Here is a 72,089-nt window from a genome sequence, read left to right on the forward strand (position 1 = left end):
ATAAGCACAAGCATTGACCAAGTGGGAAGGGGCCCTAGGGGTGTTTTCGGAGGGTGGAAGTGGTGGAGCTGCTGCTGTTGCTGCTGCTAAGTCGCTTCAGTCGTGTCCGACTCTGTGCGACCCCATAGACAGCAGCCCACCAGGCTCCCCTGTCCCTGGAAAGTGGTGGGGAGGAGCCTTCAAAAAATATTCAAAGGTTAAAGCTACTTTTAAAACATTTTTCCTTCAGAGGCAGTGATTTGTGATTATATCTATTGCATCTCTCTTTCAAGCACCCAGAGAAGAACTTTTTAACACATGGTATCAAAAAATCTAACTGATGGCATTGATCATTTTTAAATAAAAAGTTGTTTTTGAAGTGCATTGCTTGGTGTCATTATTCATTTTGTTTCTCGGCAGGGAAATGAATGGATCTGGCATATCCCCAACCCTTTCATTGGTGGCAAAGAGATTGGTCTTTGTTTTATCGTAAACAAAATGTTGAGGACTTCCTTGGTGGTCCAGTGGTTAAGACTTCACCTTCTATTGCAGATAATAGGGGTTTGATCCCTGGTCAGGGAGCTAAGATCTTATATGTTTTGCAACTAAAAAACCAAAACATAAGACAGAAGCAAAAAGAGACAACTCATTGGAAAAACCCTGATGCTGGGAAAGACTGAAGGCAGGAGGAGAAGGGGATGGCAGAGGATGAGATAGCTAGATAGCATCACCGACTCAATGGACCTGAATTTGAGCAAACTCCGGGAGATAGTGGAGGACAGGGAACCCTGGCATTCTATAGTCCCTGGGGTCGCAGAGTCAGGCATGACTTACAGACTGAACAACAATTGTAACAAATTTAATAAAGACTTTAAAAACAATCCACATCAAAAAAAAAAAATCTTTAAAAAAATTGTGTGTTGAGTCCAAACTTCTGATTTAGTTACTGTTGGGTGCACCACACTGCGTTACATATTTCCCTCTTTTCTAGAAGAAAATACAAAATTCACATGTAATCTCCAGCTGGGTCACCTGTGAAGGGCAGAATGAATATGTTTACTACTGTAGATGTTTAAAATGATTAATCAACAGATTTAGAATTAGTCACCAATCCAAAGGACACCTTAGCCCCCAGTTGGGGCAGTGTCATTTACACTTCCCAGGACTCTTTCCAGGTGGCACTGGTGATAAAGAATCTGCTTGCCAATTCAGGAGACATAAGGGATGAGGGTTCGATCCCTGGGTAGGGAAGATTCCCTGGAGGAGAGGAAATGGCAACCCACTCCAGTATTCTTGCCTGGAGAATCCCATGGACAGAGGAGCCTTGTGGGCTACAGTCCATAGGGTCGCAAAGAGTCTGATACAACTGAAGCGATTTAGCACAGCACGCATAGGACCCATCACCTTTTCTGAGTCGCTTGCTTGTCCTTTGGGCTCTCCATCCTCTCCTCCCAACCCTCCTCCTCAGGTGGCCGGGCTTCTAGAGGCAAAGGACACACACAAATCCCGTACATTCCTGAGTCCCACACACTCCTGACCCTGTTTCCACACTGAGTGGTCATTCCACTAGCTGTGCTGCTTTTACTGAAATCTGTGAGTCCAAGCGTTCAGACCACGCATTTGGACCTACTGGATATCAGGGCTCTGCCAGGGCGGAGGGGGCCCTAGGAAGGCAGGACTATCCCCATCACTTTGCCAGGGGGCCTTGACCACTTCCCTGGGGCTTGTTCTAAGGCACGTCTCCTGCCAGAATGGGACCATGTGCCAGCCCTTGGTAGAGAGTGCAGACAGTGCTATGCATAGTCATGTGTGTTCCACTCTGACAGGCATGGGGCAGAGACAGCGGAGTGCAGTGCAGGGTGGGCCATTCTGTCTTCCTGGGGGCAGCCTGGGCTGGGGCGAGGACTTGCATTTGGGGCCCCCAAGCAGGTGTGTCATTGACAGGTGGAGATCCATCAACCCAGATAGGATGCTCCTCTTGGCCCCCCACCTCCAGTGCAGGCCAGCATCGCCAGCTGCTGGACACATGGCCTTCCTAAGACCCCCAGCTTCCCCTCTCTCTCCGGGCATGTCTGGGACAAATGTGGAACTCAGGGCCGGTGGATGGCTCTGTGTGCAGCCCAAGGTGGATGTTGTTACTCTCAGTGGGCCATGGTTTCTTGGTACACAAGCTGCCATGATGATCCTCTGTGGTGGTGTAAGAGTGGCCAGGCCATGCCAGGACATCCCCAACCCTCCTGCAGGGGCTCCCTAAAGCCTCCCCTGGTCCTGGGACCCAGGGTGGAAGTGGCCACTGCCATGAAGCAATTGTCATTGTCCATCCTCTTGCCAGGAGCTTCTACAGTAATCAGTCACTACCCCTTTCCTGACCCCAGGGGCAGGAAGCTGGTCTGTCTTCTTCCCAGGCAGGTCCCCAGCGTGAGTGTGCCCAGCACAGAGCAGTCTCCTGGTCAGGTCAGGTCAGTGTTTCTGTAAGGAATGCTCACTCTACCTGCCGGAATACCCTTAACCCCTTCTCCATCTGATGCAACTCTCCACTCCTTATCCAGAGATTCCTGCTTGGAGCCCAGCCGGGCTCTGGGAAATGCAGAGAGGGTCCTCAGCCCTATTCCCTGGGCAGCTGCCTGCTGGGCTCACCTGGCACACAGGGGAGAGCTCCTTTTCCATATGGAGGGGAAAGGTGCCATCACACCCATGGGTTGTGCCCCCTGGGCATCGGGCAAAATCAGACAGACGTCCTGATGTCCCAGAGACAAACATGCAAGCACGGAGATGTGCTTGTGTGAGTGTGGCTAGGGCAGAGAACAGATGGAGCTCAGCTTCCAGGAGAAAGGGAGTCATGGGGAGAGGGCAGAGGCAGGAAAGACAGATGGCGCAGCTCTGTGCAAACACACCACAGGGCCTTACCAGCCCCGTGCTTCTACACACATGCCCACTCAGGTGTGTAAAAGTCTGTATATGCCAGGAGTCCACGTCCACCCGGGCTGCTCCAGGGATGGGGTTGGTTGGAAGATCGAGGGGGCTATTGCACAGGGATCCAGAAAAGATGGACTGGGTATGCTCATGTCTCAAGTAACCAAAACCATTACTGGTGGGACTGGAAATCCAATAAACATATTTAGAAACACTGTTTGGGATTTTTTTCTTTTTTTGGCCTTGCAAGATGTCGGATCTTAGTTTTCCAGCCAGGGATTGAAACCACATGCCCTGTGTTGGAGGCATGGAGTCTTAATCACTGGATTATGAGGTAAGTCCCTGGAAATTTCTAATAAAGTGAAAAATATACTTATTCTGTGGGCCAGGAATTTTGCTTCTTTTGTATTTATGCAGAAGAAATGAAACCTAGTGTCCACAAAACATGCACAAAGGTACATGGTGACTTTATTCATAACATCCCAAACTGTAAGCAACCTGTTCACTAACAGAAAACTGGATACACAAATTGTGGTACAGTCACATTGTCCAGCCATAAAACAGCTACAGATGACCAAGACCCACATCAGTCTGGGTGAATCCCCAAAACCTGTGCAACAAATGAGAACTGGCCCCAAACAGGACATATTTGGATTCCCTTTGTGTGTCTGTAAGAACAGAGCAAATCTAGAATGGCCTGGATAAGAGCTTATCCAGATAGTGTCCAGGGAGTAGACATTTGTCAAAACGTGCCCAACTGTAGTTGAATTTGTTACAATATTGGTTCTGTTTTTTGTTTTGTTTTGTTTTGTATTTTTGGCCCTGAGGCATGTGGTATCTTAACTCCCTGACCAGGGATCTAACCTGCACCTCCTGTATTGGAAGGTGAAGTCTCAACCACTGGACCACCAGGGAAGTCCCCATTTTTTGGATTTTGAAGGCAACCTGTGAGCCATTTGGGCCTCCCAGGTGGCGCTAGTGGTAAAGAATCTACCTGCCGATGCAGCAGGTTCGATCCTTGGGTTGGGAAGTTCCCCTGAAGGAGGGCAAGGCAACTCACTCCAGTATTCTTGCTTGGAGAATCCCATGGACAGAGGAGCCTGGCGAGCTACAGTCCATGAGGTTGCAAAGAATTGGACACAACTGAAGCAATTTAGCGCATACACATGCATGTGGGCCATTTGGCTGTGCCCTCCAAAGGCCTTTACCAAGGAACCTGTAAGGCCACCAGGTATGGGTAGAGGCCCCTGACTTCATCTCCTAACAGACCCAATGGCACTCAGTGTTTGAGGCCAATAGCAAGGCTGCAGGGAGCCCAGGGGGCAGACCACAAAGCAGAGAGTCATGTTCTGGACAAAGCCAAACCCTCCTCTCTGCACATGACAATTCCTCTTTCCAAGAAACAGCTCCTGGCTACTACTGGGTCTTGGTGGGGACTGAACGGCTGGCTGGGATGTCAGCGAAATGCAGTCCTGAGCTCAGTGCATGATGGACTGAGTGTGAGCTGGCCCACCCTTCCATGAATTTGGGTCTACATGGTAGCATTCTGTCATCTCACAGAGGTAATGCATCGGAGCCTGAGAAAACCCAGAAGGTGCATGGCAGTTGAGTGAACAGGTAGCTCAAACCCTGCAACATGTCCTCTTGCTTGTGAACTCTTTTCCCTCCATTGACACCTCCTGGGATATTCCCAGGGACCAGATGGTCAAGGCAGCATGATTTCAGATTGTTCTCCATGATGCACTGGCTCTGCTGAGAGCAGGCTATGAGGGCATGACAGCCCCAATGTCAAGTGTCCCTGGAAGAAAGCGGGGAAGGGAAACCATCCCCATGGATGGCGCTTGAGCAGAATGACTGATTATTGCTTTTCTGGATTGAAAGACGGCCAGAAGAATTCAAGTACACAAGTGATTCTTTCCCTTCCCCCACCACTTTGGAGACCTTTGGCAATGTCTGGCAACATTTTTGTTGGTCATATTTAGGTGGAGGGAGCTACTGGCCTCTAGGGGGTAGAGGTCAGCCAGGGACGTTGGCGCACTTCTTATAGTGCACACAGGACTTTCCCCTAAAAAAAAGGATGGTCTAATCCCAAATGTGATTAGCGCCACTGTAGAGAAATCTCGATCCAACATATATATATATATGGCTGAGTTCCTTCACTGTTCACTTAAAACTAACTCAACATTGTTAATTGGCTATACCCCAATACAAAATGTTTTCGGTGTTAAAAAAATAAGATTTAAAAAAAAGAGAGAGAAAAAAGAAATCCCAATCCACACTGATTTATGGGTAGGGGAAGACAGTTTACTGGATGGTCAGGAACTTGAAAAGAACAGGATTCAAAGGTCTGTGACCAGCAGATGTGGTAACAAAGGAAGACATCTGTAGACAGCTCTCTTAACGTATGGAAATATTATGTCCCATGTTTATGCTCATTACAAATACCTCATTCAGGGACTTCCCTGGTGGTCCAGTGGTTAAGACTCCAGACTTACAGTGCAGGGGGCTCAGGCTCCATCCCTGGTCAGGGAACTAAGATTCCACAAGCCCAGGTGGCCAATTTCTTTTCTTTTTTCTTTTTTTAAAGAAAGAAATGCAGAGATCTCAGGCTGCCACACACCTAAGTCACAATCTGCTTTAAAGATTCCAGGGGAGTTGTGTGCATCTTACAGTTCCAGAGGCCTTCAACCTGAGAGGTAGGCTGTCTGGAGAGGCCCATTCTGCAGTCCCTGGCAGTTCTGATGATGTGTGAATGTCGCTGTTGAGTTGAGGGTGTGGGAGGAGGTTTTGCTTATGAGATGGAACCAGTACTCCTAAAGGCGCTAGTGGACATCCAAGCACCCTCTCCTCAAGGGGCGCGGGGAGAGGGATGGGGGCACAGGTGGGAGGCCAGGGCAGAGCCGCCACCCGCATCCCAGGGAGGCAAATTCACTTCAAAACCCTGAGTGGGCCCGATGACACTCAGGTGACCGCTCCATGGAAGAGGCCAGTTGCCAAGGTTAGGGGGGAAAAGCCCCTCTCCCAAAGCATGTAAAATATACCCATCAAAAAGCAAAGGGCTGTAAATGTCTTTATTTCTCTCCCCATTCAATGGCTGTTGAGTTCCCACAGGCACGAGGCAGACACCAGCTAGCACACCACTTTCCGCAGCATAACTTGTGTCGTATCTGTGTACTTACTACCTGGGTGGCTGGCGTCAGTGCAGGTTCCGGCACCACGAGGACCTTGTGACCAAACGCATACAGAGCACGGACGGAGGATCGCTGGCCTCCGGGTGGACCAGACCGCAAAGGAGACACTGACCGCGTGGAGAGGACAGCCGGGCAGGCGGGGCCGCGGCGCGCGCTCAGGATCTAGGCCGCAGGCTCCTTGCGCCGCCGCCGCCGCTCCCAGCAGCAGCGGCGTGAGCTGCAGCGCTGGATCTCGGGTGCCAGTAGTTCTCGCCCTGGCAGCGCCGCTGTGCCGGCCCTGCACCCCAGCTGCCCTAACAGTTCAAGTGCGCGGCCCGCGCGTTGGCATTGGCTAACACCAGGCCGGCCTGAGCCGGGCCAAAGGCCTCAGTGTAGCTCTGCGACTTGGGTTCTTCCGCCCCCGCCGCCCCGGCCCGGGTGCCTGGCTGCAAGCGGTTCTGCTGCCAATACATGGCGCACAGCCACAGCGCGCCCACCGCCTGCACCTGAGGGACGCTCTGTCTCCCCGGCGCCCAGAGGCTGCAATGGAGGCCTGGACGTCGCCGCCCGAATGCCCGCCGCCGGTACGAGGCTCGCGCACTCCTTGAGCTTGAGCACCAGCTCGGTGGGCAGCCGGCCCGTCGGGCCCCGCGAGCCCCGCGAGCCCCGCGAGCTCTCGGCCTCTGGCCTACCCGGCGGCCACTTGATCTTGGAGGCAGAGAGGGAGGCTTCGCGGCGCCGCTGCTCCTGAAGCACTCCTGCGCGCGGATCAGGTAGTAGCCGATCACCTCTTCCTGGAATTGGTGCCGGTGGCTGGTGAGCAGCAGGCCCGCGAAGATGAACCTTTGCTCGCCCTGCACGGCGGCGCGCAGGATGCTGAGCTCAGCTTCACGTCCATGCTGTACTTCCAGCTGTCGCCTGGGGCCCGCCGCCTTGTACGTGGGCGACGGCGCGGTCTTCTCTAAGGACACCCACGACCACGTCACGATATAGCCCAGGATCTGGACTCTGGGGCCACACTGCCACCGACTGACACTTGTGCAATCAATAACACGGGGACCTGCCTTGGGAGCCTGTGAAGACGAGATACACGAAAATGCTGAAGGAGGAAAGCGCCCCGGGGAAGTGCCAACCTGTCCTGGGTACTGACTGTGTGCCAGTCATGCCCCTCACTTGCTTTCCTCTTGAAACTTAAAAAGTACTGGTTACGGGACTTCTCTGGTGGTCCAGTGGCTAAAACTCCGAGCTCCCAATGCAGGGGTCCCAAGTTGGATCCCTGGACAGGGAACTAGATCTCGCCTGCTGCTACTAAGATTCGGTGCAGTCAGTCAGTTCAGTCGCTCAGTCGTGTCCGACTCTGTGACCCCGGGGACTGAAGCACCGTCAGGCTTCCCTGTCCATCACAGACTCCGGGAGCTTGCTCACACTCATGTCCATAGAGTCGGTGATGCCTTCCAACCATCTCATCATCTCATTTATATTTGACACGGTGCAGCCAAATATAAATAAACATTTTTTAAAACATTGGGTAGGAGAGCAATTATTTGTAAGCTGCTTCTTTTTTTAAAGCAAATCCTTTTTCCTGGGGCTTTACTATTGAGATCGCGCGCGGCAATCAGTCAGATACTTTGAGCAACCGGAGGCATATCGAACATGGGTCCTCCCTGAGGGTAGGGGGGTGGAGTTGCAGGGGGTGGAAGGCACCTTTCTCACTGCCTTCCCCTCCCGGGAGGAGGAGAAGAGAAGGAGGTGTGCCCAAGAATTACTCCCTCGGTTCCCAGCTTTTCCCAAGGACCCACACAGTGTTAAAATTAATTCCCCTCCGTGGCAGCATATCGTGTTCCAATCTCGGCAGAGAGAGTTTTGGTTGTGACTTGCCTACGGTTTGTTTTCTGCATAGGCGTGTTTATGCCTCTCCTTCTGGAGAAACTAAAGGGACAAAAACTCCCCTAGCCAGAGCGCGCGCCTACGTCCCGACCCGCCGCACACAAGCGCACAGGCACGCGTTCCAGACGGAGCCCGGGCGGCGGCGACCGAGGGCAGGCCTGGGAACCCCCGCGTGGAGGATGCGCCCCGCCCGCCGGTCCGTCCCGGCGCGCGCCAGGCTTCCCCGGGTCTCGGAAGGGATCCATAAACGCGTCACATTGATGCAGCTGCGAAGAAGGTCCAGCTTAGCTTCTAGCGACAGGATCAGGATCGGTGTTTGTAGAGAGGCACACTGAGTGAGACGGAGCCCAGCTCTCCAGCGTGTACCCCGGCCCGGCCGCAGGCCGGCCAGCCCCAGGCACCGCCCCCAGCCTCTCTACAGAAACCTGAGACAGCCTGCCGCCCTGTATGGCGCTCGGGGAGGCGTCATAGGGTAGGATCTTATTAGGCCCGCCCTGCGGGCGTTATCCCACCCCTAGTCCAGCCCAGTGTCCACTGCAAAGTGCAGAGTCCCTCAGAGGGATCCCGGCTGGAACGCAAAAGAGAGAGACCTGTGCCAGGTGGCCCAGGAGGAGACGGAGGCTCAGAGCCTCTGCAACCCTCACTGAGGACAGGAAAGGGCCACAGAGACCAGATGTCTCCATGATTAAAGAAACTGTATGGAGGGCTTCCCGGAGGAAGCTCCAATGCAGGAGCCACATGTTCAATCCCTGGGTGGGGAAGATCCCCTGGAGGAGGAAATGGCAACCCACTCCAGTATTCTTGCCTGGGAAATCCCATGGACAGAGGAGTCTGGTGGGCCACAGTCCAGGGATTCCTAAAGAGTCATGACTGAGCACACACACACACACACACACACACACACACACACACACACACACACACACTGATTTAAAGGGAAAATTCATTAAGTGATGCTAGGTTTCCAATTGAATGATTGCTTAATTTCAGAAGATAAGAATGCCCAGAAAGGGCCTCCGTGTTGGCTCAGTGGTAAAGAATCTGTCTGCCAATGCAGGAAACACAGGTTCAATTCCTGATCTGGGAAAATCCCACATGCAATGGAGCAACTAAGCCCAAACCGCAGCTACTGAGTGTGTGCTCTAGAACCGGTATTCCACAACAAGAGAAGCCACCACAATGACAGGCCCTTCCACCCCAAGTAGAGAGTAGCCACCGCTCACCACAACTAGAGAAAAAACCTGTGCAACAAGGAAGACCCAGCACAGCCAATAAAAATAATAAGAAGGAAACCAAATGGAGGTGTACACAGAATGTCTGCATCCGTATGAGCACTGTGGCTAGAGCCTTCAAAACCACCACTAGCCGTTTTAAGTATTTCCTCTTTACTGTGGACACTAAAGAACAGTTGGAGACATCACCTGGCTGAGACGTGGGCTGGAAAGCAGGTGCCTTCCTTGGGCAGCAGACCAAAAAAGCTGTTACTGCTGCTGCAGTTTCTGAGGAAGGACCTGGGTCAGATGGAGTACCACACATGGTCACCCAGGAGGGGGCTTGGGGCCAGGCCTGCCCATCTCCTCCCAGAGAAGGGGAGAGAGGGCTGGCGGCCCACCTGCTCCTACATTCATTCATTCAGCAAATGTGTGTCGGTGCGGGACCCAGGGATCCAGGAACCCTGGCCAGAGGAGCTCACATCCTGTACCCAGGACAGGATAGACAAGTGGCACACTGCTCAGCTGTCAGGTGGTGAACTGCAGACCTAGGGAGCTTTGGCAAGCCTTTCTAGGGCAGGCCAGCCAGCAAGCCTTCCCATGAGAGAGTGTGTAGGTGGACAAGGCAGTGACGACGAGAGATGGGCCCCCCTCTGCCCCGATGGATTGATTTAGGCTGGGGGGAGGAACCTGGGCCCACATCAGAAAGGCTGGGGTGGAGGCCTGTGTTTGCAGGTTTGTCTGGGATCTGAGGGGCCCTTCTGGGCCTAGTGAGATCAGCACCCTAGTGATGTGCTGACCCCTGTTGTCAGGGGCAGAGAGAATGGGGAGAGAGAGTGGGAGTCACCCCATTTCTGCCCTTGAACCGAGCAGCAGCCTCGCTGGGGGGTGGGGGGGCAGGCTGTACTAAGATGCCCTGCAGACCCCCTGCACGGCAGGCCCAGCAGAGCAGCACAGCCCGGAGCCTGGCCAGGCCACTGCTTGCTTTGCTGGAGGTGGGCTTCCCGGCTCTGTGCCAGTCACTGGTGGAGGGAGAACTGGGTGTGAAATTCTGCTGGGGATGGTACACGTGGGTGCAGGGTCTTGTTGCAGCCTCACACAGGCCCTGCCAGGACCTCCACCAGGAGGTCTCACCTCTGCTGTCCCACTGGCTCAGGCGGCAGGTGTGGCTGGGCCCATTCATCATTGAGGAAGTGGATGAGGAGCTGACAGCTGGTGAGGTGGGGGAGCCTCCCTGTTTTGTTCACCCTCACCTGTTCCTGCCCTGGAGCTCCTCTCTCCCATCCTGACTGAGCACCTGGGGTCTTTTGCATGCTGCTTCCTTTGGCACCAAGAACCCCATCTCTGACACTGAGCCCCCAGGCACCACTCCAGGAAGTGGGACCGGGCTCCTGCTGAGGTTTACCTAACATCCTCTTCCTTACTTCTCCTCCTCTTCCCCATCCCCAGGTGCTGGCCTTGAGTCTGTCATTTCCCCAAGATTCATGGCAAGTGTGTCATAGCATAAAAAGAAAGGCAAATCAATAAATAATAAATACATAAAAATCCAAGATCGAATACCATGAATAGTGGATTTTCCTGTAAATCGGAAACACTGGCTCAGTGCTGCCCTCTAGTGTTGACAAAGTTACACAGATAATCCTCTTAACCAACTCATCCCCTCCCCATGCCCTCCCCCCATAAGGGAAAAACAGGTTTGCCCCTGGATTTTCCTTTCCAGGTGGATGGAGCTGGGCGGCACTGTGCTCAGGTTTGGAAGATAGAGGGCGGCTTGCCCTGCCTCGGCCAGAGACTGGCTAGGTCCTGCCTTGGTGTGGTGTGACACACAGAAGCCGCCCCTCCCAGGGCTGAGCTGCGGCGAGTCAACGCCCAGGGAGACTGCCGGCTGGTTCCCAAACAGCCGCCCTTGGACCACTCCCAGGAGCCACTCCCAAAGTTCCAAGAGTCACCAACAGAGAGGGTTGGCCCAGCATCCCACCCGTGGGTGGGGGCAGAGGGTAGAGGCTCCCTCTTTAGATGGGGCGCATGGCTCCCTGGAGCGCTTGGTAAAGGCGAACGGACCCAAGGACTCTTTATTTTTTTCTTTTGAACTTTTTATTTTGTATTGGGGTCTAGCCGATTAACAATGTTGTGATAGTTTCAGGTGAACAGCGAAGGGACTCAGCCTTATGTATACATGTATCCATTCTCTTCCAAACTCCCCTCCCACCCAGGCTGCCACATAACATTGAGCAGAGTTCCATGCCAAGTACTCTAAATAAGCATCCTCTATGGGTCTAGTCAAGGCTATGGTTTTTCCTGTGGTCATGTATGGATGTGAGAGTTGGACTGTGAAAAAGGCTGAGAACCGAAGAATTGATGCTTTTGAACTGTGGTGTTGGAGAAGACTCTTGAGAGTCCCTTGGACTGCAAGGAGATCCAGCCAGTCCTTTCTGAAGGCGATCAGCCCTAGGATTTCTTTGGAAGGAATGATGCTAAAGCTGAAACTCCAGTACTTTGGCCACCTCATGCAGAGAGTTGACTCATTGGAAAAGACTCTGATGCTGGGAGGGATTGGGGGCAGGAGGAGAAGGGGACGACAGAGGATGAGATGGCTGGATGGCATCACTGACTCGATGGACGTGAGTCTGAGTGAACTCCGGGAGTTGGTGATGGACAGGGAGGCCTGGTGTGCTGCGATTCATGGGGTCGCAAAGAGTCGGACACGACTGAGCGACCGAACTGAACTGAACTAATGGATCTTCAAATCAAGCCAATCTGGGAAACACTGTTCTAGAACAGTCATCTGTTAGGAGCAGTTTCTGTGGGTTCCACATGGGTTTGTGACTGTCATGCATGGCAGGTGATCCAGGGGCAGCAGGTACAGGTTTCACCCTCTAGCACATTTTGCTAGGGGTGTGTTTTAAACTTCGAATTCATTTTATTTTATTTTGTATTGTCTTTAAAGGAACATCAAGTGGGGTTCGACCTCAAGTTAAACAGTTTATTTTGCTTTGTCTCTCAAAAGGGTATATCATGCTTTAATTTAGCACTAAAGCATCCCATCCGTGAAGCAAAACCTTGAAGCAGAGACGTATGAGCCCATGGGGAGATGTAAAACAAAAGTTGACTAAACTCAGGGTAAAAGCAAACCAAAAAAAGGTTAAAATAATTTCAGAGATGAAATCCAATTATAAGGGAGCAGAGAGAGAACAGGGACAGCCAGCATAGTAATGACTGTAAAAAACGAAAATTAGTAAAATGAACAAAAGAGAAGAGTAATAAACTAAAGTGAAAGTGAAAGGCGCTCAGTCATGTCTGACTCTTTGTGACCCCATGGACTACATGATCCATGGATTTCTCCAGGCCAGAATACTGGAGTGGGTAGCCTTTCCTTTCTCCAGGGGATCTTCCCAACCCAGGGATCGAACCCAGGTCTCCCACATTACAGGCGGATTCTTTACCAGCTGAGCCACAAGGGAATGAAGTAAAGGCTAAAGGCAAATGGCACAGAAGAGACTAGAGGTAAAGAAGGGCTTCCTAGGTGGCTGCCTATGAGTGGAGGAGATGCAAGAGACACGGAGATATGGGTTCAATCCTTGGGTCAGGAAGTTCCCCCAGAGGAGAAAGTGGTAACCCACTCCAATATTCTTGCCTGGGAAATCCCATGGACACAGAAGCTTGGTGGGCTACAGTCCATGGGGTCGCAGCGTCGAACACAACTTAACAACTAAACAACAACAACAATCACCATAACCATATATGGCTTTATCTCATCATTTCAGAAAAAATGGCTTGCACACAAATGTAAATACTAAAAGAATTTAAGATGTACAATCCCCTTAATATCCTTTCATTAATTAAGAAGAAACAAAATGAGGGATATATGTACAAAGATAGCTGAAATACGTTGTTGTACAGCAGAAGCTAACACAATATTGTGAAGCAAGTATACTCCAACAGTAAAATTTTAAAAAATAATTAAAAGAATAAAATAAAAATATATGATGTCTGTGTTGGAAAAGAAGAGACAAAAATGGTTAGCCATCGTAGAGTGATCTGGGATATTCAATCAGGGAAAAGTGGAGGAGAATCAAGAGCAGCACAGATGGCAGTTTTAAAAGAGAAATCTAAGACCAGCACTCACAGATTTAGCCTTTCAAAAGACAGAACTTCTGATGTAAACACTCGATCTACACACTGAAAGGGCACACTGTATATAAGGAAACTGTCCTAACATAATTGACACCACGATATAGCCTCATAATATTATTAAGTTTTAAAGATAAAAGAGAATTATTTGAATATGTTAGCTACAAAGAAAGTCAGGCTGGTAACATACTTCTTGGCAGCCAAATTCAATGCCTGAAGACACAGGGGGCCACATTTACAAGATACTGAAAGAAATAAAGAGGTGTGAGCTGAGAAATGTTTATACCCATCTAGGCTAGACTGCAAGGAGATCCAACCAGTCCATTCTAAAGGAGATCAGTCCTGGGTGTTCTTTGTGTTTTTTTTTGAAAAGCAATTTTTATTGAAGAATTTGGAGGGAAAGTCTCATAATAGTAAAAATACTAAAGTTGAGTATAAAAAAACGCCTTGGTGCAGCGCAGCGTCTGGCTGGGAGGCGCACAGGACACAGCGATGGCCCCTGCAGAGGGCGCCGGGCAGGGCTGGGGCGACAGAGGGAGTGAAGCTTCTAGAAGGACAAGTGCTACCGGGGGGAGCCATCGGGGAGACGGTCCCAGTGGGAAAAAATATGGAACGCTTCACGAATTTGCGTGTCATCCTTGCGCAGGGGCCACGCTAATCTTCTCTGTATCGTTCCAATTTTAGTATATGTGCTGCCGAAGCGAGCACCTGGGTGTTCTTTGGAAGGAATGATGCTGAAGCTGAAACTCCAGTACTTTGGCCACCTAATGAGAAGAGTTGACTCATTGGAAAAGACTCTGATGCTGGGAGGGATTGGGGGCAGGAGGAGAAGGGGACGACAGAGGATGAGATGGCTGAATGGCATCACTGACTCTATGGACATGAGTTTGAGTGAACTCCGGGAGTTGGTGATGGACAGCGAGGCCTGGCGTGCTGCAATTCATGGGGTCGCAAAGAGTCAGACATGACTGAGCGACTGAACTGAACTGAACTGAGGCTATTTCTTCATGGATAAAGGCTACGGACGCATCATTTAAAAACATGTATGAGTTCTGGAAATACTAATCAAATGGATGGATCTTTCATGAGAAGATTACTAGAAGATGAGTTCCAGTGGGTCAAGAACGAATGGAGTTTTGGTAAAAGGCAGTTGAAGCAAAGGGTGCATCCAACCACAGGGGCCAGAATGGGCAATGCACCCATGTCCCCACAAGAGGGAAGCAGACGGCCAGGCATAGTCTGTGAACAGCATGAACAAAAAGGATGTAAAATTGACACACGTGAAAAACAGCCTTCATGCAGAAACAAAAGCGGATGCTTTTGAATTGTGGTGCTGGAGAAGACTTTTGAGAGTCCCTTGAACTGGCAAGGAGATCAAATCATTGAATTCTAAAGGAAATCAACCCTGAATATTCTTTGGAAGGACTGATGCTAAAGGACTCATTGGCCAATACTTTGGCCACCTGATGCAAAGAGCAGACTCATTGGAAAAGACCCTGATGCTGGGAAAGATTGAGGGTAGGAGGAAAAAGGGATGACAGAGGATGAGATGGTTGGATGGCATCACCAACTCAATGGACATAGTTTGCAAACTCTAGGAGATGGTGAAGGACATGAAGGATATGGGCATGCTGGAGTCCATGGGGTCACAAAGAGTAGGACACGACTTCATGACTGAACAACGACAAGAAACAAAAGGAAGTTAGAAGACATAATGAAAGAGCATATTTCATTTATAATGTTAATTAAAGCAAAAGTATTGAGAAGTGAACTTGAGATGTGTGAAACACATATATGGGAAAATGATACTATCTCCAAAAGGCACACAAGTAGAATCTCACACACTATGTCCTATATGTGGAGGACTGTACTTATTGTTCCTTCCTAAGCTCATTTGTAGATTTAACATGATCCCATAAGAAATAGAAGCACTTTTTTTTCTTCTTGCAGTCAGACAAGCTGATTTTAACGTTCACTTGGAAAACTAAATGAGAAGCTCTATACGGTAAAAGACGCTTCCCTAGTGGCTCAGATGGTAAAGAATCTGCCTACAATGAGAAGACCCAGGTTCAATTCCTGGTTCGGGAAGATCCCTAAAGGGAATGGCTATTCACTCCAATGTTCTTGCCTGGAGAATCCCATGGACAGAGGAGCCTAGTGGGTCCGTGGGGTATCAAAGAGTCAGACACAACTGAGTGACTAACACTTTCACTTTCATACTGTAAAAAAGAAAACAGAAAGATAAAAGTGTCAATAGTACATACACTACGAATTTCAGACACAAGAGATCAAATTGACGCTATTATGAGAAACATTGGCCACAGAGACAAAGGGTGAGGGGTTCAGAACAACCCCCAGGGACACGGGCACATGAGGCTGGACTCTAGACTTGACTCCATTCACTATTGCCACCTGCTCCCCTCCCATCACTGCCTGAGCCACCACTCCCTTTATGTCCTAGCCTGGCATCCTGGTCTGACCCACCAGATCAGGTGCTAATTCCTTGAGGACTGGGGGACTCAGGTTGGGAGGTGCTGGATGCCAGGGAGGGGTGTCTTTGGTGACAGGCATGGAGCACCTGCTCTCACTCTTGGTGGCACAACTCTTCCCACCAGATCTGAGACAGCAGGAGGGCATGGAGGCCTGTCCCCACCCACTGAACCCATCCTGCAAGGTTCAGGGACTGACTCAATCTACTCCAGAGGTGAAGACTGGCAGTCTGCAGGTTACAAGTGACCCACAGGTGGGTTTTGTTCAGTCGACACATACTGGCATTTTAAAAGAGTTGTCAACATTTGTAAATCAGGCCTTTCTGCTTAAAATCCAGATTTCTGGTTCCTTTTTACATAAAGTCAGAAGAGCTGGTGGTGCTGGGCCTGCCTGCCCGGCAGTGGCTCCCCTGAGGTCAGACCTCTAGTCTCTCAGGCAGCCCTGGTCCCTTCACATGTCTGCCTGGCCCTGGAGCACCAAGCCCTTCCAATGATACTTAATTCCTTTTCAGCCAACCAAGACTGAGGACAGTGCTGGGCCATCATCTCTGGACCTCCCATCTCTCACAGTGTCTTTAAACGTTAACTGTGAGGGACTTCCCAGGCAGTCCAGTGGTTAAGATTCTGCACTCCCACTTCAAGGGCCGTGGGTTTGATCCCTGGTTGGGGAACTAAAATCCTGCATGCTGAGCAGCATGGCCAAGAAAAAAAGAAGAAAAACAAAAAGTGCATGTGGCATCCTGGAAGCTTGAAAGTCCACTGGGCTTTGCTCTTTCTAGCCCAATGTGGCTGGAGCATCTAGTGCAGGAGGGGATGGGTAATCAAGACCAGAGAGGTAGACTGAAGCAAGAGCAGGCCAGGACCACACAGGTCTTGTTAAGGTGTTTGCACCTGGGGCTTGATCCTGAGGCAGTGGATGACCTTGGAGAGTTTTAAGGGAAATAGAAGAAAGAAAGTGTTGGCTACAAAGATCTCCCCAGACCACTAAGGAGTGGGGTTTAGCTTCGGCTAGTACACCCAGAGGGAGGAGAAAAGAAGACAGGAGTACCAGGGTCTTCAGAGTGCTCATCTCAGCCATGTCCATGGTGACACTGGAAGATGCTACAGTTCCCCTCAAGGCAATTTTCTTATTACAATTTCGAGAGTGTTTGGATTGCAGACACACTTCAACCCTGGCTTCACCTTCTTCTTCTGAATACAGACAGGCAAACTGAGAATTGGAGGGAAGAGAGGAGGAAATGCTGGACTGGGACGCAGTGAAGCAGAGGGGTCCCAACCATGCCACCAGGCCAACTGGTGCAACCTTGGCCACCCATCCTCCACCCTCTAACTCTAGGGGTCCCCAGGCCCAATATCCAGTGAAAATCAAGTTGTGCATTTCCTTTTTGTAATAAAGAAAGCTTTCCTCCTTACACTCAGTGAGACTCAAGGAAGGGCAACCAGCACGTTTGCGGTAGCTTAGACGGTAAAGAATCTGCCCGCAATACAGGAAACCTGGATTCAATCCCTGGATCAGTAAGATCCACTGGAGGAGGAAATGACAACCCACTCCATTATTCTTGTCTGGAAAATCCCATGGACAGAGGAGCCTGGTGGGCTACAATCCATGGAGTCACAAAGAATCGGACATGACTGAACGACTAGCACTTTCACTTCACTTTCCCAGGTGTTCACGAATTTCTGAGCTTCTTAGACCTCCTTAAGCCCTGCCTTATCTCAGCCTCCCCTCTCACTTCATCTTTCCCCTCCGTCTCATATTTTGTAGAAGAAGAAACAGAGGCCAGCACTATGGAGGTGACTTACAATAGAGGCTAAAGTTCCAAAGAAACTTCCTTCAAAGATTACACATAGAATTACCATGTGATCCAGCAATTCCGTTTCTGCAAAGACACCCAAAGGAACTGAAAGTAGAGAATCGACTGGATATCTGTACACCACATTCAGAGCAGCATGATTCACAGGAATCAAAAGATGGAAGCAGGGGGACTTCCCTGGTGGTCCAGTGGCTAAGACTACATGCTGACAATGCAGGGGGCCTGGGTTCAACCCCTGGTCAAGGGAACTAGCTCTGACATGCCAAAACAAAGATGGAAGATCTTGTGTTCTTCGACTAAGACCTGGCACAGCCAGATAGGTTGTGATGGTTTTAGTCGCTCAGTCATGTCCAACTCTTTGTGACCCTATGGACTGTAGCCTGCCAGACTCCTCTATCCACGGAATTCTCCAGGCAAGAATCCTGGAGTGCGTTGCCATTTACTTCTCCAGGGGCTCTTCCCAACCCAGGGATTGAATTCAGGTGTCCTGCATTGCAGGCGGGTTCTTTACCGCTGAACCACCAGGGAAGCCCCGGGTGCAGCCAAATAAATAAATATTTAAAAAGTAGAATGGTGGTTACCAGGGGCAGAGGGGGAATAGGGAGGTGTTTAATGTTTAAGAATCCACCTGAAATGCAGGAGACCTGGGTTCTTCCCTGGGTTGGGAAGATGCCCTGGAGAAGGGAACAGCTACCCACTCCAATACTCTGGCCTGGAGAAGTCCATGAAATGTATAATCCATGGGTTCGCAAAGAGCTGGACATGACTGAGCAACTTTCATTTTTTCAATGATTTTAAAATATTTTGTATTCAAAATGTTAAAACAAGACATGTACCTCAGAGTTTTGGTGTGGTGATGGGGTTGCCAGGAGGCCCCTGCCTCTTTCTTTGATAGATGCTATGCAGAAAAAGGGAGTGAGGGTTCTTTGTGGGTTTCTGTGGTCAGAGAAGGGGTTGTATTAAGGGAAAGTTGAAGGAAAAACTAGTCAGATAAATGAAGAGGGTGCATAAATTCATGGGGTGCATAGCCTGTTCACAAGAGGGTTTAGAAAGCTGTGAGGACAAGAATAAAGCCTGGAGGGACAGCTGGGGGTTGTTTGGACTTCAAACACCAAGGTAAGGACTTTGGGATGTGTCCTCTTTAACCGTTTTTTGAGCATCAGTTCATCATTCAGCCTGTCTATACAATTCTCACAGGAAACCGATGGGAAGGTAGTCTTATTCTCCCCATTTTGCAGCTGAGCAAACTAAGGATTTTTTGAACAGGTGAACGACAGGAGAAAATCCTTTCAATTCTGTGCTCAGTCTCTCAGTCGTGTCTGACTCTTTGTGACCCCATGGTCTGCAGCCCATCAGGCTCCTCTGTCCATGGAATTCTCCAGGCAAGGATACTGGAGTGGGTTGCCATTTCCTCCTCCAGGGGATATTCCCCACCCAAGGAGCGAACCTGTGGGTGGCACTTGTCCTGCATTGCAGGTGGACTCATGTATATTCAATAACAGCACCTGTCACCTAATAACAATTAAGTGACAAAAAATTGTACAAGTAAGACAGGTATAGAACCCCAACATCGGTATCATGTAGTGTTATTCACGGTCGCCTCTTTCAGTGGCGGGCAGAGCTCCATTATCTCAAAAAGCCAGAGGTCGACCTCTCAGCCTGCCCAGTGTCACCCACTTCATTCCATTTCCGCAGGACCCTGGTGAAGGGAGGCGCAGGACCCCACAGATGGCCGTCAGTCCCACCAAATAAAATGGCAGTGAGCTTGCTGAATGACGAAACATCCAGAGGCAGACTGCATGACCTACCCCCTTTCTGGCCAGATTGCTGGCCCTGAGGCTTACCTGTGCAGAAGCTGCTCAAAATGCTATTGACGAGGGGCTTCAGAAGCTGCTGTTTCTCTCTGGCCATTCTCAAGCCCACGTCGTTGCAGTCCTATATTGCCTATAGACTTCTGCAACTGGGCTTTTCCCCTACTTTTGTTTGGGTTAGGCAAAGCCTCACTTTCCCTCGCCCTGACAATAATGTAAAATCAAAGCTAGGCTGTAATTAGAGATACCAAGGGAACATTTCATGCAAAGATGGGCACAATAAAGGACAGAAATGATATGCACCTAACAGAAGCAAAAGATATTAAGCAAAGGTGGCAAGAATACACAGAAGAACTACATTAAAAAGATCTTTATGACACAGATAACCACAATGGTGTGATAACTCACCTAGAGCCAGACATCCTGGAATGCAAAGTCAATGGGCCTTAGGAAGCATCATTATGAACAAAGTTAGTGGAGGTGATGGAATTCCAGTTGAGCTATTTTAAATCCTAAAAGATGATGCTGTGAAAGTGTTGCACTCAATATGCCAGAAAACTTGGAAAACTCAGCAGTGGCCACAGGACTGGAAAAGGTCAGTTTTCATTTCAATCTCAAAGAAGGGCAATGCCAAAGAATGTTCAAACAATTGCACTCATCTCACAGCTAGCAAAGTAATTCTCAAAATTCTCTAAGCTAGGCTTCAACAGTACATGAACCGTGAATTTCCAGATGTTCAAGCTGGATTTAGGAAAGGCAGAGGAACCAGAGATCAAATTGCCAACATCTGCTGGATCATTGAAAAAGCAAGATAATTCCAGAAAAAACATCTACTTCTGTTTTACTGATTACGCCAAAGCCTTTGACTGTGTACATCACAACATACTCTGGAAAATTCTTCAAGAGATGGGAATACCAGACCACCTTATCTGCCTCCTGAGATCTGTATGCAGGTTAAGAAGCAACAGTTAGAACCAGACATGGAACAGTGGACTGGTTCCAAATTGGGAAAGACGTATGTCAAGGCTGTATATTGTCACCCTGCTTATTTGGCTTATATGCAGAGTACATCATGCGAAATGCTGGGCTGGATGAAGCACAAGCTGGAATTAAGATTCAGTTCAGTTTAGTTGCTCAGTCGTGTCCAACTCTTTGCAACCCCGTGAATTGCAGCACACCAGGCCTCCCTGTCCATCACCAACTCCCAGAATTCACCCAAACTCATGTCCATCAAGTCGGTGATGCCATCCAGACATCTCATCCTCTGTCGTCCCCTTCTCCTCCTGTCCCCAATCCCTCCCAGCATCAGAGTCTTTTCCAATGAGTCAACTCTTCACATGAGGTGGAGTTTCAGCCTCAGCATCAGTCCTTCGAATGAACACCCAGGACTGATCTCCTTTAGGATGGACTGGTTGGATCTCCTTGCAGTCCAAGGGACTCTCAAGAGTCTTCTCCAACACCACAGTTCAAAAGCATCAGTTCTTCGGTGCTCAGCTTTCTTCACAGTCCAACTCTCACATCCATACATGACCACTGGAAAAATCATAGCCTTGACTAGATGGACCTTTTTCGGCAAAGTACTATCTGTGCTTTTGAATATGCTATCTAGGTTGGTCATAACTTTTCTTCCAAGGAGTAAGCGTCTTTTAATTTCATGGCTGCAATCACCATCTGCAGTGATTTTGGAGCCAAAAAAAAAAAGTCTGACACTGTTTCCACTGTTTCCCCATCTATTTCCCATGAAGTGATGGGACAAGATGCCATGATCTTAGTTTTCTGAATGTTGAGCTTTAAGTCAAGTTTTTCATTCTCCTCTTTCACTTTCATTAAGAGACGTTTTAGTTCCTCTTCACTTTCTGCCATAAGGGTGGTGTCGTCTGCACATATCTGATGTTATTGATATTGCTGGGAGAAATATCAATAACCTCAGATATCCAGCTGATATCACCCTTTTGGCAGAATGTGAAGAGGAACTAAAGAGCCTCTAATGAAAGTGAAAGAGGAGAGTGGAAAAGCTGGCTTAAAACTCAACATTCAAAAAACGAAGATCATGGCATCCAGTCCCATCACTTCATGGCAACTAGATGGGGAGACAATGGAAACAGTGACAGACTTTCTTTTCTTGGGCTTCAAAATCACTGCAGATGAAATTAAAAGACGCTTGCTCCTTGGAAGAAAAGTTATGACCAACCTAGACAGCATATTAAAAAGCAGAGATGTTATTTTGTCAACAATAGTCCTTGTAGTCAAAGCTGTGGTTTGTCCAGTAGACATGTATGGATGTGAGAGTTGGACTATATAAAGAAAGCTGAGCAATGAAGAACTGATGCTTTTGAACTGTGGTGTTGGAGAAGACTCTTGAGAGTCCCTTTGACTGCAAGGAGATCCAACCAGTCCATCCTAAAGGAAATCAGTCCTGAATATTCAATGGAAGGACTGATGTTGCCACCTGATGCAAAGAACTGACTCATTGGAAAAGACCCGGATGCTGGGAAACATTGAATACAGGAGGAGAAGGGGACTACAGAGGATGAGATGGTTGGATGGCATCACTGACTCCATGGACATGAGTCTGAGCAAGCTCTGGGAGTTGATGATGGACTGGGAAGCCTGGTGTGCTGCAGTCCGTGGGGGTCACAGAGTCGGACAGGACTGAGCGAAAGAAGGGAATTGAAGTGAAAAACGCAGGCGCCTCGGGGGCGGGGGTGGGGGTTGGGCATTGGCATTAAGGGTGGATAAGTGGGGAACCCTCCGACCCTGCCGCGCCCCGCGGTAAGCCTCAAGGGCGTGGGAACTACCAATCCCAGCGTGCCCCGGTTGGCGCGGGCGCAGGGGCCCCTGCGCAGTGGGCAGCCGTTGGCTGGACCAGCAGTTGCCTGGGTTGCGGAGATGGGCTCTGCGGGCGGTGGCAAACCCAGCCTAGTATGTAAAGTTGGCGGTGCCTGGTGGCGCCTCTGACACGAAGCTGGGTGGGGTAGAAAGTAGAGGGCTGTAGTTGATGCAGGTGGGAGAAGGAGGGAGGCGGCAGCGAATCACTTATAAATGACTCCGAAGCAGGACCTGGAGACTCAATTCCAGGAGGGTGAGTCTGAACCCCTGGGGAAAGGCATCTAACGGCGCCGGGATGGCGGGGGTCGCGACCTGGGGACCCGGTGGGCAGGACTTTGTGCGGGGGAAGCGCATCGCGGCGGGGTATTTCTGTGCGTCGTGAGGATAAAAATATTTTGGGAGGCGGAAGCGTTAGGCAGGCGTTACAGTGGTAGAGGGAGCCCTTGCCCCGTGGCACAGCCTTGGTACCGTGATTGCCGTTGAGAGGAAGAGGGCGCTGAGCAGGTAACCTATTGTAGGGTGGCGGCGGCCGCGGCTGTTTCGGGCGCCGTGCGGGGCTCCCCCGTCCGCGTGGGCGTTCGAAGGTTGGCGCTCCGGGGCAGCCGGAGCCGGGAGGTGGGGTACCTCGCGGCGAGCGTGAGCTGTGCGCCTCGGGGTGGGAGAACTGTGTTTTAAGATGGCCGCCCCATCACAGGCGCCGGCGCCTGGGTTCCCGGCTCGCGGCCGCACACGCGGCTTTAGGGCAGAGCAGTGCCTCCTTCTTCCCCCGCCTCGGAGCGGGAACTCGTTCTTCCGCAGTGGCCGGCGGGGAGGTGGGTGGGGACAGGAGAAAAAAGCGCGAGCATCCGACTCGGCTTTGCCGTCCGAAAACCCGAGTGCCAAGGTCCTATGGGAACGTGAGCGCGCTCTCGGCGCGCTGTGGATTGTAAAACAACAACTGAAAACTGCCTTAATATGTTTTCATTTTGAAGTCCCGTTGCCTTGATGTCAGCCTTTTAAGTACGGTAGTGGTTTGGCTAATTGCGGTAATATTTGATCAACAGTGATTTGAAAGTTGAGTTTTTACTGTCTCCGATCAACGTGTAGGCTGACTGTAGAGAGCTTGATTTCCAGGGGAAGACAAGCGCTGTGATTTTCACAATTACTGCCATCTATTAATTTACGTTGAAGTGGAGACTTAACAGCAAACTTAAGTGGAAGTAAAGTTTTGTAAGGCTAGCAACTTTAAAATTCTCCTTCATTATTATTGTTAGTTACCATGGATGTCAAGATGTCTGCAAAAAATTGTAGGGATTTTCAAACTTTGATGTGCGTTAGAATTACTTTTAGTCATATACACAAAACCCAAGTGTATTGTAACTATGGAATATTTAAGAGGTTGCCAAGTTTGTTTACCCCGTAACTGACTCTTAATACCTGCTTTCTCCCACTCGGAGAAGCTATGTGACTACTTCGGTGGATAGCTTTTTTAAAACCAGATGTTTTAGAGCAAGGATTCTTGATGTAGGGTGTTTATAATTCAGAACACCCCTTGAACTTTGACGGGAGAAAGTTTTTTTTCTATTTTCTAACTAAAATTTGTAGTTCAGTTATGACTAGGTTTCCTCCCCCACAAAAAAGCAAAACAACCCTCCCACAGCAGTATTAGCTGTATGTTTTCACATCCCAGCATAAAGCTGTGGGAGATACATTCAGGTGTAATACATGCTGTTCCTTGTTTCATAATTGTGGTAGTTCGTGGATCAGCAGCTAAATGTTTGTTGTAGCAATTAAGGAGCTCATAGAATACCACAACACATGATATTCTAAATGCCTTTATAACTCTTTCAATACAGTTGATTTCTTTTGTAGTACTGTTTTACATGTTTGTACAAAAATTCTGGGTAAATGCGCAAAGACAACCAGACTGTGAAGGATCCATGGCACAAAAAATTAATCCTCACTGTAGGACATCAAAGGAAAATGACGCAGATTTGGGATAGTTAAGGATGGCTTTCTGGAGGAAGTGCTTTACCTCTAAACTGGCGGAATGATAGTGGGAGAGGAGATAGAGTACAGGGGTATCCTTACTGCAGCAGTGAATTAGAGAAGAGGGCTGCAGAGGATGAGATGATTAGATAGCATCACAGACTTCAGTGGACATGAATTTGAGCAAAGTCTAGGAAACAGTGAAGAACAGGGAAGCCTGGCGGTGCTGCAACCCATGGGGTCGCAAAGTTAGTTAGTTCCTTTCTCGTAAGGAGAAAGGAATATTCTTTTGGAACTAACAATTTTATGAAAACACTGAAGAAGAATTCAGCTTCTGTAATGGTGAAAATATGCATATAAGTTAAATAAGAAGGGTGACAATATACAGCCTTGACGTACTCCTTTTCCTATTTGGAACCAGTCTGTTGTTCCATGTCCAATTCTAACTGTTGCTTCCTGACTTGCATACAGATTTCTCAAGAGGCAGGTCAGGTGGTCTGGTATTCCCGTCTCTCTCAGAATTTTCCACAGTTTCTTGTGATCCACACAGTCAAAGGCTTTGGCATAGTCAATAAAGCAGAAATAGATGTTTTTCTGGAACTCTCTTGCTTTTTTGATGATCCAATGGATGTTGGCAATTTGATCTCTGGTTCCTCTGCCTTTTCGAAAACCAGCTTAAACATCAGGAAGTTCACGGTTCACGTATTGCTGAAGCCTGGCTTGGAGAATTTTGAGCATTACTTTACTAGCATGTGAGATGAGTGCAATTGTGCGGTAGTTTGAGCATTCTTTGGCATTGCCTTTCTTTGGGATTGGAATGAAAACTGACCTTTTCCAGTCCTGTGGCCACTGCTGAGTTTTCCAAATTTGCTGGCATATTGAGTGCAGCACTTTGAGTACATCATGAGAAACGCTGGGCTGCAAGAAGCACAAGCTGGAATCAAGATTGCCGGGAGAAATATCAATAACCTCAGATATGCAGATGACACCCTTATGGCAGAAAGTGAAGAGGAACTAAAAAGCCTCTTGATGAAAGTGAAAGAGGAGAGCGAAAAAGTTGGCTTAAAGCTCAACATTCAGAGAACGAAGATCATGGCATCCGGTCCCATTACTTCATGGGAAATAGATGGGGAACCAGTGGAAACAGTGTCAGAGACATTACTTTGCTGACTAAGGTCTGTCTAGTCAAGGCTATGGTTTTTCCTGTGGTCATGTATGGATGTGAGAGTTAGACTGTGAAGAAGGCTGAGCACCGAAGAATTGATGCTTTTGAACTGTGGTGTTGGAGAAGACTCTTGAGAGTCCCTTGGACTGCAGGGAGATCCAGCCAGTCCTTTCTGAAGGCGATCAGCCCTGGGATTTCTTTGGAAGGAATGATGCTGAAGCTGAAGCTCCAGTACTTTGGCCACCTCATGCGAAGAGTTGACTCATTGGAAAAGACTCTGATGCTGGGAGGGATTGGGGGCAGGAGGAGAAGGGGATGACCCAGGATGAGATGGCTGGATGGCATCACGGACTCGATGGACGTGAATCTGAGTGAACTCTGGGAGTTGGTGATGGACAAGGAGGCCTGGTGTGCTGCGATTCAAGGGGTTGCAAAGAGTCTGACACAACTGAGCGACTGAACTGAACTGAAAGCTTTTTTCATGATTCTTTTTTAAACTTTAAAGTTTCTCTTGTTAAACAATGGTACAACATATTTAAGCATGGAATCAAGATTGCTGGGAGAAATCTCAATAACCTCAGATACGCAGATGGCACCAGCCTTCTGGCAGAAAACGAAGAACTGAAGAGCCTCTTGATGAAAGTGAAAGAGGAGAGTGAAAAAGTTGGCTTAAAACTCAGCATTCAAAAAACTAAGATCATGGCATCCAGGCCCATCACTTCATGGCAAATAGATGGGGAAACAATGGAAACAGTGACAGACTTTATTTTGAGGGGCTGCAAAATCACTGCAGATGGTGACTGCAGCCATGAAATTAAAAGATGCTTGCTCCTTGGAAGAAAAGCTATGACCAATCTAGACAGCATATTCAAAAGCAGAGACATTACTTTGTCAACAAAGGTCCCTCTAGTCCAAGCTATGGTTTTTCCTAGTAGTCATGTATGGATGTAAGAGTTGGACTATAAAGAAAACTGAGCGCTGAATAATTCATGGTTTCAAACTGTGGTGTTGCAGAAGACTCCCTTGGACTGCAGGATCAAACCAGTCAGTCCTAAAGGAAATCAGTCCTGAACATTCATTGGAAGGACTGATGCTGAAGCGCCAATACTTTGGCCACCTGATGCAAAAAACTGACTCATTGAAAACGACCCTGATGCTGGGAAAGATTGAAGGCAGGAGGAGAAGGGGACGACAGAGGATGAGTTGGTTGGATGGCATTACAGACTCGATGGACATGAGTTTGAGCAAGCTCTGGGAGTTGGTGATGGACTGGAAAGCCTGGTGTGCTATAGTCCATGGGGTCACAAGGAGTCGGACAGGACTGAGCGACTGAACTGACTGACTGATAATTTGCTGAGTAAGCACTGAGTCGTTACATTAAAGATAAAACTAACATTTAAAATGAGTACATTTAACTTTTATTTGTTGGATTATCTGACAAAGTTTGAATCTTGGAAGGTTCCTTTTCTGTGTATTGATGTTATGTTTAGGTAATAAAAACTGATTTTACATTTAGCCAGAGATAAATGGGATGATGCTTTAATATTCTTAGTATTTTGTTTCTGTTAACGTTTAGCACAGATATTTGAGACGTGTCAACTATATTTGACAGTTGTAGTTTTTTAAAAGAAAATAAGCGGTATAATAAACAGTGTAATATTGAGTTAAAGGCAATTTCTATGTGTGTTCTTGGTGAATAGTTTTTGTCTGTGAAAAACAGCCTTAATTGTAAAGTGTCAATGTTGCTAACCATTTTACTTATTTTGAATACATAATAGATGTATGTTTTTAAAGTTCTAAAATGACTGAAATTGGATTCATGGAGATAGTCAAGAACTTTATGTGTGTGTACATATATCTTAATGGTATAATACCAATACAGTTTATAAATGCATTTTAAGTCCTATCAATGGTTTATGACGTTAAAAGTTGTTTCTGTTGTTGCCAGCTCCTGGCAGGCTCTACTAAACTGGTAACTTTTTCTGCTCTGGTGGCAGAAACATACTGGGCAACAATTTTAAATAGGGATTGGAATAACTTAAACTATGTGGTTCTCTTGGTTTGCCTCTGATAAAAACTTTTAAAATCCCAAACCAGATGGTCATCACTTTTTCATGGTTAATGACTTCCTCTATTAATTTAGTTTAATTTGTTTGGCTGCTTTTAAGAACATGGAGCTTCCCAGGTGGTGCTAGTGGTAAAGAGCCTGCCTGCCAGTGCAGGAGATATAAGAGACGTGGTTCGATCCCTGGGTTGGGAAGACCCCCTGGAGAACTGCATGACAACCCACTCCAGTATTCTTGTCTGGAGAATTCCATGGACCGAGGAGCCTAGCCGGCTATGATCCATAGGGTCACAAAGAGTCGGACACGACTGAAACGACAGCCCACAAGAAGAACACAAGATGTTTTTCATCTGTCACTTTGCTGGTTGCTGATAATCTGCAGCAGAATAGCTTACTGACTTGTGTAAACTAATGAACTTTTAAAATAACGTGGTATAAGTATTTTTCTTTAACTGAATTTGTTTTTGCATTGTAGCTTTTTAACTAGTTGGACTTTGAGAAAGCACAACTACAACTTTTGTTAGCTATTCTTGGATAGCTTATCTAGCCCATTGATTTAAAGGTTTAGGGTGAGCTTCTGTGCTTATGGTGCTTCAGATTTGTTGGACTAACTCCCAACAAGTGACTTTATGACTGTTCGGCAGTATAACTTTGAATACTTAAGTGGTGTAAAGGCTTAAATGATGTTCTTTTCAAGAGGCTCATTAGGCTCATTTTGGCCACTAAAGAGTTTCCGTGTAGAGCTTGTCTTTGAAAGATAACTGTACTCAGGTAGTCTTTTTTTTTTTCCTTCAGTATTTCTAAGTTAATTTTTCTTTTTTATTTCAGTTTGTAAAGGTTGCCATAAAGGATAAACAAGTGAAATACTTTTTACATTTCAGTGGTTGGAATAAAAAGTACTAGATTTTTTAAAGCAATTTTTATTTATAATTTACAAGGAGGCTTTGTGTCATAAAATGATAGAAGCATATGCTTCTTAGTTCTTGCACAGTTGTAATGTAAATATATATTGGAGCAAAGCTGAACCATTTGTAGTATGATGAAAATATTATAGAAACTAGGGTATACAGCTGTTTTGTTTTACATTCTTTGGCATATTTCTTGTGTTCTGGTATAATATGTAATAGTTTTTCAGTTCAGTTGCTCAGTTGTGTCCGACCCTTTGTGACCTCATGGACTGCACCATGTCAGGCTTCCCTGTCTATCACCAACTCCCGGAGCTTGCTCAGACTCATGACTACTAAGTTGTTGCTGCTAAGTCACTTCAGTCGTGTCCGACTCTGGGCGGCCCCACAGATGGCAGCCCACCAGGCTCCTCCGTTCTGGGATTTTCCAGGCAAGAACATTGGAGTGGATTGCCATTTCCTTCTGCAGTGCATGAAAGTGAAAAGTGAAAGTGAAAGTGAAGTTGCTCAGTCTTATCCGACTCTTAGTAACCCCATGGACTGTAGCCCACCAGGCTCCTCCATCCATGGGACTTTCCAGGCAAGAGTACTGGAGTGGGGTGCCATCGCCTTCTCCAATAAGTTAGCCCAGCTATTTTCTGGTTTTGATACATTTTATGACAGCTGGAGTTTTTTGCCTTAACGCAAACTTTAGTGACTAAAAATGGTATTTCAAGCAGTTTATACTCAAACCTCAATGGGTTTTTCTACCAAGAAAGGGGGGAAAGATTTTAAAATTGCCTAATTTGTTTGACAGACATATTGACCAACTCAGGTTTTGAACTCTGGAAGCATAATTAAATACTAACAAAGTGAATTCACATGGTTGACTCTTAGCATATGGTTTAACACAGGTACAGAAATTTAATCCCAGACCTAATTTTCCACTCAAAAGAGCTATTTTTAAAAGAAAGCAGTGGTGTATCGATGTTGCTGGGTGTCGACAGTGGTTGTAGACTGGACATATTCTACAATATTCAGCTTGTGTAGCTCTTTGTTCGTGATGGGTCTTTCTTCTTGGGGCCCACAAATAACACGTCTGATAATTTACTCATTTTTGGCATTTGTAATTGAATAGCCTGTAACATTTACTGTGAGAAATTTTTATGTATATGTATGGCTGAGTCCTCTGCTGTTCACCTGAAACTATCACAGCATTGTTAATCAGCTATACCCCAATACAAAAGAAAAGTTTAAAGTTGGAAAAAGAAATGTTGTGTAGTTTTCCCCGGGTTGGTCTGTCAAAGTCTTGGAAAAATCCATTATTTGGAAACTAGGAAACCTGTTTGCTGAGCCAATGCCTGTGTTTAGCAGTGATGGATTTCTCAACCCACCCACCCCACCCCCACGGGGCAGCAAGGGTGCATGTTGCTCCAATGAAACGCGGTTTGTGTTCTTGGGTCTTCCAGTGTGATGATGGGCCGTGTGTTCTGAAATCTGTGCGTGTCACCCTGAGCCGGTGACAGCTATGGGGTAGGGAATTAGGAGGTCCAGGAAGCCCCCAGCAGCTGCTGGCCAGCAAGGGCCTCCTCCTGAGAGGGGCACATTGAGGCCTGCTCTTTGCTTCTTGCCAGCCAGCCACTATGGCGAGGATGGAGCAAGACCAGAAATAATGTGCATGAACGTCTGTTACAGTAGAGTGCCTGCTAAGTGTCAGTCGTGTGTTGTGTGTGTGTGTGTCCCAGCTTGCCTGCCAGGCCTACACACCAGGAGCTACCTTGGATCTCTAGCTAGAGAGTGAGTTCTGGTGCTGCCCACCTGGCCTGACTGCTCGATCGTGAGTCCCTGAGGCAGTCCTGACCTCAGCCCCGCCTGGATGAGCCTTTTTCCATGTCCGTGTGCAGCAAAGATTCTACCTGTGACCTTTCCCTGCTCTTCAGGGGGCAGACAGGAGGGAGCTGGTGTGTGGCAGGGTGGATGGTGCCGTCTGCTCTTGAGGGAATGTCCCTGCGCTGCAACTCTTCAGAGCAGGAGCCCCTCCAGACAGAGCTCTTGATTGTGTGTCTCCTTTGGACTTTCACAGTTTTTGGCTTGTCAGTTAATTGTGTTTCCTCAAGGAATAGTTTTCTTCTTGATCACAAGCTGGTCAGTGCTTAATCAGCAGTGAGAAAGGTGCAGCTTCAATGGCTGTGACATGCCCCCCCACCCGCCCCCATCAGAGGCAGAGACATCTCTCCCTTGCGTTGACTTAATGAGGGAGCTGCCCTGGGGGCTCCTGGATATGGCAATGTTCACCCTACTCCCAGCTTTGGGGACCCTGCCTTAACTCTGCATGTGTTGCTCTTTCATCCATTATGAGATGACTTGTCTGATAATGACAAAAGGGGTGCCAGGCACTTTAATGGCAGCCCCTAGCATTCCCTCCCAGCCCTCTCATCTGTGAGGTCTCTGCAGTGCTAGTGCTGGGGTGGGTGCCTTCTCTTTAGTTACCCCAGAGCCCCTTTGCCAGGGGCTCCATCCAACCATCCATTCATTCATCTATCCATCCACTCATCCATCCATCCACCTACCTACCTATCCACTCATCCATCCATCTGTCCACCCACCCATCCACTCATCCATCCATCCAGCTGTCTGTCCATCCAACCATCCATCATCCATCCATCAATCCACCCATGTACTCACTCAGCCATTCATCCATCTAGCCATCCACTCATCCAAACAACCATCCACACATCCATTCAACCATCCATCCAACCATCTATCCACCCTTCCATCCATCCATCCATCAGTCTAGCACCTGTCCATCCACCCAACCATCCATCCATCCAGCAGTCCATCCAACAGGTATTTCCCAAGTGCCTGCTCTGTTCCATCATTCTGATCCCTGTCTAGAGCTGGGTGGAGTCAGGAGAGGATTGGATGGGGGCTGATGGGGGGTGTGGGGGGATCAGACCCTGAGTGTGACTCTGGCCCCAGAGGAGCCCAGGCTGGAAGGTGTGAGCACCTAGCATGGGGCACAGGGGCTTGGTACCCCTTTGGAAGAGTGGGTGGATTTGCCTGTCTAGAGCTTGGGCCAGAAGAGCCTCCAGGCAGAGGGGCCAGGCTGAAGTGGGGGTACCTGGTATGGGGGTGGGGGCCAAATGTCTGGGGGTGGGATAATGTGGTTTGGGCAGGCCAGAGCCAGAGATGGTGGGTCCTGACTGTCAGGGGCTTGAGCATCCTTGGAGATGTGAGGGCGTCTTGGTGTGGTTGGGGCAGAACAGGTGGGGTGACGCACACTGCCCAGTGACATATCTAGGAAGTGTTTCTGAACACCACTTACTGAAGAAGACTGACTTTTCCTCCTTTGTTGAAGATTAATTGTCCATAGATGTATGGGTTTATTTTGGGTCTCTCTATTCTGTTTCATTTATCCAAATGTCTAATTTTGTGCCAATACCATGCTGTTTTGATTACTGTAGCTTTGCAGTATTGTTTGAAGTCTGGGAGAGTTAATGCCCGTTGCTTAACTCTCTGGCATAATGATTGCACTTAGGCATCATGAGAACCATACAGTTTTATTTATTTATATTTGGCTGCCCTGGGTCTTATTCCTTCACACAGACTTTCTCTTGTGGTAAGTGGGGGCTACTCTTTGTTGTGATGCATGGGCTTCTCATTGCAATGATTTCTCTTTCTGTGGAGCACAGACTCTAGAGCATGGGCTCAGTGGTAGTGGCGCACGGCCTAGTTGCCCCACAGCATGTGAAATCTTCTCAGAGCAGGGATTGAACCCATGTGCTCTGGGTCAGCAGGCACATTCTTAGCCACTGAGCCACCAGGGAAATCTCAGTAAATTCTTTTAAACACTCTTGATTATGTGGACATTGATATTGCCATCTGGTATAGGTAGCAGCTAGTATTTGTGTAAAAGCTTTTCTTCGACTAGGACAGGCAGCCTTTACGTTGGGATTTCTTAGCTAGGAAAAAATGTCTTGGAAATGAATATATTAAAACTATGGCGAAACCGATGATCCTGTAGATCTAGGCTGGTGATTCAGAACCCCTAAAAATGCTGCAGTAGAGAGGGGGCCAGTGAGATCCTCTAGCCTCATCTATTGCACACGAAGAGCTTCAGTAACTTGCTCTGGGCCTCCTGGCTGACTGGTAGCAAAACACGTTCGGAGTTTAACTTTAGCAGATACCGCCAACAGTCTCAAGGTGGTGTACTAATTCACTCCAACCAGTAGTAGTTGATGGTCCTGGCTTTTCTATATCACCAACACTGATCAGGGGTTAATATCCAAAATATACAAAGAACTTACAGAACTCAATGTTAAGAAAACAACCCGACTGAAAAATGGACAGAGGACCTGAATAGACACTTTTCCGAGGAAGACATACAGATTGTCAACAGGCGCATGAAAAGATACTTATTTAACATCACAATCAAGTGGGAAATGAAAATCAAAACCACAATGAGATAATCACCTCACAACTGCCAGAAGGGCTGTTGTTAAAGACAAGAGGTAACAGGTATTGGTGAGGGTACCGGGGAGGGAAGTCTTGTGCATTGTTGGTGGGGATATAAATTGGAGTAACCACCATGGAGAAGTTGAGGATCCCTCAGAAGATTAAAAATAGAACGACGAAGGACTTCCCTGGTCTTCCAGGGGTTAAGAATCTGCCTTGCAGTTCAGGGGATGTGGGTTTGATCCCTGGTCGGGAAACTGAGATCCCATATGCCACAACTGAAAGATCCTGCATGCTGCAATGAAGATCCCACAGCACTAAGACCCAGTGCAGCCAAATTAAAAAAAAGAAAAACTCAAACTTCCAGTTACAAAATAAATGAGTTACAGGTATGAAATGGACAGTGTATAGAATGTCAATAATTATGTAATACCTTTGTATGGTGATATATTGTAGCTAGACTTATTCTGGTGATCAGTTTGAAATGTATAGAAATATGTTCACAAATATTCAGTATGTTCTCTAGCAAGAATTAACATAGTGTTATGAGTCAATTATATTTCAAAAACAAACTCATAGGAAAACAGATTAGGGTTTTAGCTTACGAGTCTGGGGTGGGGAGAAAGGAGAATTGGATGAAGGCAGTCAAAAGATTTTATGTCAGTTTTGGAAGTTGTTTAATTTGATTCTTAATTTATTTTTGGCTGCCCTGGGTCTTCGTTGCTTTGTGGGGTTTCTCTAGTTGCAGTGGGTGGGAGCTACTCTCTAGTTGCAGTGTACAGACTTCTCACTGCAGTGGCTTCTCTTGAAAAGCATGGGCTCTTGCAAAGCACGGACTCCAGGGCGCATGGGCTCAGTAGCTGTGGTGCACAGACTTAGTTGCCCCATGGCATGTGCAATCCTCCCAGAGCAGGGACTGACCCCATGTCCCCTGTATTGGCAGCCAGATTCTTAACCACTGGACCACCAGGGAAGTCCAAATTAATTAGTTTTAAGATAAATAAGTAATAAGAATATAACATACAACATGATGGAGAAGGCAACGGCAACGCACTCCAGTACTCTTGCCTGGAAAATCCCATGGATATGTCAATGTATGGCAAAACCAATACAGTATTGTAAATTAAAATAAAGCAAAAAAAAAAAAAAATCCCATGGATGGAGGAGCCTGCTAGGCTGCAGTCCATGGGGTCGCGAAATCGGACACGACTGAGTGACTTCACTTTCACTTTTCACTTTCATGCATTGGAGAAGGCAGTGGCAACCCACTCCAGTGTTCTTGCCTGGCGAATCCCAGGGACGGGGGACCCTGGTGGGCTGCCATCTATGGGGCCGCACAGAGTCGGACACGACTGAAGTGACTTAGCAGTAGCAGTGTCATACAACATGATAAACATAGCATCACTGTATGTTATTTATGAAAGTTGTTAAGAGATTAATACTGAGTTCTCATAAGAAAAGTAATTTTTTGTTTCTTTAATATTTTTTTTACCTATATGAGATGATGGATGTTTACTAAACATGTGATACACTGCATGATGTATATAAATCAAATCATTGTGCTGTATACCTTAAACTTACACAGTGCCGTGTATCAATTATAGTGTAATAAAACTGGAAGGGGAAAAAAAGAATATCAAATTCATAAAAAACTCCCAGCTGTTTTATAGGCGCTGACATTTTTGTCAGTGTTTTCTTTAAGAAAAGCATTTAAAATTCTGTATTATACTGCTGTAGGTAGAACCGTTGAAGTTCAGATTCTGAGTGTTATTAAAAATATTGAATTTCCACAGTATAACATGATACTTTGCTTTGCCAGTGTTGTTTTGTTGGAGGGGGAAGGATAGGGGAGTAGTTAAAGATGAGTTAAGTTGATTGCTGTTTCCAATTTTTTTATGCTTGACCACACTGAGAAGCTAGTTTTGGTTTCTGTAAATACTGCTTTTAGACTGCAGACAGTGGCTTCTGTAGCTGGCTTCTCTTTTGCTTTTTAGTGAGGTCCTGGCAGAGGAGTCTATGGTATGTCTCCAGAAAGCCCTGAGTCACCTTTGGGAAATATGGGAGTTGATTGGGATTCATGTTAACAAAGAAAGATTGGCCATTTGTTAAATACTGAAGCTGGGTGATGGATACACAGGGATTCATTGCATTCCGATAGTCTGCTTTTGATTGTTTGAAAACTTCTATAATAGATTAACCAAAAACAAAAACAACAAACCTTTGCTCATCGAGTAGTTTTCACTGAGCTTCCTCTCACTCCCTCCCCTTTAGTTAGATCAAATCTCAGCTGCACAGAAAGGAAGAAGCTGCGATTCGCAGACGAGTGACACATACATCCTCCAGATCACAGGGACCTGAGTCCCTTCTGTCATAAGTTTGCTAGCCTCTTGAGTCTGGCCCCAAGGTTGCTGTGAGTTGCCCATTCCATCCAGAGTAACTTTCACTCCAGCTTCAGTGATCTTGTCATCTGTTGCCTCCTCCAGCAGATGCCACACCTGTGCCCTCTAATGCAGCTCACCCTCATCCAGTATGATGCGAAAGTCCTTCATGGTGTCAGGAACTAGGACTGACTGGGGATAGGGCACCAGGGAGTCCTCTGACCCCTGCCCAGTGAATCCCTATTCCCCTGTCCAACCTCCCAGCTTGGGCTGGGGCAGTGGGGGACCAGGGAGGAGAGAATGACAGTATCCCCAACACCTCAGTGCCAGTGGATTAGGATCTGAGACTCTGACCGTATAGAGTAGGGACGGGTCAACCTGCATGAAGTGTAGGCCACCTTAATGGCAAAGATAAAATGCAGGGCTTTCTGCCATTGTGGATTGACTGGTAGGTTGGGCTTCCCAGGTATAGTTAGTGGAAAAGAACCCGCCTGCCAGTGCAGGAGACATAAGAGACATGGGATGGATCCCTGTGTTGGGAAGATCGCTGGAGGAGGGCATTGCAACTCACTCCGGTATTCTTGCCCAGAGAATTGCCATGGACAGAGGAGCCTGGTGGGCTACAGTCCATAGGGTCACAAAGAATAGGACATGACTGAAGTGACTGAGCACACACATCAGGTTTCCCAGCCATTTCTTCATTCACTCAACCAATATTGAAATCTATGTTGGGGAATTCCCTGGAGGTCCAGTGGTTAGGACTCCATGCTTCCATTGCAGGGGACATGGGTTAAATCCCTGGTCAGGGAAGTAAGATTCCACTTGCCATTCAGCTAAAAAAAAAAAATTCTTAAAGATGGGGGGAAAAAAAACAAACACAACTATGTTGGGGGTAGAACTACAGCAATGAAACAGGTCTCCTGCCCTTTTGGGATCTGCTTTCTAATGGGGCAAGGAAGGTGATGATGAATTATGCATTACTAGTATATTTCAAATACTGGGAAAAACTAATCTAGGTGTGGTGATAGTTAAGACCACGAGGGGAGCTGTTTTAGACTAGGGTGATTAGGGAAGGCCTATGAAAGTAACATTTGATCTGAGACCTGAGTGGTAAGGACGCAGCCAAGTGAAAATTTGGGGACAACAAACTAGTAAGTACAAAAGCCTGAGATCAGCATTTATAAGAAAGTGAAAGTGAAGTTGCTCAGTCGTGTCCGACTCTGTGCGACCCCATGGACTGCAGCCTCCCAGGCTCCTCCATCCATGGGATTTTCCAGGCAAGAGTACTGGAGTGGGGTGCCATTGCCTTCTCCAGGGGATCTTCCTGATACAGGGATTGAACCCAGGTTTCCCCGCATTGCAGGCGGACACTTTACCCTCTAAGCCACCAGGGAAGCTGGAGAACAAAAGATTTAAGCTAGTGAGCATTAGGATGGTAGGGGATGAGGTAAATGGAAAACATCCAAGGTAGTAGTAAATGCTTCTATTTCTTTGTAGTCCCCTAGGAAAGGGCAAGTCAAATGATGTGCAGGAATTAGAAATGCCTGTTTAAGCAGTCAAATAGCATCTTGCTGCTCTAAGGTTCTAATGGCAGTTTACGTTCTAACATCGTAAAAATACTGTTGTTTTTATTGTAAGTTACATGAAAGTGACAGAGTGGTGAGAACACAGGCCATGTGTGGCTACTGCTCTGTTACCAGAACCTGAATTCCTTTGACTGGCATGTTACAGGGCCTTGCCCACTCATATTGAGCAAATGCTCCAGTTAACAGCAGTCAGTGATACTATAATTGCTATTAATGACATTTGAAATAGCAACAAGATACATAAACAGACTGTCAATGACAGGTTTGGGATACCAGTGTTTTCATTAGAAAAGCATTCTGTATATATCTAATGCATATATATTAAATTCTGACTAGCCCATTTTTGCTGGTAAATTGTTAAAATGAGACATTGTTGAGAACTGTCATTGGACTCTTATGTTGCCTGAATATGCCTCTATTTGTCTTTTGATAAATCACTTTCTGGTGATTATATTCATTAAGTATTTCTAAAAGAAACAGTAAATTAACAGAAATTATGCCAGGATTCCTGGAATTTTAGAAGCCTTAAATTAAGAGTGAGACCTGGGTTCAAGTCTCAGTGCTGTCATGCACTCAGAGTTGCATGGCTGTGGGTATATCCAGAAACCCTTGAGACTGAATTTGTAAAAGTAATCTATTATCTGTTCTGCCTAGATCACAAGAGCCTTGTAAAAATCTGATAAAAACTGTAAAATATGATTCTGCTTAAGCTTTTGGAAGTGGCAGGAGGTTATGCTGAGAGCCTGTAAAGCTTGTGCCTGCCCTGTATTTTTTGTGTTTGGACAGACGCCCACACCCCAGTCTTTTTCAGAGCCCCAGCAATTAAAAGAGGATCAGCTTTATATTGGGTGTTTGCTGCTGCTAAGTTGCTTTAGTCGTGTCAGACCCTGTGCAACCCCATCGATGGCAGCCCACCAGGCTCCACCATCCCTGGGATTCTCTAGGCAAGAACACTGGAGTTGGTGGCCATTTCCTTCTCCAGTGCATGAAAGTGAAAAGTGAAAGTGAAGTTGCTCAGTCGTGTCCGACTCTTAGCGAACCCATAGACTGCAGCCTCCCAGGCTCCTCCATCATTGGGATGTTCCAGGCAAGAGTAGTGGAGTGGGGTGCCATTGCCTTCTCTGATACTGGGTGTTTCAGTTCAGTTCAGGTCAGTTGCTCAGTCGTGTCCAACTCTTTGAGACCCCATGAATCGCAGCACGCCAGGCCTCCCTGTTCATCACCAACTCCCGGAGTTCACTCAAACTCATGTCCATCAAGTCAGTGATGCCATCCAGCCATCCTATCCTCTGTTGTCCTCTTCTCCTCCTGCCCCCAATCCCTCCCAGCATTAGGGTCTTTTCCAATGAGTCAACTCTTCGCATGAGGTGGCCAAAGTATTGGAGTTTCAGCTTCAGTATCAGTCCTTCCAATGAACACCCAGGACTGATCTCCCTTAGAATGGACTGGTTGGATCTCCTTGCAGTCAAAGGGACTCTCAAGAGTCTTCTCCAACACCACAGTTCAAAAGCATCAATTCTTCGGCACTCAGCCTTCTTCACAGTCCAACTCTCACATTCATATATGACCACTGGAAAAACCATAGCCATGACTAGATGGACCTTTGTTAGCAAAGTAATGTCTCTGCTTTTGAATATGGTATCTAGGTTGGTCATAACTTTTCTTCCAAGGAGTAAGCGTCTTTTAATTTCATGGCTGCAGTCACCATCTGCAGTGATTTTGGAGCCCAAAAAAATAAAGTCTGACACTATTTCCACTGGTTCCTCATCTATTTGCCATGAAGTGATGGGAACAGATGCCATGATCTTCGTTTTCTGAATGTTGAGCTTTAAGCCAACTTTTTCACTCTCCTCTGTCACTTTCATCAAGAGGCTTTTTAGTTCCTCTTCACTTTCTGCCATAAGGGTGGTGTCATCCGCATATCTGAGGTTATTGATATTTCTCCTGGCAATCTTGATTCCAGCTTGTGCTTCTTCCAGCCCAGCGTTTCTCATGATGTACTCTGCATATAAGTTAAATAAGCAGGGTGACAGTATACAGCCTTGACGTACTCCTTTTCCTATTTGGAACCAGTCTGTTGTTCCATGTCCAGTTCTAACTGTTGCTTCCTGACCGGCATGTAGGTTTCTCAAGAGGCAGGTCAGGTGGTCTGGTATTCCCATCTCTTGAAGAATTTCCCACAGTTTATTGTGATCCACACAGTCAAAGGCTTTGGCATAGTCAATAAAGCAGAAATAGATGTTTTTCTGGAACTCTCTTGCTCTTTTGATGATCCAGTGGATGTTGGCAATTTGGTCTCTGGTTCCTCTTGAGCTAGCTTGAACATCTGGAAGTTCACGGTTCACATATTACTGAAGCCTGGCTTGGAGAATTTTGAGCATTACTTTACTAGTGTGTGAGATGAGTGCAGTTGTGAAGTAGTTTGAGCATTCTTTGGCATTGCCTTTCTTTGGGATTTAGGGGAGGCCTAATATCCAGTTTTTAGGTGTCAAAGTCCTTCACTGAGCAGGGCTGATAAGTACAGAGCCCTTTCTTGGTGATTCCTCTGGCCACATCTCTCTCCCTGCATTTAGGGACTCTGTGCCTCTTCCCTTCCCTTCCCAGGTAAACCCTCCCAGTCCCACAGAGTACAAATTAACACAGACTGCTGTGTTACATTTTGCTTCATTTTGCACATAATGAAGATAACTGATTGACTAAGCAGTTCCAGAACTGTGTATTCATTAATCAAAAAGAAGGCTTCCCTGGTGGCTCAGATGGTAAAACAAGAAGAGGTGATCTCCTCCCAAACATATTGCAGGTATCATGGAAACATGTAACAACACGTGCAGTATGGGTTGGTTTCAACACACAGCGCAAGGGAGAAGGGTGAGTCCTGAGGATCCATGTGGATCAGAGCAGGGGCTCTGCTCCAGTAGGCTGGACTCTACCTGGCTGGTCACTGCCCCACTCCCAGGCACATCTGCTCTGTGAAGTCCTCTGCCTTTTGTCAGATTCAAACCTTTCATCCAACATTTCATGCTCATCGTTTCCCCTGCTTCCCAGGTGGATAATCCATACACAGAAACCCAGGCAGACCAAATATACTTGCCTGATTGTGTGTCACATGGCACGTCTCTGACTCAGATTCTGTACTGGAAGTACCTGTTGCTGTTGCTGTTGAAGAACTCTCATCTCCTCTGCGCGACTCTGTTGCTGAAGATCTGGTCCCCTGTCTTCAGCTCTTCCAACCTCTGGCGCCCCCACAGCCACTGGTGGGGTGACCTAGAGCAACAGCAACAGGCATAAAGCTCTTCTCCCCTCCTCCAGGCCCTGGACTCCTTTATTCATTTCCTTCTGTCTCCTTGATCATTGAGTGTTCAGTTGTATAGCTTTCAAAGCTGTGCTGTGACCATGGCCTTTGGATGAGACTTCATCCCTGGGCATCAGCAAAGAGCCCCAATATAGACTGGCTTGCAGAAAGTAGTTTGGAGCAATCCCTAGGGCCTGGGAACTACCGGAGCAAGCGGGCAAGCCCGATTTTCTTGAGGACTTTTTGAACCTGCTTCAGTTTCTATTCAAATGTGGGTACAAACTTGCTTTTTAAAACCCTTTGGATCACTATGGTGCTGATATCACAGCTTTCACCCAACCTGGGAACTGACCAAGACTGCATATTCCCTGTGTAAATACCTATGAAAAAAAAGAAGCAGGTTTTCCATCTGTGAAGACGTCTCCTATCAGAACAGTTAATGAATAATGTGACACTCGTGATAAATACATGAAAAGAAGAACTCTTAGAAAAACTGCAAATGCAGTCTCTGTCTTGTGCCACTAAATGGCTACAGTCCATTCTTCTTTGCTGACAGCAGCACCCAATTGCTCCTAGTCATTTCATTTCATATCAGTTGGATTCCTCTCATTGCATGGCAGGTTCCAGTTAGATCCTGGGGATGCAAGAAGAACAGGCAAGTCTGTCCCTTCAAAGAACATATGATTCAGACATCCCTGACAGTCCAGTAATGAAAACTCTGTGCTTCCAGTGCAGGGAGCTGGAAGATCCAGTGCAGGTGAGTTTGATCTCTGGTTGGGGAACTAAGATCCTGTCTGCCCCACTAAGCACCCAAAAACAAAACAAAAAAGACTGCTGTGTTGATTGAATGATACAATGTTTAATAAATATCCAGCCCAGGGCCTATCCCTAAGTAGACATTCCAAAAAAACACATGTAATCTGGTGGTGGAGACAGATGTATTAACACATGGCAACACTTATGAGAAGAATCCCAGCAGAGGATGCTAGGAGAGAACTGGGGAAGGAAAAGCAGGGACAGGCTAGCACCACACCTGTGTGGTGGCCCAGGAATTGCTTCAGGAAGTCCACTCTAGAGCTGGTCTGAAAGCTTGAGCAGTTGTAAAAAGCTGGCAGAGGGGAGGAAAGAGAGGGTCAAAGGAACTGATGGCAGAGCAGGCAGCAGGTGAAATACAAGGAAGCACATCACCTTTGTTGGAAGGAGCTCAATCTGTGTGACAGTGGGAGCCGCAGGAAGACCATGCCTCGCTTAGGCATTCTGGAGTTTATCTCAGAGCAACAGTGAACTAAGAAAGAATTTTAAGCAGCAGAATGCCATGAGCAAATTTTCATTTTGAAGCTCAACCCAGTGAAGTCAAATAGGGGGCAGTCATTAATTAGATTCCTTGAACTATAATCTGTATATTAATGAGTAATAATAACCTGTAACTTGCTTTCACTGACCAAGAGTGCTTTAATTGTTCCTGCAAACTGCATACCCTCCCAGCTTCACAGCCTAGAAAATATATCATACAACTCCTCTAACTGCCCACTGTAGTCAGCACTTCAGCTAAGGGGTCGATGTAGCAATAGTTGCTTGTTACTCAGGACACGGGGCTAGTTTTGCCCAGCTCAAACTAGTTGAGACCACTGAACATTCACCTGGGCCTGCACAAGTGTCCACTGAATGACCTATCAATGTCAGTAACCTTTCCTGAAGCTTCAAATCACCCTGCTTCTCTTTTTTAATGTCTATTTATTTGACTGCCCTGGGTCTTAGCTGTGGCATGCAGAATCCAGTTCCCCAACCAGGAATTGCACCCAGGTCCTCTGCATTGGGATCATGAAGTCTTAGCCACTGGACCACCAGGAAGTCCCACCACGCTGTTTCTTTACCCCATAAATATCCTAAGCCTATCCCTTCAGGGAGGCCAATTTGAGATTTGTTCTCCCGTCTCCCTGCTTGGCTGCCTGAAAATAATTGCTTTCTCTGCTGCAGACCTCAGGGTCTCAGCACTGGTTTGCCCTGCATCAGGCAAACAGATGTGGTTCAGTTACCTGGTTCAGTAACAGTGTTTCTTTTTGTTGAAGACCAGAGGTGGAAAGATCAGGCAAGAGGCTGTCAGTAATTCAGGCAGTCTGAACTGAGGCGGGGACAACGAGAGCAGAGGAGAAAAGAGACTTGAGATATATTTTAAGAAGACCAAATGGTTGTACTTGGTAAGAAACTAAATATTGGGTTAAGAAATAGGCTGAGTCAGTATTTTTAGAGTGGGTGATTGGTGGGACCATTCAGGGATATAGCAAAAACAGGAGCAGAGTGAAACTGTCAGGAAACAAGAATGATTCTATTTTGTACATGTTGAGTTTGAGGAACTTGTGTGACAGCCATACAGCGATGTCTAGTGCACAGCTGACTATAGATTCAGAACGACAACTTGGCCCGGACACAACGGATCTGGAAACCAACAGCAGTGGTGGTTGAAGCCACCTAGCATCAGGCAGAGTGAGATAAAACAACCCAGAACACAGCTTAAAAAACTGCAGGCACAGGAGAAAGAAGGGAAGCCCAGGGAGGAAACAGAAAACCAGTCCCACCAATAGGTGAGTGGTCCCCTGGGTCAAGAGAGAATTCAAGAATGCAGACAAGGTCAAATGCTGAGAAATGTTAGGCAAGCTCAAGTTTTGAGAGTCAGTTATTCCTAGCACTGAAGAAGTCACTGATATATTTGTGAGCAGTTTCATTAAGAGCAGGCAGCCAGGAGGGAACTAAGGAGGGAGTATGGTGTAGCCTTGACAGCTGGGTTTCATTTTTTTTTTTTGTAGTCCAAGTGACTGACTGAAGCTTTGCTTGCAAGCTTTGCCTGCTCTTCAAAGATGGCTGTCTTCAGTAAATACACTGCCAGGCATACAACAGATAAAAGACTGGGTGCTGCGCCGCCCACCACCCCCCCGCCCCCGCCCCCCAACACACACACTGAGGCACCTTTGTTTTAGAGATTTATACTGCTGCTGCTAAGTCGCTTCAGTCGTGTTCGACTCTGTGCAACCCCATAGATGGCAGCCTACCAGGCTCCCCCGTCCCTGGGATTCTCCAGGCAAGAACACTGGAGTGGGTTGCCATTTCCTTCTCCAATGCATGAAAGTGAAAAGTGAAAGTGAAGTTGCTCAGTCGTGTCCGACTCTTAGCGACCCCAGGCAAGAGTACTGGAGTGGGGTGCCATTGCCTTCTCTGAGAGATTTATGGTTGACTACAATAACTGCTAACTACTTGGGCCACTTGCTTTTTCTCTTCCTGTGCCTTAAATTCCTGTTAAATTCACCAATAAAGAGTGAGGCCTCAAAACCATAAGATCCACTCCCCAAAATAAAAACCTCCAGGCCCCAGCAATCGACCCCAATAAAAACAGAACTCCAGGCCCTTGTTCTCTCTACCCATGACCGTGCGGTGTGGCCTCAGGTTTGCCATGTAATTTCCAGGTCCTGTAAGTGTTAAACTTCCCTCACCCACCACCATAGTTTCTTGATGGTTATTGAAGGGAATCTTGTAATCTTAAGACCCGCAAGGGCTGGTCCAGCCACAGCAATGGTTATTGATAGACTGAGTCCAACCCACAACACCGACAACATTAAGTTGACAGATGGAGGTCTGTGAGGAATTAGGTAGTAATTTGACCTAGAGTACCCAAAGGACAGGTCCTAGATAAGTGAAGGACAGCCACTTCCCCAGTGATGTGAGTAGAGTACAAGATTGAGAGTGGAAGGTAAGGAGGAGGCCAAGAGCCTTTAATAGCTTTTTTTTACCTAATGGCCTGACTTTTCTCCGAAAAAAAAGTTATTTACTGATCCCCAAAGGGGAGTTGACAGGTAAGAATTTGGAAGAGTTGAAAAGGCTGGTATTCAATACAGGAAGCTGACAGAAGAGAGGTGTTATAGGCTCATAAAATTGTGATCATCTTTATAAAACACGCTTTATTCTAAATCTCAACCCCAAAGTTACTCTGATGAGAATGAAAAGTGGAACATGACTTAAAGAAGACTATTTAGCAATATTTATCAAAATGCAAATCCATTTACCTTTGGCTTCAGCAACCCTGCTTCTGGGAATGTGAATAACAGATACTTCTGGCAGATATGTAGATTGATGTGCACACAAATTTATGTACTAGAGCACTATTTGTTATAGCGAGTGAGTGAAAACAATTCAAGTGCCCACCATAAAAGACCAGTAAAATAAACTGCAGTTTGTTAAGCATCTACAAAAGAGAATGAGGAGCGCTCTTTTGAGAAGTAGAATGGAATGTATTGAGTGAATAAAGCATAGTATAGAAAAGTTTATAGATCCTGTTTCAGACTACGAAAGTGAAAACATTCTATATTATGAGCTTGCTTGTATTTTCAGAAGGAAACCTAGAAAGTGACACCAAAAAATTATTAAAAAGAGGATCCATAGAACACTAGGAGGGTTAACACTTCTCAAAGCATATGCCCCATTATATTGTTTCAGTTTTGAGCCATATGTAGTGTATTATGTATTCAAAACAAAAAACTTAGTCTGTCTTGGAGCTGCTCCATGGCTTCCCATGACTGGGTCCTGGGCAGGGCACCTGGCACCTCCATTTATCTCTGAATCCTCTGGAACTGGATCGCTTTTTTCTGTTGTTTCAGGGCACTGGGGAGAGAACTCTTAGGTAGGAAGTTAGGTAGAAGCAACAAGGAGAGGCTTGGCTGAAAGGGATGCAAACCCATCTCTAAACTCCCATCCCAGACACACCCAGGAGAGCTCACAGATATGCTGCAAAATAACCACAGGGACTTTTCAACTCTTCCACAGGCTCCCTAAGCACATAATGGACAGAAGTGGGACTCTCCAAGTAACCTTAGGCATTAAGGGCTCATGAATATTCTACATCTAATTATAACAGATGGAATTATGGGAAGATATAAACAACATTACCTGCTGTTATATAACTTGTAATTGGCACTGGGCACAAGCAGGAGGAGACTGGACGTGTTAAAGGGGGAAGCCAAGCGGGATCAATAGGAAGAACGAGGAGGACTTCTTCGGTTGTGTTGGACTAATAAAAGATCTGTCTGCTTGAGCTGAACTGAGCTGTAATTTGTTTGTTGTTCTACACCTTTTGGTTCATAGCTCTCAATTTTTGTGGCGACTAGACAAGAACCGAGGAAGAGAAATAAACCATCCTGACATTTGGTGCTGTGAAATTTGCTGGGGGTGGGGGGGAGGGTGTGGTGTCTCAGCTTTATAATTTACTATACTTCAATAAAAAAAAACTTTCTGTTTTTTCAGGATGGAAAGAAAAGAGTCTGGTAGAATTGATAACCCCATTTCCTCTTTCCTCAAGTGTCAGGCTTCCCCTCTACCCTGCTGAGGAGCAATTCAGATTTGGGATCTGCCCCCACAAGGCAGACAGAGAAGGTCGGGCACAGTACCTGGCACACGCCTCCCTGGCCTTGGAAGCAGCTTTTCTGGAAGAGGAAGCCAACGTGCTTAAAGAAGGGCGGTACTTCCCCATGTAAGCCCTGCTATCACCCCAGGTGGGAATCCTCATGGTGGTGTTGGTACAGCTTCATCGAGTGGATTTGTTCTCACCTGTGGAATGAGTCAAGGAAGGACTGTGAGAATGTTCCCCAGGGAGAATAAGTGTAACCTGGAAGGACTAATTTTTAAATTTACACTGGGGTCTGTTTCTATGACTTTTAACACTTTTTGTTACTGTAAACATTTATAATGGCCTGCAACCTGAGCCATCCACCTGTGAAAGACTGTCCATTTTAGGGGACATTTGCAAGGATTGAATAGTCTTTTTACTTTTATTTCCTCACCCACCTCCACCACCCTTCCATCTCAGATCCATAAAAGAACCTGGCAACCAGGCCCTGACAAGATGGTAATTTTGAGGCGATAGCCTGCCATCTTCTTGGCCAGCTGGCTCCCTGATTAAAGTTCCTTCCTTGCCTCAGCAACTCGTCTCTGGAATTCACTGGCGTGTGATGCGTCGAGCAGAAGGAGCTTGGACTTGGTAACAGTTTGGCTTAGCCAGCCAGGAACCTTGCTGCTCCTGGCTAGCCGGCCCCGATCAGGGAATATTAGGGCAAGACTCTAGCAGTTGTTGGGACCAATTGTTGTCCTGAGGTTCTCTGCTTCAAAGTTCCCTGAAGCAGCACTGGCTGCCCCTAGTGCTTAGCAATTGAGACGAGGAAAGGACAAACTTCTGGAGTCGATGGACTCAATTTATTTTGTAGGGTGAGTCTGCCCAATTCAATAGCGGGTTCAGCCAGTCTGCTTGTTTTGTGTCCGTTTGTGTTAGAGCCGAGGGGCTCCATTTTGGAGGGCAAGTTGCCCCCGTGTACACACCGGGAACATTTTTCCCCTTCGATCTGGGCTTTTCCTTTATGGGACAAGCCAGTTTGGAGGCCTCGCTGTTTGTGTGTGTATATGTATGTGTGTGTGTGTATATATATATATATATGAATAACATTGGCGTGGTTCATCTGTAAAAAGAGCTCTATTTAATTGGCTTAAGTAATAGTAATAAACGCTTATAAACCAAACAATTCTAAATACAAGATAAAGGAGTTTCAGGTTCACATGAACTGGGAAGTACTTAATCTTAAATTAGTACCTGGTACAAATTTGTTGATCTAATTATAATAGTATAGACAGGTCTTATCATCAACATATTAAATAAGACAATTATTTTGAGGCACCAGCCTGCCATCTTCTGGGTCTGCTAGCTCCCCGATTAAAGTCTCTTCCTTGCCTTGCCTCAACACCTTGTCTCTCAGATTCACTGTCCTGTCACTAGGCGAGCAGAGAGAGCTTGGACTCAGTTAACACCTTTACCCCTTTGGAAACCCGAGGTGGGGTGGTTCTCGAAGAGAGCTTGAGTGTTGGCCTTCCTTCCTGCATTCACTCCTGCTGCCTGATGCAAGGAGTACAGGGGTTTGCTGCAGCAGGCGTGCAGAGGCAGGGCAGAGAGTGAGGGCTCGGACCTCAGCTGCTCTGTGTCCAGAGTCCAGCATGGAGGGCAAAGTGTATTCAGTCCACGAGCCACTTAACAACTCTTTCCTGTTGCGGAGATAGCCTGGCTCAGGGTTAAAGAGGGTAGCACAGATCCTGCCAGTATTTTGGCTTTGGCCTTGCTGGCTTGGCTTTCTGCAGTGGAAACATGGGTCCCCCCGAGTTGGTATTCGCAGAGGAGACACAATCACCTCTTTCCCAACCTTTTTCCCAATAACCAACACAGGGGAATGGCATCACATGCGTTCCTCCAGCATCTTTACTGTTTGGTATTGTAACTGGTGTGTTTACTTGTCCATGTCCCCATTACATGCATTGACTGCTAGGACTCTTTCTGCAATTTGTATCACCAGGATCTAGTACATGCTGCTGCTGCTGCTAAGTTGCTTCAGTTGTGTCCGACTCTGTGCGACCCCATAGACGGCAGCTCACCAGGCTCCGTCATCCCTGGGATTCTCCAGGCAAGAACACTGGAGTGGGTTGCCATTTCCTTCTCCAATGCATGAAAGTGAAAAGTGAAAGTGAAGTTGCTCAGTTGTGTCCGACCCTCAGCGACCCCATGGACTGCAGCCTACCAGGCTCCTCCGTCCATGGGATTTTCCAGGCAAGAGTACTGGAGTGGGTTGCCTTTGCCTTCTCTGGTCTAGTACATAGAAGGAGGTAAATAAATGGTTCCACTCCCTCCCCTGTTCCCACACTGTTGGCAGCATCATAGAGTATTTGGGGAACACCCCAGCTGTAATGTTTGCTAGTGGGACTTAACCCAGGTCAGAGTGACCAAGGCTAGTTTGGCATACTTAAGGCTCAGGAGCCTGACTTTGGCTTTCAGATGTCCAGATGTCTTCACTGACAGTGAGCAGGGGTCGATGGCTGCTGGATCTCTTAGCCAGGTGACATTCTGCAGATGGCATCTGGAGTGATGTGGAATTTTGAGCTTTACATCGCTAGTGTGTGAAATAGTGCAGTTGTGCGGTAGTTTGAACATACTAGTTGTCAGTCAAGATAGCGAGCTCATGTCTTGTAAGTGAGACAGCCCTTGGCTGGATGTCATTACTAGAAACAAGCGCGCTTTGGAACAGATGCAAAAGGAGCCAAGAGACCCTTTCCCAAGGCCCAGGATACACGGCTTTTCCCAGACTCCACTGCCAGACGACCCCATTAGCTTCCTCGGCTGTGGCCACCGCCATGTGCCGCTACAGCCCTTGTTCCCTTGTCCTGTGAGACCCTGTCCAGGGACCCTCGCCTGACACTCGGGGGGGGGGGTTTTCTGGACCTGTTGCCTGAGGTGCAGCATGCAGGCGAGCTGCTTTACACTCCCCAGACTTCGGATGAGAGTTTCCCTTTGAAGCAGGGCCATCCTGTGCTCCAGCTCCTCCTCTCCCTCAGTTTCTTTTAACTCCATAGCGTCCAGGTGTACTGGTAGCAGCTACAAGGTACATGAAAGATGGATGCCGGATCTCCACAGATGAGTCCCCCGTCATCTGCAAGGATCCTGCCCCCTCTGCCTCTGTCCTGTCACTGACCTTTGTGGAAGGTTCCCTTTGCTGTCTACTTTCGCATCTCCTGCTCCAAAAGGTCAGATTCAAAGTACTGATTAGGGAGGTTGAACCTGAAACCTCCTCATGTCCATGAATCGTTCCACTGAGACAGAGCAGTCTGTTGAGTACACAGGCCACCCTTCGTCCTTCCCCACCTCCTTGAGGCCACACATTTGGACTGCCCAGCACACTATGGAGAGAGGGAGGTTAGTGGAGTCAGCCTGGGTGCTGGAAGCAAGCCATGGGACTGCAGCTGGCTCAGGGAAGGAACAGACCTGACTGGAGAGCAGGATGAACAGGGCAGGCAGTTCTTAACCTCAGTTCTGCAGTTTAGTTACCACTGTGACAGTTCCAAGTTCGTGAGGTTGTTGGGGCCCTTCCAAAATCTGTTCTGAAAACTAGAGCCTGGCTGTCTATTCTGTCAGTTCTCTCAAGTAGGAGGGTTTCTGGCCTGGGGAGCTGACATTTGGAAGGGGTCACACTGGTAGCCTAGTACTTTGGGGACTCCTTGCACAGATGCCATTGGAGATAAACAGAGGAGGACATGACTAAACTAGCTGGTGATTTTTCTTCTTTTTTTAATTGCTGAAGCCCCCACAAAACCTGCCTTGAAAACACAGTTTTAACCTGGTCTCGTTGCATCGCTGATAAAAACCTATGAAGGAGGTGGGGGTGATGGTGATTTTGTTATTTTTCCTTGTCAGCTAACTGGAGGTTCCCACTCTAGCATTGAGAGTAATTGGAACAGTGATGTTTCAGCTGTCGGTAGCTGGGCCAGGAGGCTCAATCCAGGTCATAAGTCAGCCTAACGAGATCTAGGGGCTGGGAGCAAATCGTGGGACATCTTCTGAGTGAAAGCTGCAGCCCAAAATATCCTCTGATGCCCAGTGGTGTGAGTGATGAGCTAGATGCTTACCACTTTCATACTTGCAGTTATTCAGATTCATGGCCAGCTATGTGGAATGGAGGAAGAGCAGAAATCAGGCAGAGGGAGAAAAGGACCCTGGGGTGCCAGGCACCCAGATGAAGAGATCACGCACAGATGAACAGTGCAATTTATGTTCTCTGGAAGCCACTGAAAGGAAAGACCTTGCGTGCTAAGTGGCTTCAGTTGTGTTTCTTTGCAACCCTGTAGACTGCCAGGCTCATCTCTGTCCATGGTATTCTGCAGGCAAGGATACTAGAGTGGGTTGCCATGTTGTCCTCTGCTGGATCTTCCCGACTTAGGGATCGAACCTGTGTTTACTGCATTGGCAGGCTGGTTCTTTACCACAAGCACCACCTGGGAAAGACCAGGATAATGTAAATGTGGTGAAATACTAAACCAAGCCAGCCCAAATGGTTCTGGATTTTGTTGTACCAAAAGGCTAATGATCTCTTTTTCCTGTCCTCTTTCCCCGGCTAAAGGGAAGACTTTGAATCCCAGCCCAGCTGCCGAAGGGCAGAGGGTTACCCTCTGGAGATGGGCAAGTGAGGGGGTCAAGGAGACGGTTACCTGTGTTTTGGCCCTCTCTTTCTTCTCCCACGTTCTGAATCATCTGGCTCAGATGGGGTTATGATTTTCTTTGGGATTTTCTTGGGTACGATGGATAAAGGAACTCCAATCCTAAATGCATTATAGCCAGCCTTTGAGAGTGCCTCCTTAGAAGGGTTGGAAGGGATAGTACCTTCCCCTTCAATACATTCCTCCTGGGAAGCCTCTTCACCATCCTCTTCCTCTGATTCACTGGTCTTAACAGGTCTTACAGGCTGTCGCCATGGACACGAGGGTGGGCCCCCATTAGAGAAGAGTTCTGCGGGTCAGTCAGCTTTAAAGCAATTACAGAAGGTAGCCCTTCACCCCTCTGCTTCCCATGAGAATATGGGAATACAATCTGATGGGGGAAATGAAACAGAAGAAAAGGAGCAGGGCACAATCTTTTAAAGAATGACATAATCTAAGGACATTACACAGGCTGAATATAGTCAAATAATTTCAGGATGGTGGACTAGACAGTTTCCAATAGACCTTGAGCCTCAGTACACTCTTTGTAACATATCAGGAAGCTAACTGATACACCCACAAGTGGGTGGAGGCCCAATTTAAATGTGAAAAAAACTTTTAGAAATATGTTTTAGGATCTTTTCAGATATTCTAAAACTTAAAACTTAAAGTGCTGAAATAACTGATGAAAGGTTTGTAGAAAACGGACCCCAGAAGGGGTTTTGTAGGTGATCAGTCAGGATTGACTAAGTCTAAAATAAGTTATTAATTCAGTAAATAAACCTTTAAGCTGGTGTAAAACGGAAATTCGGTTTTTCTCTGTTAAAACAGGCAAGTTTTCTGAAGATGCTAAACTGCCTTTAATAACAGATTTCAATTTATTTACCTTTTAAATAATCTGTATTTGCCTCTGGGATCTTTTATTGTCACTTGGCTGTTTCACAGTGACCTATGGCCTTGCTGTATTTTAAAATGTTTGTGTGTTCCTTTGACAGGGCTTCCAAGATCAAATTATAATAAAGTTCGTTTGACCTCTAACTAAATTTGAGGTGCTTCAAAGGGCCCCTGAGGGACCCCAAAGGGAGATACTAAACTAATCAAGGTCATTTGGTATGTTAAACTATAAAGGAAGTGTTTTCCAATAAATAAATAAGTTTTATGGTAAGTGGTACAGATATTCTAGAGATTGTATAGAGTTCCTAATAAAATATTATTAGTCATAATTTTTGTAATAAAGGTGTTGTATGTCACAACAGTAATCAGATTTAAACTTGCTTCCTTAAGTCTTTTGTTAATATACACAGTTATGGTTTTACTCTAATGTCTTTGCAAAATGTTTCCTCTTCATATAAAAAGGACTTTACAAGTTTCTGACTTTTAGAACATACTAATGAACTGAGTAAAAATAATTGAAGAATTGTATTGAGAAAACTGATGATTTCATAAAGCTGTTAACAGAAAGGATTAGTTACATAGAACTGAGTAAATTACTATATACAGTTGTATATGGTATCTGTCTTAAAGAATTATTGGTGTAAATCTGTGTTTTCCAGGTGTATGTAAAACTCCTTCAATTAATTATAACTTGCAGTAGTTTGGTAGATTATACCTGTTGGAGCATCTGTCTTTTTCTCTGTACCTGGTTGATCGTGCTAGTAACATATGCTTGTCTCAGAGATTAAGTCATGGATAAGTGTGCATGGCCAATACAGTGAAAGTGCAGATAGCTCATTAAATCAGTTACAACTCCTTTGGTCACTCAGTAATTATAACTGGATTATAACTGGTAATACCAATCATTAGTGAAATTTGTTCTTTGTTTTCAGATTGTGCTTTGTGTGTCTGTGCTGTACCATGTCATTGTCTGTATGACTTACATCCTCTTTAGTTTAGATTGTTGTCTCTTAACAGTAACTAGTGTGTAAATCAGGCCTCCAACAAAACTAATATGACTGAATACTTTGAGAAAATAATTGTAATAGTGTGATTCTAGGTATGGGAAGAAACAACAAGGGATAATGTCTCCTGGATTACAGTTAGAATCCAGAAAATTTTAATTATTGATTGGGCCTGGTCCAAAACTTGACACCTGGTGTGACATCAAGAATTTTTTGACTGAATTGGGATGAACCTTCCAGCGCCTTGGGACAAAAGTTGATCATGAAATGTTTTCCAGATAACGGTCATTCGTGACCAGGAAGGAAAGACCTGAGACATGGAATGAGCGATTGCAGCCCTTCAGTGTGAGTCAGTGGGCCCTGAGAAAGGGGAATGCCTGCCACCTGGCCTTCATTCGACTACAGCCACTCCAACCACTCCCTATGGTGAACCTAGAGGAAACTGAGAATGCAGGATTACAGGCCCCAGTTACCTAAGGTATATAAAATATGATTTCATGAGCCCAGAATCTTGCATCTTCCCATGCATAGAAAGATGCTAAATTTCTTAGCTTGAGATGCTACCTTTATGTTTAAAGTTCACTATTTCTAAATTTGCAGGTGTAAACTTCTCTTCCTTTTCCAAGAGGAACAAAGGAAGACTAGTCTTGACATTTAAAAACACCAGCACTAATGGCAGGCACTCCCAGGAAGATCCATCTGACAAGCAAAATGGCCCCCCTTTTCCCACAAGATTGTGAGATGGACATTGAGAAGGGGAATTGTATCCTGGAAGGGTTAATCTTAAATTTATACTGGGTCTGCTTCTGTGACTTTAACCCTTTTTGTTATTGTAAGCATTATGTATGGCCTGCAGCCTGAGCCACCCACCTACGAAGGACTGTAAAGAAGTGAAACTTAACACATTCCCCTGCCTTCCCATTCTAGGGGACATTTGCAAGCATTGAATAGCCTTTTTTACTTTACTGTGTTTCTTACCTCCCCCATCCAATTAAAAAACCTAGCAACCAGGCCCTGAGGAGGTGGTTATTTTGAGGTGCTAGCCTGTTATCTTCTTAGCTGGCTCCCCGATTTTAATTTCTCTTCCTTGCCTCAACACCTCATCTCTCAGATTCATTGGCCTGTCATGCAGTGAGCATAGCTAGCTAGCCTGGACACAGAAGGCTGTCTGAGGCTCTTAAATCTAAACGCTGTAAAGGTCTATCAGCCAGACTTACACATAACAAGCCTTGGTCATCTGAACAAGAAACCTTAATGCATACCAACTGCTTATAAACTAGTAAGTTTATATTGTAATACCTGGTTCATAACTAAGCATTTAAATGAAGCCATGAGGCTATTAACATCAGGCTATGGTAATTTACATTTTAAAGCCTCCTCTGTGCTGGAAACAGTTAAATCATACTAAGGATAATCAGTCTAGTAATACTAGAAAACAGGCTGGGTGCCTTATGGACAATATATAGTTTCCCTAAGAAATAAGGATTGGTACAGAACAAGCTAAGTCAGATGACTTTGGTATATACTGGGCTGCACCTAATGGAAGTTCTTAAGTTCTTATTTATGGCCTTGCTATTAACTGCTAGCTATTTTGTTTTATATTGTTTTGTATATTGCCTGTTTCATAAGTGTTGTCCCTTACATTACCAAGTATTTGACTGAGTCACTGATAAAATGATAGTATACAGTCCCATATAAGGTCAGTAATTGCAACAGTGTAACTCTAGATATGGGAAAAAAGAACCAAAGGGAATATTTTCCTGGACCGCAAGAGATTCAGAAGCACAGGTAGTCCACAGAGTTTTGAATACTGTTTTATGGCCTAGTCCAGTGACAGCACATTTAGTGGCCTATCAACAAAATCTTCATAAGACTTGGAATGAGCGTTCCTAGCACCATGGAACAAAATGGTCATGTAATGCCCTCAAACCATAGTCAGCTTCATGAACCTGAAGGGGCTCAGCCAGTTGGCACTTGCCATCTATCTCTACAGAAATTAAATCATGGCCACTGAAGCTGCTGACCTTCAATACCCCCTGAAAGGAATTCAGGGTGGAAATTAGGAATGAGGCACTCTGTGCTCTGGAAAAATTGTCAGAAGAGCCCTTCAGATAGTTAAACACTTTCAGGAGTAGGTATTTTGTAAGCCCTGAGTCTTGCATCTTCTTGTACCTAGAGAAACATTAACATCATTGACAGGGACAGTCGCTTTGGCTATTTAAGGAAAAATTATAGTTAAAGTCAACATAGAGTAGCTATGGAACTGACTAGGTGACACTATGGTGTGATTTCAGACAAGTCCTTGTATTGTTAACAACTTGAGTTTTCTGACCTGTGTTAGACTTAGGATACCGTCAGCCGTTCGAAAAATAAAAGCAGCAGATAACTACAGCCTTACTTTTTAAAGAAAGAAAAAGAATGTGAAGTCGCTCAGTCATGTCCGACTCTTTGCAACCCCATGGACTGCAGCCCAGCAGGCTCCTCCATCCATGGAATTTTCCAGCCAAGAGTACTGGAGTCGATTGCCATTTCCTTCTCCAGGGGATCTTCCTGACCCAGGGATCCAACCCGGGTCTCCTACATTGCAGGCAGACGCTTTTACCGTCTGAGCCACTAGGGAAGCGCTCCACTTTTTAAAGGTCTCTTCTTTTAACTCTTACATGTGTAGAATGAGAAATTGCTCTGGACTGTATGTTGCACAGAAAAAAAAAAATGCATGTGTAATGATCAATACAAGGTTAAGACCTACTTAAATAAACCTAGACAACCAGCTACCTGGCTACAAGTCTCCTTGAAGTGTTAAATCTAAATTAGGATTCAGGCTTAATTTTTTCTATTTTGTCTGTTAATGTTGAGGTTGTCGTTTCTCCAACTACTTCTGAGTCCAAATGGTTCCATTCCTTTGGACAGGATGACCCAAGCACTGACTCTGCCTGGACCACAATCAAAATTGTCATCAAACAAGACTTGGTTCTTACTCCTGCTTTGATCCCTAGCTGCAGTAACAGTTTTACTCATCTATGCCTCTGTTTTGTTTTTCTTTTTTCTTTTCTAAATACCTGTTTGATTTTGTCTCTCCAGATGACACAGATTCACATCAAGATAAAGATGATGTGCAAAGAAAACCCATGCCCCCAAAGAGATTACAGCCACTCCTCCAAACATCCAGTGGGAATAACCGCAAAAGTCACGTTGGGGCCCCTTAATAGAACAGGGTGAGAGCTCCATGACCCCAACTAGGTACGGTCTATGAGTTCTGTGTCAGCATTAAAGAAGTTATAGAAGACTGACCATCTGTCCCTCATCACCCCAATAAAGATTTCTTGGGGTTCACATCTCAAGGAAAATTTAAAGTAGGAGATAGATGGTCCCTGGGCTGAATAGCTGGTGATTTTCAAACGGAGCAAAACTGAAGTTTGTCCTCAGCCAGACAAGAATGACGTATTTCCCCTCCTCCATTGTTAGGAGGGGATAAACTGATGGGGGAGTTGTTGCAGTAAAAAGGGAAAAAGAGGAATGAGTTTTTCTTTTTTACTTCTCTGAGAGTAAAGAAGATAAAGAAGAACAGTGAGCAGACCTGAACATTCCTAGTTTATTTTACTTTAACTGCTCCTGATTCCGAATGTCTGTAACTAAGTTTGCTTTTCTGCTCCCTAGCTCTGCAGGAGCTACGCTTCACTTGACTCTATGCTAAATACATCATCTGTCTGATGTTTACCTTTACAACAGCCTTCCCCTTGTAGTTACATGTCAGAAAGAAGGCCTCAGAGCCACCAGACTGCCAGATGCAGTTATGGGTTACTGATGCCAGTTTATGACTGTCTTTGACATGATGCAAGAGGAAGAAATCACGATCCTATCACCTTTGTTTCCTCATCACCGACTCCTGACTGCTCCTGACTGTGAGCACCTGCCTTAGGGACACAGTTCTTGAGGCAGGAGCATGCTGCGTTCCCCTCTCCACTACCTGAGAATAAAAGGCACCATTCTGTTTCTTCCAAATTCTGCCTCTCTGGTTTTCATTCGGCTTCGGTGGGCAGAGAAGGCCAAGGTGTTGGCCAGCAACAGAAGGAGGTCAGTCAGAGAAAGACAAATATTGTATTACTTACAGTTGGAAGCTGTATATTCATACAGATGAACTAACTTACAAAATAGGCTCAAATGTAGGAAACCAATTTATAAGAAAATGTTAGTGGAGAGGCATCAATTTAGAGTTTGAAATTGACATATATACACACTGCTGCTACTGCTGCTGCTGCTAAGTCGCTTCAGTCGTGTCCGACTCTGTGCGATCCCATAGACGGCAGCCCATCAGGCTTCTCCATCCCTGGGATTCTCCAGGCAAGAACACTGGAGTGGGTTGCCGTTTCTTCCTCCAATGCATGAAAGTGAAAAGAGAAGGTGAAGTCACTCAGTCGTTTCTGACTTCATGACCCCATGGACTGCAGCCTACCAGGCTCCTCCGTCCATGGGATTCTCCAGGCAAGAGTGCTGGAGTGGGGTGCCATTGCCTTCTCCGATTGATTACAGTGTGTTCAGTAGAGTTCACAGGGCTATTCTTTAGGCCCTTTTTGATCATCTATTTGATATGAATTAGTGTGTATATATCAAATAGATGATCAAAAAGGGCCTAAAGAATAGCCCTGTAAACTCTACTGGACACACTGTAATCATCTATATGGGAAAAAAAACCCGAACAAGAATAGATGTTTATAGATTACTGAATCAAGTTTCTATACACCTAAAACTGACAACATCAGAAATCAGCTCTACTCCAATATAAAATAACAAATTACAAGAAGAGAAAAGGGACATGAAGAAATGCTGCCACCTTGTGAGCACTTTCCAAAACAACAAGCCTGTGCTGATGGGCACTTAATACTTACAAGGCCTTTGGGGCTGTGCTAAAAAAACACCTGCGTGGGAAATATCCTAGCGGGGGTCAGCAGAAAAGAGTTCAAAACAAGGCAGATGGTCAAGGAGTCAATGTCAAGAGGTAGATTTAGCTCACATCTTTTTAAAAAACATCACATGAAAAGATGTCAGTGTTATTAAATACTAGAGAAATACAACTCAAGACTGCAACAAAGTATCACTTCACATGGGTCAGAATGGCCACTGAAAAGCTACAAACAATAAATGTTGGAGAGGGGAAGAAGTAAAGGGAACCCTCCTACACTGATGCTGGGAGTGGAAATTGGGAACAGCTACTGTGGAGGACTTCCCTGATAACTCAGTTGGTAAAGAATCCGCCTGCAATGTGGGAGACCTGGGTTCGATTCCTGGGTTGGGACAATCCCCTGGAGAAGGGAAAGGCTACACACTCTAGTATTCTGCCTGGAGAATTCCATGGACTGTATCATCGATAGGGTCGCAAAGAGTTGGACATGACTGAGTGACTTACAACTCACTGTGGAGGATAGTGTGCAGGTTCTTCCTAGGAGGAAAATGAGAATAAAATTAGAATATGTCATAACACAATACACAAAAATATACTCCAAATAGATTAAAGATCTAAATGGAAAAATGGATGCCATGAAACTCGAAAACAAGCAGAACATGCTTTGATAAAAATAGCAAATTCTGAATGCAATAAACGTGGGACCCAATTAACCTTAAAACCATTGGCACAGAAAGATCATAAATGAAAGAAAAAGACAACCCTCCTAATGGGAAAAAACATTTGCAAACAAAGATACCCACAGGGAATTATCTCCAAAACACATGAACAGCTAGTGCAGGTCAATATATTTTTGCTTTCAGTTCAGTTCAGTTCAGTCGCTCAGCCGTGTCCGACTCTTTGCGACCCATGAATCGCAGCACGCCAGGCCTCCCTGTCCATCACCAACTCCCAGAGCTCACTCACACTCACGTCCATAGAGTAACCCAATTTAAAAAATGTGTCAAAGATTTCTCCGAAGAAAGCATAAAAGGCCATAAAACATGAAAAGATACTCGGCAACACTAATTCTTAGAGAAAGGTAAGTCAAAAGTACAATGAGGTCTCATCACACCCGTCAGAATGGCTGTCTCAAAAAATCTGCAACAATGAATGCTGGAAATGGTGTGAAGAGAAGTGAATCCTACACTGTTGGTGGGAATTTACATCCACTAGGGAGAACAATGCCAAAGTTCTTCGAAAAACTAAACACGAAGTGCCATGTGACCCAGCAATCTCACACCTGGGCATAGATTCAGAGAAAACCAAAATTTTAAGACACCTGCACCCCAAAAATCATGGCAGCACTACGTACACTAACTAAGATACGGAAGCAGCCTAAGAGTAGAAGGACTGATGAGTGGATAAAGAAGATGGGGTACCATACACAATACAGTATTACTCAGCCATGAATAAGATGAAAGTATGCCGTTTCCAGCCACAGGAAAGTATTCAAGAGATGATACTAAGTGAAGTAAGAGAGGGAGAGGCAAGTATCATGATGTCACCTCTAGATAGAATCTTAAAATAGATATAAATGAAGTTTACTAAATAGAAACATGCTCACAGAAACAGAAACAGGCTTTCCTAACAGGAAAAATGGTGGGGGAGCAGGGAGAAATTAGCTGGTTCTGATTAACATACACACTCTACTATTTATAAAAATATAATAAAAAAGGACCCACTCTATAGCACAAGGGGTCCTGTGCAGCCCTCCGTAATAAACTAAATGTGAAAAGAACCTGAAAAAACCACATATACATCCATATTTAAGTGAATGCTTCCTAGATGACTCGTTTAGGTAAAGAATCCGCCTGCCAATGCAGGAGATGCAAGAGACTCAGGTTTGAACCTTGGATCAGGAAGATCTCTTGGAGGAGGGAATGGCAACCCACTTCAGTATTCTTGCCTGGAGAAACCTGCAGACAGAGGGACCTGGTAGGCTACAGTCCATGGGGTCACAAAGAACAGTACATGACTGAGGTGTCTTTGCATGCACACATGCACCCTGGCCAGTCCTGGGACTGTGTGGACATGGTGGGTGGCCAGGTCAGCACACAGGCCACCTCATCCCTAGGTGTCCCAGGCAGCTCCCTGCACAAGGTAATCACGCCCATGGCCCAGCATGTCAGGTGCCCGTGAGTTCCTCTTCACAGCTCAGCCCCCGGGGATGAGAGTCAGGATGCAAAGAGAGGGCGGATGTCGCCAGTGTTCACAGAGCCCTTGGGCAGGTGGGCTGGTGGACACAGGGGAGTGAAAGGGAAGCCGAGAGGGACCTGGGCGGGGGCAGGTTGGGGATCTGGTGATGATGAGCAAGGGCAGGTAGCAGCAGGGGTCGAGGGCTGGTGACAGAGCGAGGACAAGGGGGACCCGAGGCAGAGACAGATCCTGACTTGTCTTCCCGCTCACTCTGGCGCCCCCTGGGAGCCCCCTCCTTTCTGAGCCTCAGTCTCCCCTCCTTCCTGTCTGAAATGGGCCTGATGGCAGTGTGCATCTGACAGGGATGTTTATGCAGGAAGAGGAAGCAGTTGATGAACCGCCAAGTGCTGTTCAGCTCCTCCTGGCTGTGCCTGCAGGAGAGCAGGCTCCGGTGTGCACAGGACACACCTGCGTGTGCTGGGTGCTGGCCTCGAGGCCATCTGAGCCTGTGCCCAGTGTGCCCAGCCAAGGGGACAGCTGGGTCCTGCCTGCAGGGATGTCACAAGGGGTGTGGTCAACGTGGGGGACCTGGGCTGGGATCTATCTGTCTGGCACATTTTGTCTCCTTCCCCAGCTGCGTGGGCTGGGGTCTGAGGCTGCGTCCAGATGGTCAAGTTCAGGTGCACTGGCCTCTGCAGGATGGCAGCCCCTCCAGGTGACCACCATGGCTGGACTCACACATCACACAGTGGGTTTGCTGCCTGGCTTTGCCCACTGCTGGCTGGCTGGCTGGAGTGTGGGGGCCCTGTGAGGGCTACGCCCCAGAGGGCACTGCACTAAGTCCTTGAGCTACACTGTCCTGGGTCCTACACAAAAATCTCAGTAGAACTCAGCTGCTCTTCTGAAGCCACATAGGATATGGAGTTGGGGTTTTTTCCATTTTATTGATGTGTAGTTGACTTACAAATGCTGTGTTAATTTCTGCTGTACAGCAGAGTAACTCAGTTATACACATGTATACATTCTCTTTATGTTCTTTTCCACTATGGTTTATCACAGGATGTTGAATGTAGTTCCCTGTACCATACAGGTCTTGGTTATTGAGAATAGTGCTGTTATGACCAGGTATATGTCCAGGAGTGGGGTTGCTGGATCGTATGGCAATGGAATTAGTTAAAATGAAACCAGAACCTTCCTTAGGATCCTAAACTTTGTCAGATCACAGCACCTGTCATTTTGCCTCAATTTCACATAGTCTCCAGGACAAAAGAAATACCTAACAGCTCATTGAAACAAACATATAAGTCATGTGTTCATGCATGCTACGTTGCTTCAGTCGTGTCCTACTCTGTAATCCTGCGGACAGTTGCCTGCCAGGCTTCTGTGTTCATGGGATTCTCCAGGCAAGAATATTAGAAAAATGTGAAAAGTGAAAGTCTCTCAGTTCATCCTCACCCACAGTTGCTCACTAGTGAAGGAGAGTCTTGTTAGAAGTGTTTGGGTATCACCCTCATTTCCTGGTCAGTGTTAACTTTTGTGTGGGACTCGCTTATTGGAAAAAATTTTCAATGCTTTGTATTTATTTATTTCTCTTTTATTTTTAAAATTTTGAAAGTATAATAACACATTTACAGGAGACTTAGAAAATACAGAACAAAGTTATATATAGTCCCACTGTATATTACAATTTTTAAGTAGCTAAATTAAGATTTTTAGCTGGAGTTTCAATATCAAACTCTCAATAATTAATAGAATAAACATACAGAGCAGAAGGATATAATATACCTGAAAAGCACTATGAACCAATTCAACATAATTTTTTTTGCACTTTGTCGTATGTCCCTGGATATGTTCCAGTGTTCCTAGTTTATAGCCTGTGGGAACTGGAATAAAATTTGTATCCTACTGTTGTGTGAAAATTGTATAAACCAGATATATTCAGTGCTTTTTTTAAAACCTGTGGTAAAATACAACATGAAATGGACTCTTTTCACTGTTGTTAAGTGTTCAGTTCTGCGGCATTAAGTACATTCATGTTGTTTGCAGCCATCACCACCATCCATGTTCAGAACTCTTTAATCTTGTGAAACTGAGACTTTCTCTCTGTTAAATATTAACTCCCCTAATCAGCTCTGTTACCCAGAGAGGCCTGGAAATGGTGGCCTCGCCAACAGCAGAAAGATACCCAGGCCCCTTGATGGTGGGTTTGAAATTCAGTTTTCTGCTAAAGGAAACTAGGACTCCTTGGACAAATGGCAGATTCTGGGTCAAGAATAGGAACTGTTCAAGTTGTACCTGGAATATTTTGTCAGAGCAGAGGAACCTTCAGACCCACTGGAATGGTATTAAAAGGATCTGGGACTTGAAGAGACCAAAGATGGGACAGTTTGAACATCAGCAAGAGGAAAAACTGCAGCAGATTGAAATGCATCTAAGTTTAAATCTGGAGTTTGTTTTTTTAAAAAATTGAAGTATAGGTCATTTACAATGCTGTGTTAGTTTCAGGTGTACAGTACTGTGATTCATTTATACATGTATCTATTTTGTTTCAGATTCTTTTCCATTGTAGGTTATCAACAATATTGAGTAGAGTTCCCTGTGCTATATAGGAGGCCCTTGTTGATTATCCATTTTATATATAGTAGTGTGTATATGGCAATTCCAAACTCCCTAATTTATCTCTCTTCCCTTTCCCCTTTAGTAAGCATAAGCTTGTTTTCTATGTATGTGAGTCTGTTTCTGTTTTGTAAATAAGTTTGTAACTTTTTTTAGATTCCACATATAAGTCATGTGTTCATGCATGCTATGTTGCTTCAGTCGTGTCTGACTCTGTAATCCTACGGACAGTTGCCTGCCAGGCTTCTGTGTTCATGGGATTCTCCAGGCAAGAATATTAGAAAAATGTGAAAAGTGAAAGTCTCTCAGTTGTATTTGACTCTTTGAAACCCCATGGACTGTAGCCTGCCAAGCTCCTCTGTCCATGGAATTCTCCAGGCCAGAATATTGGAATGGGTAGCTGTTCCCTTCTCCAGGGGGTCTTCCCAACCCAGGGATTGAACCCAGGTCTCCTGCATTACAGGTTGATTGGAGTGGGCTGCTATTTCCTCGTCCAGAGAATCTTCCTGACTCGGATCAAACCCTTGTCTCCTATGTCTCCTACATTGGCAGGCTGGTCATTTACCACTAGCGCTACCTGGGAAGCCCTGTATAAGTGATATCATACGGTATTTGTCTTTCTGTTTCTGTCTGTCTGACTTCACTTCACTTAGTACGATCATCTCTAGGTCCACCCGTGTGGCTGCAGGTGGCATTAGTTCATTCTTTTTATGGCTGAGTACTATTCCGTTGTGTATATGTACCGCATCTTTTTCACCCATCTCTCTGTTGGTGGACATTTACGTTGCTTCTTTGTTGTGGCTTTTGTAACTAGTGCTACAGTGAGCACTGGGGTGCATGTATCTTCGAATTAGAGTTTTCTGTAACTTCTGAATGATCCTGAGGAAAAAAAAAACAACCTAATTGGTCACCTTTGGAGAATGATTTTTTTGAACTTTGGTAAATAACAGAAAAGACTGAGTTGTTTGTCTTGCTTCCGTGTATGAGCTGCAGCACTGGGCAGCCCGGTGGCAGGTGAGAGAGTTTCTGTGTTCAGAAGGGGTCCAGCATGTGGATGCATGAACGGACACCCTGGGTGGTGGTGCTGATGCCAGGGGATGTAGCAGAGAGTGGTGTCCGGAGCTCCTGCCTCTTGAGGAAGGGCACCACATTGCCAGGAAAGTCGTTTGCCTCCGGATTCTAATCTGAACCCGACTCAGCCTCCATTTCCTACCACCAGTCTGTTGGAGTGCAGAGGTCAGGGGATGGTGTTCTCAGCAGTAGGGACAGTCATCAAAATCTCAATCAAGGGAAATGCCCTCCCGACAAATGATTCAGTGTCTGCAGTGAATAAATTGCAAGGGTAAATAGAAGCCAATGGATCGAAGGTGATGTAATCAATGTTGAGGGCTGGGTGCTCAGTGGAAAATGATTAAGGAGAAGTGAGGCAGTGATGACCACACAGTCAATGTGGTCAGGGCGCACACGGTGGGGTCTTGGTGTCTGAGCAGCATTGGGGAGGACTCGGGTGGCCGGCAAGGTCTATCTTTTTACCTGGCTGGGGTTGCCACGGTGTTTAATAGTGATGTATCAGGACTCCTAGGTGGTGCTAGTGGTAAAGAACCCGCCTGCCAGTGCAGGAGACATAAAGAGACATGAGTTCAATCCTTGGGTTGGGAAGATACCTTGGAGAATGGCATGGCAACCCACTCCATCCCCTGGACAGAGGAGCCTGGTGGGCTACATTCTATGGGGTCGCAAAAGAGTCGGACACAACTGAAGTGATGTAGCATAGTAGGCTAAACTATTTGCCTTATGTTGTTTTTTGTTTTTTGTTTTTTTTTTTGCTTGAGGATTATTTTGACAAAAAAAAAAGAGGTTCAGAAAGTCTTGAGGTTGAGCAGTCAGCTGATCCTAGGGGTGTAAGCTTCTCCCCTTCCTGCGACAGTAGTCGCTGCCTCTCATATTTTCTTAGAACTTTTATTGTAAATTTACCCACAAATATACCTGTGTCTTTGGTTCTGTGCTTTCTAAAGGGTATTGGAGTTTGTTTTTTTGTGTATGTGACTTTTATTCTTTTTTGTTTCCTGTAAGGAACTGTGTTAGGTCAGGTCCTCTGAGAAGCAGACCCATGACAGGATTAAATATGTGTGGATATTTTTGAGGGAGCACCCTGCAAGGAAACTGGGGAGAGGGAGTGTCAGAAGGGAGGGAGGGGGAGGGAGGAGGTGTCAGTTGCAGCCCAAGGAAGGCAGAGGCTGAGATGGCTGGACGGCATCACTGACTCAATGGACACGAGTCTGAGCAAAGTCTGGGAGATAGTGAAGGATAGGGAAGCCTGGCATGCTGCAGTCCATAGGGTTGCAAAGAGTTGGACACGACTGAGCGACTGAACAACAACAATAAGGAAGGCAGAGCTGCCTGAATGTGCCCACGCAGGGCCCATGGGCATATAGCAATAAGGATGGACCTAGAGATTATGATACTAAGTGAAGTAAGTCAGACAGAAACACAGATACCATATGATATCACTTATATGTGAAATCTTAAATGTGATACAAAGAACCTATCTACAGTACAGAAATGGACTCACAGATCCAGAGAACAGAGTTGTGGTGGCCAAGGAGGGTGGGGGGAGAAGGGTTGGGAGATTGCAGTTAGCAGATATAAACTATGATACCTAGGATGGATAAACAACAAGGTCCTACAGTATAGCCCAGGGAACTGTATTCAATATCCTGTGATAAACTATGATGGAAAAGACTATGAAAAAAATATATATAGACCTTAAATCACTTTACTGTGCAGCAGAAACTAATACAACATTGTAAATCAAGTATATTTCAATTATATATGTAAGCAGAGACCGTCAACATGTTTGCCTACAGCCCCCACCACAGAGGTGGTGAACACTTTTCTGGCCCCACACTTCCTAGGCCTTTTCTGAGGACCGGACCTCACATTGAAAAAAAAAAAAGTTTTTTAAAGGTCCTGGTTAAAGTCCTGGAGGGCAGCGAAAGGCCTGGAGCATATCCTTACAGAAACACCAAGACACTATTTATTACACAAAAATAAGACACAGTTTGTGTATTTCATAGGGGGAGAGTCAGACGACATTTATTGGGACAGGAAACATTATAAAGCCATTAAATAATAGAGGATTTCTACTGCATTCTCTTTCTTCGTATTTCACTTAAAATGTTTCTCAGGACTTCCCTGGCAGTCCAGCGGTTAAGACAGCACTGCCAATGCAGGGGGCTTGAGTTCAATCCTTGGTCAAGGAACTAAGATCCCATATGCCGTGTGGTGCGGCTGAGAGATTAAAAAAAAAAGTTTCTCCGCTCCTTGTATACAGTAGGAAAAAAAGCATTCATGGGATTGAAGCTTGTGTGGGTTGCTCTCCTGTTCACTCCTGTTCAAGCCCAGCAGTCAGGACCGTCATTTCCAGTTTCCCAGGATGGGAGGGCCATCCATCTGTTCATTAAATATAATGCTCAGGGTCTGACAGTAAATGGAAGTCTGAATTGAAACAATTGAAGACCTCCTGTCTTCATCTTTAATAGGAGACTTTCTTTTACATCGCAAGTGTGCCATAGGTTAATTCTGCAGACCTTCAACAACGCGACCTCCATCCTGGGCAGCCAGCCTGGTTCCTTCCATTTGTATCCATGGACGAGAGAATGGTTTGCACCATCAAGCACTGGAAAAGCTGACAACAGCACTGTATTTAATGGGGGAAAACTTTGCTTTTAATTTTGGCCATGACAGGTCTTTGTTGCAGCTTGTGGGCTTTCTCTAGTTGTGGGGTACGGGCTTAGTTGCCCCTTGGCATATGGGATGTTATTAATAGGACCCCAACCAGGCATTGAACCCTCGTCCCCTGCATTGGAAGGTGGGTTCTTTTTTTTTGTATATAATTTTATTTAGTTAGTTATTTATTTATGGCTACGTTGGGTATTCACTGCTGCACAGACTTTTCTCTAGTGGTAGTGAGCAAGAGCTGCTCTCCAGTACGGTGTGAGGCTTCTTATTGCAAGTGCTTCTCCTGTTGCGGAGCACTGGCTCTAGGACACTTACGCTTCAGTAGCTGCAGTTCCTGGGCTTAGTTGTTCCGCAGCAGGTGGGATCTTCCCAGATCAGGGGTCAAACCTGTGTCTCCTGCATTGTGCAGCTGGATTCTTTACCACTGAACCACCAGGGAAGTCTGTAATGGGGAAAACTTAAAAAAAAAACAAAAAAAAACAAGGTTCATTCACAGAGGCCAGCCAAGCCCTATTGGAGCCTGAAGCCCAAAGAAACAAATCAGTAATAATCAATCTTTTAATATCTTGTTCATCGTGGATGTTTTTGAATTAATTTTTAGTTTTTTTTTTTAAGTTTTGCATTAAAATTGTATCTGTTTTGATTCCTGAGTTTTTTGACACCCTGTTAAATCTTGCGCCCAAGGTGAGGGTCATGCCTACCTTACCATGGACCAGCCCTGGTTAAAAAATAAAGGCATTTTCCTTAATAGATATTTGTTTTTTTCTTCTGACTCACTTCACTCTGTGTGAGTACTCAGTCGTTTCAGTCATGTCTGACTCTCTGACTGTGTGGACTGCAGCCAGCCAGGCTCTTTTGTCCATGGGATTATCCAGGCAAGAATACTGGAGTGGGTTGCTATGCTTTCCTGCAGGGATCTTCCTGACCCAGGAATCGAACCCCCATCTCTTATGTCTCCTGCGCCGGGAGATGAGTTCTTTACTACTAGGACCACCTGGGAAGCCTGTATGATAGTCCCGTGCTCTGTGGTGACCTAAATGGAAATCCAAAAAGAGGGGGTATATGTAAACGTGTAGCTGATTTACTTTGCTGTACAGCAGATACTAACAACACTGTGAAGCAACTACAATGAAAATTTTTAAAAAGTAAAGGCATTTTCATTACAATTGGGAAAAAGTCAGGGATGCCCCAGTACCTCCATCATGTAACTGAAAGGTCAGGGCAGCCAGACAGAATGCTGGAAAAGAGAAATGGTCAACTATAAGTATTAGAATTTCAAAATGGGCTTTTAGGGCTTCCCTGGTGATCCAGTGGTAAAGAATCTGCCTGCTATTGCAGGAGGCATGGGTTTGTTCCCTGATCGAGGAATATCCCACATGCTGTGGAGTAACTAAGCCCATGTTCTTCAATTATTGAGCCTGTGCTCTAGAGCCTGGAAATCAAAACTAATGAGCCCACATGCCTCAACTAGTGAAGCCCATGCACCCTAGAGCACGTGCTCCCCAACAAACGAGCACGTGCTCCCCAACAAACGAGCACATGCTCCCCAACAAACGAAGCCACTGTGATGCAGTGAGAAGCCCGAGCACTGCAACTAGAGAGTAGCCCCTGCTCGTAACTAGAGAAAAGCCCTCGCAGTAAGATGCAGCACGGTCAAAAATAAACAAATAAAAAGACTGATACAAGATCAGAGTTTTTCTTCTTCTTCTTTTTTTTTAATGTACCAGCAACAGGTATATAACAGAAAAATCTGTTCCCCATGGCTACAAAAACAAATGTCTTAGCATAAGCTTCCTGTGTCTACAGCTATGTAGAAATCCACAGTGCTGTCGACATTTAAGGCTTGAATAAACAGAGAGACATATCTTGGGTGAAAAGACCTGATGTCATGTGTAGAAAATACCATCACTGTTGGGCAGTATGAAGTAGGGTGCGAGATGATTTTTCAGCAGACTGGCTGCAGTGACTTGGCCACTTGCATTTCTTTGTTGAGGCAGGAGAAGGAAGGAGCTTCTATTTTTTAAATGTGGACAGAGGTGGGCTGTTCTAGGCCACATCTCTTTGCTTCAGGGGACAACATGCATGCCACTTGGGAGGCTGGAAGTGTTCACTCAGAAGTTCCCTGGCCTGTGAGCTGTGCCACTGCCCCAGTTGCCAGGAATGCAAACTCCCCATGAGAGGGACTGGACATGTACCCTTGGAATGGGTAGGTCTGGCCACCATCTGTAACCTTGATTCGTTTTGTTTTTTACACAAATGCATTTATTTAATATAGATGTGTATTTTCATAGATGAGTATAGTATTTTACAACCTGTGTATTTTACTTATTGTATTTTTCATGAAATAGTTGCAATATTTTTAATGACTGTAATGCTCATCAAACTATTTTATTGTAATGTATAAATTGCATGTTATTGGACATTAAATAATTTTGCTTCTCCTTAAACAGTGTAATGGTGAGATGGACATCCTTTTTAGGCTATATCTTTGTGCATATACATGATTGTTTATCTAGTGTACATTCCTAGATTTGGAATTGCCAGACCAGAGGGCATACATCTTTTGAAAGGCTTTTACTTTCCATTTGCAAATTACTTTCCAGAAAGTTTACGCTTTTGAAAAATTATAACCGTTTTCATTTTTCTCCTCTGTCATCTTTTTATTGAACCGTAATCGCTTTACGATGTGTTATTTTCTGCTGTGCGGCAAAGTGAACGTGGGAAGTCTGCTGTAAAGTGATGCTCTGTACTCTTGGGCATCCTCACGGTCACCTGTGTTTTAGGAAACACTGGACACCTTGCCTCTCCCTGGGAGCAGGTCTCTTAAATGTTCCCATCAGTTTCAGGTTTGGGAATGGGGTGATTGAGGAGGATGCTCAGACCCTGCAGGGTCCATCTCAGTGACAGTTTTCCTGCTGTGGGACCACATCTGGTGTGTGAGCTGCTCTGGGGAAGCACTGTGGATCCACCAGCATCTAGCGATGCTGTAGAGACAAGACCACACATGAGCTGCTCACGTTCCCTAGAGGACGGGAAGGGGGTTTCCACTGACCTCCCTTCCCCCAGGCACCCATCCTCTACTCTCTCCCCAAGGGGCTGAAAGAGAAATCCTGTAAGTCTTGTGCCTGCTGAGAATTGCCCAGGGATTCTATGGTTTGTGGGATGAAATGTAGGATTCTGGATGGTGAGGTTCAGGACCTCCCTGGTTTGGGCCCATGGGATCTTTGCAATGCCCTGCAGTACCATAACCAGTACCCCTGAAGTGGCAGCTGCGTCCCTTGCACCCTCCTGGGTTCCCTCTTCCGGTGGCCCACAGTGCTGTCCTCTCTCTGGTGTCCCCCAATCCTGGACCCCCGCCACATCGAGCCTGTGAGGCTGGGGCTCACATCCAGTGTCTGTGTGGCACTCAGCCTGGACGGTTCCTGGCAAATCCCGTCAGTGGTGTTGTTTGGAGCAAAGAGGAAGCAGAGGCTTGTGTGTCCTGTGAGTCAGAGGGGAGTGGTAGGGAGACTGGAGATGGGCTCCAGGGGCAGCAGATTAGACTTGTAAGGGCAGGAAACCTCCTCCCTAGCTTCATCATGTTTTTGGAACGAAGGCTTCTCCTTTTCTTTTTGAGAGTAAATAACCTGATCTTATGACCATTGCCTTGGTCACCTGGGCTCTTCCACCTAGAAACCATCTTCATGAAGTCGTTAGTGAGATGGCCAGCAAGCACAAGAAAAGATGCTCAGCATCACTGATCATGAGGGAAATGAAAATCAGAACTACAGTAGGGTACCATCTCACACTGGCCAGAGAGCCCATTGTTAGACAGTCTACAAATAATAAATGCTGGAGAGAGTGTGGTGAAAAGGGAACCTTCCTACACTGATGCTGGGAATGTCAATTGGTGCAGCCACTATGGAGAACAGTATGGAGATTCCTTAAAATACTAAAAATAGAGCTCTTATATGATCCAGCAACCCCACTCCTGGGCTTATATCCAAAAAAGACACATGTACCCTGTTGTTTAGTACAGCACTCTTTACAGTAGCCAAAATGTAGAAACAACCTCAATGTCTATCCACAAATGAATGAATAAAGATGATGTGGTACATATATCCTGTGGAATATTACTCCGCCATAAAAAATGAAAGAATGCCACTTGCACCAGTATGGATGGACCTAGAGATGATCATATTAAGTGAAGCAGATAAAGACAAATATCATATAATATCATCCTATCTAAAAATGACATAAATGAACTTATTTACAAAACAGACAGGTTCACAGATATAGAAAATAAACTATGATGACCAAAGAGGAAAGGGTGGGGAGAGGAATAAATAGGGAGCTTGGAATTAACAGATACACACTACTATATATAAACTAGACAATCAACAAAGGCCTGTGGTACAAGATGGGGAAACATATTCAATACCTTGTAATAATATATGATGGAAAAGGGTCTGGGAAAGAATATATATATACACATATATGTATATAACTGAATCACTCTGCTATATACCAGAAACTAACACAGCATGATTAGTTAACTGTATGCCAATTAAATAAAAGAGAAGTCATGAATGAGCAGGGAATTGAGGGAAAGCAGCAGGTGTCCTAGGGAGTCGCCAGGATCCCCTTTTCCTCCTCCAGCTCTGGTGCTCTCATGTCTCTTTGGCAGGGCTTGCAATGGTCCTGACACTGGAGTCAGCTGAGGTGGGGTGTCCTGTCATCTGAGTGGACACGAGTCACATCTCCTGGGCGCGCTCCTCGGGCCAGGTTCTGACTCTCCTGTCATCCTTCCTCCCTGCAGTGGCTGCCGCCTGGTGACGATGGCCGTATGAGCCCCACCATGGCCCACCGGAAGCGTCAGAACACAGTGAGCAGCCTGCTGGACCACAGGGCAAGGCCGGGCCCAGAGCCCAAGAGCAAGGACGCAGAGGAACTAGCCCTGGGAGAGTACGTGCCCACTGGACTGGAGCTAGTGGCCCTGTGGCCTGAGAGGACGTTGCCTGCCCAGAAGAGCGGCCCTTATGGGTACTTCAGCGCCAACTAGAGTAAACAACACCTCGGAGGAGGAGGACTATGACGAGGGGCTGCCTGAAGAGGAGGAGGGCATCACCTGTTACATCCGCTACTGCCTCAAGGACAACAGCTACCTGCAGGGGACGAACTGCAATAGGCAGGGCTACCTGGCTCACGACATGTGCCACCTGGAGATGGATGAGTGCCAGGAGGTGGTGGAGGAGTGAACGGAACCAGGGCCAGTGACTCCCCAGAGGTCTGCCTACTTGCCAAGTTTGGCCACAGCCCCAGCAGACACAAAGGCAGTCCCAAGTTGCTGAACCTCCCTCCTGAGGCCAAGCACCCTGCCAATGCCCAGAGGAGCTTCAAGACCAAGACCAGGACCCTGGAGGAGAGGCCTAAGTGGCCCAAGAGGAGATAAGATTCTGGTTGGCTCTGGGGAAGCGGAGGGAGGGGACGAGAACAAAGGTGTCTGTGCAGCCCACAGGTCAGAACTCGAGCCAGCCTCCACGTGTTCAATTATGCGTGGACTTCCTGGCCACTCCTGTTCACCCATTGGATGCTTGTAGTAAATGCTGAGGCAATCTTGTTGAGGCTGATTGGCAGCCAGAGCTCCCAGCAGACACCCAGCTCCCCAGCAGAGCTTGGGTCCTTTGCCTGCTTGCTCTGGATTTGCTCGGGTAGGGGTGGTACCTGAGACTGTTGTCCCTCCCCAGGTGGTTTCAGTGAGTCATAGGGATCTGGTACTGCTGGCAAGTGCAGACAGCTGCAGCCAGTGGTTGGGGCAGCCCAGCAGCAAGGGGCAGCGACTGAGTGCATTTTACTGGGGCGGTTGAATCTGATGACACTTCTCTCAAAGCCTGGGGGCCTTGGTGTGATTGGCAGTTCGCTGTAAATAACCAGTTTGTAAATAATTATTTGGAAGTTTGACAGTCTTGGAGAGGAAATGCATGCTAATGAGGCCAGTAGATTTAAGTGTAAGTGTACTTTTTCTTAATTATAGCAAAGTAAGTGTGTATTGTAATAAAACACTTTTGAAAAGCTGCTTGTCAAAATAAAACTTACATGTGTATAAAAAGAAGATATGATTATTATATGTGTCTGAAGGAACTTCTATTTGACTAATTCTGTGGGCAAATGAGAATGAACTGCTTTCATATTTTTTTTATTGTGGTGTAGTTGCTTTACAGTGTTGTCTTAGTTTCTGCTGAACAACAAAGTGAATCTGCTATATGTATACATGTATCCCCCTCAGTCTTGAACCTCCCATCCCACCATCCCACCCCTCTAGGTCTTCACAGACCATGGAGCTGAGCTCCCCGTGCTATACAGCACCTTCCCAGGGTAGCATACGTACCTCAATGCTACTCTCTCAATTTGTCCCACCTTCCCCTTCCCACTGTGCCCACATGTCTGTTCTCTACATGTGTGTCTCTATTCCTGCCCTGCAAATAGGTTCATCTGTACCATTTTTCTAGGTTCCATACATATGCATTAATATACAATATTTATTTTTCTCTTTCTGACTTCACTCTGTATGAAAGACTGTAAGTCCATCCACATCTCTACAAATGACCCAATTTCATCACTTTTTATGGCTGAGTAATATTCCATTTCATATATGTGCTTTCGTATTTTTTAAAGCCTTCATGAATATTATTTTTCCCCCAGAAAA

The 72,089-nt window shown here is 46.1% G+C and overlaps 1 long non-coding RNA gene, 1 other non-coding gene and 1 pseudogene across 3 annotated transcripts; 1 reads left to right on the plus strand and 2 right to left on the minus strand.

The window, feature by feature from the left end:
• Positions 1 to 13,892: 13,892 nt before the first annotated feature.
• Positions 13,893 to 13,999, minus strand: LOC128067152 (U6 spliceosomal RNA). Its single transcript, XR_008201354.1, has one exon. It is a non-coding gene; the product is annotated as a U6 spliceosomal RNA (small nuclear RNA).
• An 8,298-nt stretch (positions 14,000 to 22,297) lies between these two features.
• LOC128066850 (uncharacterized) lies at positions 22,298 to 55,932 on the plus strand. 2 transcript variants are annotated; one of them, XR_008201253.1, is made up of 3 exons: positions 22,298 to 22,487; positions 52,248 to 52,447; positions 55,051 to 55,932. It is a non-coding gene; the product is annotated as an uncharacterized LOC128066850 (long non-coding RNA). The 2 variants fall into 2 exon arrangements; XR_008201254.1 differs by lacking the exon at positions 22,298 to 22,487 and adding an exon at positions 22,704 to 22,738.
• Positions 39,858 to 44,673, minus strand: LOC128066849 (neugrin-like; annotated as a pseudogene).
• Positions 55,933 to 72,089: the final 16,157 nt, after the last annotated feature.

This window comes from Budorcas taxicolor, chromosome 21, assembly GCF_023091745.1.
Source record: "Budorcas taxicolor isolate Tak-1 chromosome 21, Takin1.1, whole genome shotgun sequence".
Classification (NCBI taxonomy): domain Eukaryota; kingdom Metazoa; phylum Chordata; class Mammalia; order Artiodactyla; family Bovidae; genus Budorcas; species Budorcas taxicolor.